Below are 72,089 nucleotides of genomic sequence, written 5' to 3' on the forward strand. Positions count from 1 at the left end.
TCTTTGCTTCGGTATACTTTCCTCCAAACAATGCTCATAAGGACACGTATGATAAGTTTTTTGGAAAAGCGGAAGAAATTTTGTCTAATTTACCCCCTGAAGTAAAAGTTCATATATATGGGGACTTTAACCAACGCAATGTTGACTTTATTTCTGATATGGACAATGAAAGCATCTTACTTCCAGTCGTTGGGGAAAATGAAACACTCCATTTCATTTTTGACAAAATTGCAAATTTAGGACTCTATCAAATTAACCATGTGAAAAATCAACAAAATTGTTATTTAGACCTTTTATTAACAAATACTTATGAAGATTTCTGTGTGACTGAATCGTTAAGTTCCATATGGAGAAATGAAATGTTTCACACAGCAATAGAGTATTCTCTATTCGTTCACATAAATGAAAGAACCAACGACTGCGAATTTGATGAAATCTTTGATTACAATTCAGCAAATTATGATAACATTAGAAGTAGATTGAACATTGTCGATTGGCAAGCAATATTAAGAACTGCAGGAAATGTTGAATGTGCAGTTGACGTATTCTACAATGTGTTGCTTGAAATAATTCTTGAAGAAGTGCCAACTAAAAGAAGAAGACGTCAGAGTCATGCAAAACATCCAGTTTGGTACAACAGGGAACTGAAAAATTTAAAAAATCGAAAGCAAAAAGCGCACAAATTTTATAAAAAATATAATAGTGAAGAAACTTTGGCATACTATTTAGACATTTGCGATCAGTTAAATTTGGCCGTGAATATGGCATTTGAGGAGTATAATTTAAAAACTGAACTTGAAATAAAATCTTGTCCTAGAAACTTCTTCAATTATGTGAAAACCAAATTAAAATCTGATAATTTTCCCTCAAAGATGAATTTGGACGATAGGATAGGTGAGAACTCGGATGATATATGCAATTTGTTTGCAAATTTCTTCCAAGAAATATATACTACGTTTTCAGAAGAGGACCGTGACCGTGAATATTTTGAATCATATCCAGAATTTTCAAGTGACATCAGCGTAAGTCAAATCAAGGTTCATGATATCTTAAAGGGTTTAAACAATTTAGATGCATCTAAAGGTCCTGGCCCTGACGGTGTTCCGCCAGTTTTTATGAAAACTTTAGCAATTGAACTTACTGCTCCATTATTTTGGATTTTCAATATGTCACTGGAATCCGGAAACTTCCCTAAATATGGAAAAACTCGTTTTTAGTGCCTATCTTTAAATCGGGTAAAAAATCCGACATACGTAATTATCGTGGTATAGCTATTATCTCTTGCATTCCGAAACTTTTCGAGGCGGTTGTAAATGAAAAACTCTTTCTTCAAATTAAAAACAGAATAACTACTATGCAACATGGCTTCTTTAAAGGCCGTTCAACAACTACGAATTTGCTCGAATTAATTAATTATTCCTTGAATGCAATGGATAACGGAAACCATGTAGAAGTGTTGTATACAGATTTCAGCAAAGCGTTTGATCGAATTGACATACCCATGCTTCTTTTTAAACTTCAAAAAATGGGAATTCATTACGCACTCCTCAAGTGGCTTGAATCATATTTAACTGACCGTCATCAAATAGTAAAATACAAAGGAAAGATATCAAATCCCGTTTATGTCACTTCAGGAGTTCCTCAAGGCTCCCATTTAGGACCACTTTTATTTATTCTCTTCGTCAATGACATATCTTTCATTATTAAGAAATTGAAAGTTTTAATATATGCTGACGACATTAAACTTTTTTTGGAAATAAAAGATGCCAAAGACATCATCACATTCAAAGAGGAAATTCAAATATTCCATACTTGGTGTCAAAAAAGCCTGCTACAATTAAATATAAAAAAATGTAACTCCATTACCATTAGTAGAAAACAAAAGCTACCCGATATAACAGTCACTTTAGGAAACCAGATCGTAGAAAAATGTGATAGAGTCAGGGGTCTAGGTGTTATTTTGGACTCAAAACTTACTTTCACCGATCATTATAACACAATTATTAACAGAGCTAACAACATGCTTGGTTTCATAAAACGTTTCTGCTATAACTTTCACGATCCGTATACGATAAAAACATTGTACATTGCTTATGTAAGATCGATATTAGAATATTGCAGCATAGTTTGGTCACCTTTTTCAATCACACACGAAGAAAGAATAGAGTCCGTTCAAAAGCAGTTTCTATTGTATGCACTCCGCAAGTTAGGTTGGACTGTATTTCCTCTGCCATCTTACACAGCTCGGTGTATGCTCATAAATATCCAAACATTAAAAGAACGTCGTGAATTTGCTATGATTTCTTTCGTAAACGATATCGTATCACATCGAATTGATTCAATAGAACTATTGTCATCCTTAAATTTATATACACCATCTAGGCATTTACGAAACAGAAATATATTTGCTACAAATCGTCATCGTACAAATTATGCCAAATTTGGACCCTTGAACCAAATGATGGATACATATAATAAGCATTGTGAGCATATTGACTTTACAATGACAAAAACTAAATTAAAGCAATATTTTAATTCGTCGCATAACGTCAACTAGAAGTAATGTTTTAACTTTTTCTTAAGACATATTATAAAAATATAAACAAAGACAAAATTGTAAAAATAGCACTTAAGACAACAATTGTAAAACGGTCTACACTGATTGACGACAAATAAATAAATAAATATATAATTTGATTATCTACATTTCCATACTGAATAGCCATAATAAGCCATTCCATTATGGATACAAAATTTTTTCGTGGTGGAGAAAACTAGAGTCGGTGTATAATGAGTCACACCAAGAGAAAAACAGTTGAACTCGCATCACGGTTTCCGAAGGATTCCCTTTCTTTTCACTTGGCAACAGAGGACTTCTACATCAACTTTAAATGACTTCTAGCGAGAACCAAACATAACGGCTGTAGTGAATCATAATATCAGTGATTTTGTCAAATTATCTTATCAAAAAATAGTAGAAATTCTCATTACTGATCAAAACCAAACGTATCCCATGACCATTTAATGCTCGCTGCGTGTTTATGATGATTTCTTCAATTTTATTTTATATTTCAAATGTTTATTTACTTTGCACGATAGGTAGCCGATTTGACAGTTCAATAGGTAGACTTGGCTTCACTCTTGGCGTGACTCATTATACACCGACTCTAGAGAAAACCTCCTCCACCACTAATTAGCCTAACATTGGTTTTCATCCTTTACCTATGTTCGTAACAGCTCTGATTGCGATGCATATGCTTTCACCTCGTTTGTCAGCTCAGATCAGCAAATGACGTTCGATAGGATTATTTACATCATCGTTTTGAATGATTTGCGTTATGGGACTGAACCAATACCATATTCATTTCCATTTAGTATGACAGTAATTCTGCAGAGAGCATTACGCATTTCAACTGAAGGCCCTATCCCTTCTCATAACAATTTCCATCCTGTATTCGAGAGGAATATCATCTTATTTCAAAACAACCGTCATCCGGTTGGAGCTATAATTCGAAAAAGCGATTTCGGTGTTTTGTTTTGAATGGTCAGAGGTTTCATTTGATCAGAGGATGATGTTTGTGTACAGTGTATGAGTAAATTGCATATTCTCCACGCAGAAAAAATTATCGTTGAAACAAAAGTATTTGAGGTAAATTTAAACGTAAACTCAGTTTGTTCTGGCCACAAAAATAAAAAGGTTAATTTCAAACGTATTCCATCCCTAATAAAAATTGTATGGTTAATTTGCTTAACGACGTGTTCTGGGTATCATCCAAACCATTTGTGGAATAGTTCAATGATTTGGGTTATCGTTCGTTTATGGTTATTTTTTATTAGGGATGTTTGAAGTCATGTGATATTTATGTTTAAAATAAAAATAATGTTATGTTTATTTTAAAAATATTCGTGTTGAAAATAAAGGTGAATATTTTTGTTTGGTTTGACAACTATGCGAACAAAAATATATATGTTTATTTTAAACATGCTTCTTATGTTTGAAATAAACATAGGGTAAATGTTGGCTTCGGCACCCATTGACTGTTTTCGGCAACCAAAATTTAAACGTTAATTTCACTATGTTTTCCCATCAACACACTTCCCTGAATGTGTCCAAACGATTGTTTAGCCTTTCAGCTTCAATCTGATTATATTTGAACGATCGAGCAATCCAGTAATGTTACATTTTTCTTCAAATAAAGCATACGCACTACAAAATGAGGTTGATTTCGAGTTGCCGATAATAGAACAGCTGGTTAACACGCAGTTCTAATGGGAAGGTTGCCGAAGAAAAAGAGACTGCCGACAATAGTCACACTCACCTGAGAAGTTTGGAGCGTTGTAAAAACGCTTTCAAAACGTTTTGAAAAATTCTGTCGATTGGAATGGATAGAGAAGCAAGCAGCAGATGAATGTAAACAAACAGACACATCATATATGTGCGTGACGCTGAGAAAATGCTAGTAGAAGTGCAGACGCTGCTTAGATTGACGAGAATACGTAAATTCCCCTACTTAATTTTAAATTATATCAGCATTTGAATGTAGGAGAAAGCAAAAAAAATTATTGCAAAGGGATGAAAATAAAACGATCTACAGACAGGGCATCTAAACTCCTGCTCTTTTTCGGGTGCGATTAAGGGTGGGCTTTGGATGTTGGGGTCCTGGTCCGAGATGCGGGGATCCGTCGGGGTGAGTGTCCGGAGGTTCCAGTTCAGTAAAACCAGTAAAATTTGGGATATTAGCGTCGTTTTGTCGTTTCTAATGCTGGTCCTCATACCGGACTCTTTCTACTTTCGGTGTTGGAGGAGAGGGGGGGGGGGCTGGAGGACAGTCAGCGACACATCTAAATCTCAAGTTTAGATGCTCAACAAATCTCACACTAGCGAATCAATCTTCGAAAAATCTTCTTTCATTTGTCGCATCTACTTGCATCGCGCATCATCTTTTTGCAGGAAATCTTCAGAATCGTCATCAATCTTCTTTCTATCTACTCAGCGTGCGCGCAGCTAGCCACAGCAAAACACAATCTTTTCTGCGTCGTAGATAGAGTCGTCCCCCTCGGTATGTGTACACATAGACCTTTTTGACGTTCAATCGTCTTTCTCTATCTAGCACACAAGGACAAATGGATGATTTCTTTTCCCACTAAATGGTTTCTTTCTTGCTCGCACTCCTTCAATTTAAATGGTGCATTAGTGTGCGCCGATTAAACGTCAAAAAGCTCTATAAGAACTATGTGTCACATAAAAATAATCATCCAGCATTTTACGAGCGCTCATGGCAACCACAATCTGGTTGAGTTTCTGGTAGGGAACATATTATTTGAAGTTTGGCTTGTGTCGTTTGACCTGTAAACGGTCAAATTTGATCGTTTATACGTCAAACGACACAACCCAAACATCAAGTCGAATGTTCCCTACCAGAAACTCAGCCAGATTGTGGTGGCTGAGCACTCGTAAAATGCTGGATTGAATTTTTATTAGTTTTTTATTAGTGTACTAGCACACACAAAGTGACAGACGGAGCCGGCTCGATATAACACACTAAGATTTTTTCGCCGAGATGGTCACCACCGAGCAGCTCGGCAATCTATTTTGCTGGATCTCAGTGAAAAATTTGCCGAGATTCAGTTAACAAACGGGAATTTTGCCGAGATCTCGGCTAACAAACATAAATTTTGCTGAGATCGCTGTAAAAATAAATGCCGAGCCTGCTCGGTGGTGCCAAGCTCGGCAAAAAAAATCTAAGTGTGTACATTTGAAATTTTCGAGTGTACCTCACGGCATATCCTATTCATATGTGCTAGCTTAAAGTAGTTGGTGCTATTGGGGTACAGCCTGTTATCTCTTTTTTCTCTAACGAAAATTGAAAGAGAGAGCTTGTTGTCAAACAGCATGTCATTTTATTGATTTTCACGTCTAGTTGTATTGGTGCGACATGTGAAAGCGTATTAGCACAAACGAAGTGACAGACGACTAACTGGCAAAGAAATCCATTTAAATAATGTGGTTCACTGTAATAGAATTTTCTTGGAAGCTTGTGCCATCATCCACCAGATGGGTTAGTTTTTTTGTTTTGATTTGAACAAAGTTGATTTTGTGTACAATGATTCTTTGACAGTGTGCAAAGAGTGCGTATCATTTTGTCATTTTTTTGTGCATTTCAGTTTTGAGTAGAGTGAAAGAGATAGAACCAAAACATTCTAGTACATTTGGTGAAAATTCTAGTTCAATCTAGTAGTAGCATAGAGGTAACTCTAAGACAAGTAGGTCCCGAAGAAACGTGCTCAACTTTTTGGCTCACCTCTGGTACTATCTTCGGTCCCAAGCTAATCGATTCACCCTTCAAAACATGGGAAAATCCACTAACCCCTCATTTTATCTGTCAAACTTTCATAGCGAATCAAAAAAAAAAACATTGTGTAGTATACTAGAATTTCGACTAGAAAGGGGTACGTTAATCGTTTGCTTGGGACCAATAGGCTAGTCAAGTAGTGAGCCAATTTAAAATCGTTAGTTTCGTATTGATTGTTGCTAATACTAACGGTGGATATTAAAATTTATTAAGTGGAATTGAATGGAAGACAACCCTTTTTTGCTGTTTTATTTAAGCATTCCGCTAACAACCCAATTTCATTACTTCATTGCTTTTCTTGCCATGAAATTTTTCGCCATTGAAATCAAATCAAAACAGGCGCAGCAAAATAGCGTGTTTTGCTTTAAGCGTGTAGTGGTTGTTTGAGACTGAACAATGAAAATGCAGTGAGAAACTGTACTTTTCTGTTTGGTATTTTATATGCCACAAAACCTTCGTTAATGGTATCTTTCAATATGGATTTGTGTGAATTTTGAATGAATTAAAAAGAAACGGTTTCCCATTGAATCACGGGACTGACATCGAATGTTTCCACTATGGGATTTCACAAATTTGACAGTACCCTCTTAAATGGTCTATAAATTTATGGCCCATAACAAACTTGAACGAACGGCGCCGGTGGTGTAGTGGTAAGCGTGATTACCTCACCCCAGTAGGCCTGGGGTCAATCCCAGCCGGCGCCGCCGGGATGTTCTGAGGCATAACATCTCTGATCACGCCTTCCTTCGGATGGGAAGTAAAGCCGTTGGTCCCCGGTTCATAAGTTGATGGGTCGATAGGTAGGGTCCAGGTGTGGCAGCTGCCTTCCTGGCACGTCGGTAGCATTTGTGCTCAGCACGGAAAACAAGATCGACGAAAAAACAAACCAAAGGAAAAAAAAAACAAACTTGAACAATACATACGAACTTTGCGGCTGTATTGCATATTCTACAGCTGTCGCGTACACCGCATGTATTTGTTTTGCGTTGGTTGTAAGTGTGTGGGTGAAAAAAAGCAAGCAACAGAAAAATGCAGGCTTAGCAGCCCCTAGCATTGAATAAAATAGCTAGAAACGACAGCTTTCACATATTACTTAACACAAGATTTCAATACCGCCTGGTGTATTCTTGTTCAACTGTAAGAAAAGCATCATAAAATTGCTTGGCTGCCAATGACAGTTAATGACAGCAGCCGTCTGGCTGCATTTGACGTTCCATTTTTCTCTCTTCGCAACTCTCCCTCATGGGTAAACGTTGTTTGGATTAACAAGTTGACAAATGGACAACATTGAAATGAATCCGATCGACTTCGTTCATTATTGTCAACTTGTCACTCCGAACATAGTTTACCCATTTTTGGGCAGGTTCAGTTTTGACCTATCTGGATGGAATGTACCCAAATTTGGGTAGTTTTGAAATAGCGTGTACAATTATACCGTGCATATACAAGCTGACTATTGCATTAGGTCCTAAGTAACATTGGCAAATTCTCTTCGTCGACTTTTTCTTTGAATCCTCAATAAGGCCATGTACACGAAACGAAAATTAAGTCGATGAAGAGAATCGATCAAAGCAGATAGGACCATTTGAAATGTTCATCGAGAATTATTTAATTCATGTGTTTCACTTATACATTTTTGCCAAAGCATCAGCCTTATACATTCCATAAGACAAACAACATAGGTCCTATTAGAATGCATAAAAGGTATGTGTGACCGCTTGTACATTTCATTTGACACATGATCTTTATTAACTTTTGGCAAGGCGTCTGCTTATTAGTTGACTTATACATTTTATGAATAATCAGCAATGGAAATTTGCCAAAAGGTATAAGGTGATTTCTATCCGTGTATAGACATTGTCAGGTATTTTCAGCACACAGATCGATAATAGAAGCTTTTATCTAGCAGCTAATACAACAAACATATCAAGAAACGGTTCTGTGAACAAGTTATTAACGAAAGAGAATGTCAACGAAGATAATCGATCAATGTTACTTAGGACCTAATGCAATGTTCAGCTTGATATCTATTTTGGCGTTTCACCCTTCCACTCAGGGTGGCCAGACCTACCGATTTTCGGGGTGCCTACTGCCCTAATAAAAATTGTATGGTTAATTTGCTTAACGACGTATTCTGGGTATCATCCAAACCATTTGTGGAATAGTTCAATGATTTGGGTTATCGTTCGTTTATGGTTATTTTTTATTAGGGTGATTCACAGACGAAAGGTTCAAAACTACCGATTTTTCACTTTTCCTACCGAGAATCACAGATTTTTAGATTATAAATAGTAAAATTGATTTCGACACAGTTAAAGCAGAAGTTCTGAAGGACAGTGTATTGTTCTGGAGCACAGAGTCATCCCGGGGGCCGGGTTCTGGCGGGGGGCTCACAAAAGTTTCAAGTATCGGGAAAGCCTTAAGGCTGTGAACCATTTGCCGAGTTAAATTTAACTCGTGGTTAAAAATGACATTTCGAAAGTTATTTCTTATGTTCGAAAATCCCCGTGCTGTCGATCGACCGGTTTTCGAGCCACGGTCGTCAAAATTTAACTTCTTGTCTGTCAGAAATAACCATGCTCGGATAGCAGGGTTAATCGATAACTTTCCATCTGTCAAATTTTAACCAAAAGTTAAAATAATCCACCAAATGGTTCAGAGCCTAAGTCGACCTACCGATAACTACCGATAAAAGTTTTGAGAAGCTACCGTTATGAAAAAAATAATCTGGCCACTCTGTTCTCGCAGCTCACTAAAAACTCACTCACGCTCCTCTCACTCTCACTAGCCATCAGAACAGTGTTCAGTAACCGTCGAGAAAGTTTGCATGTTCGGGGATGGAAAAGTTTGGTGCCGTTCTTTATTCTAATTATTGTTTGAATCGTTAAAGCAGAATATTAATCGGTTTAGTTATTGTAATTCCCATGTAAAACAGTGTTGAAAAAAAAGTTCATTTCCTATTTTTGAGTTATGTTCTGTTGAGAACATCTAATGGATGGTAAGTTTCATGTTGTCCACCATGTAGTGCTTTGAGTCACCGTCTAGTGCAGTCTTTATTCATCCACTTGTTGTTTCTAAACAAAAATATTGTAAATAATTGATCAAACTCCGTTAAGTTAGGTTGCCATTTACATATGTAGAAATTGAATCACGACTTTTTTCACTAAGAATTAATTAAACGTAAATATTGGAACTAATACAACCTGCATTAACACCTGCCACACCCTTTCCACACAAGACATGAACATGAACGCTATTAATTTCTCATTACGGTTTTATCAATATTCTGTTTGCAGTTCAACGGATGATGCTACCTGTTCACTTTTTATTATTAATCATCTCATTTTTTGGAATCATTGTCTGCCAAAATGTGAAATACAATCCAAACACCGGCCAGAATTTCGGTCAAAATCAACCACTTCAACAGTATCAACCGTACGGTGGAAGCAGCGATGACTCATTCTATGGCAGCGTCAGTCGTTATAAACAAATTGAAAAGTTCGGATCCATCCAGATTCCGGAAGACAGCTATTGTCCAGAGCATTGGTCCGTCTATAGAAGTTCCTGTATTCGCATTTACAATTCTCCGAGAAAAGACTATCTTCATGCACAAAAAATCTGCCAAGCTTATCAGGGTGATCTTATAAGTATTGATAACATCGAAAAGCATTCGTTCGTTCTAAAATTACTGGACATCGATAGCAACAGGAACAATCGGTACTACATATCCACCAGACAAGCTTCGCCCAACAATTGGATCAACGCAGATAAAACCCAACTGGTACCTTTGGAAGATGCATTCATTTTTAATGCCGCGGATGAGGACAGCTATGAAGCTATTTTCAACAAAAAACCATTGGAAAAGTACGATTCTCGTCGAAACTTTATCAGCGGTTACAACGATAACCGTAACAACCTGGTATACTCGTTCAACGGTGCCAGCGAAAAGTGGCAATTCCTTCCGGTTAGCCTGGAAGATTTGAATCTCTTCATATGTGAATCCCAGCAGCTGTACAGTGCGGATAATATCAACTTATTGGCAGATGATCAACGTCGATACGATTATGGTGTTGACATAATCGACATAAACAAAATTCCCAGGGGACCATATTTTATCAAGCAACCACGCGAAACGACCTACGACACCGGCAAAGCGAAGATTACTAAGGATGTGATGCTCAGTTGCCTAGCCGGCGGTTATCCAACGCCAACTTATTCCTGGTTTAAGGAAATTTATACTAACGATAACATTACTGTGGTCAAACTGAATCCATTGAAAAATTCCCGGTATACCACTAGCGGCGGTAACCTTATCATACACGATCCCCAGCAGATACAAGATCAAGGTAAGAGTTTAAACTTGGTTAACAGACAGAACCCCACAATTGCAATGGGCGTGGCGATGCTATAAACAAGCACGCTTCTCGGCATCGGGACTGACGTGCTGTGTCAGCATCGCCATGCACTTTGCACCCTTGAGGTTTTGTCAGTGTTAATAACCGTTGGTTTCCGTTATACTCATAAGTGTCCCACGGTCCATAAGGATTGCATAGAACATGAGACGGTTATCCGTGTAACGGCGTGATCGCGTGATCTCAAATTGCAACCATATTTAACGTAATTGCTTAAAAAAATCAATGAAAATTATGGTGGTTTTGGAAATTACTGTATCTAGGGGAGCAAGGGGCAAGAGTGCCCACCGCTATTGTTGCGCAAGCAACCAGACAAACAGGCAAATTTCCGATTCTGTAACACCGTTTATTTCGCAGGATGTTATAAAATTCCTTGGACAGAATAAATACATATTCGAATTAGGTTACGTTCAATTCTTAGCATAATGTGTTGTATATGGTTCTGTGACACTACCCCGAACGGTACACTACCCCGAACGCCGTTACCCCGAATAGTACACAACCCCGAATGCCCATTACCCCGAATCCATTTCCAAAAGCTGTAAGCTGTATTTTTGTTTATTATAGTCACTCCTGGAATCTTCCTTCGCATATATAAAAAGAAGAGAAAAACTTCTTAATGGGTCAAGGGGTTTTAGGAGACCTTAATGGATCAAAGGGTTTTCCCTTGTTTGAAAATATAAGAAAAGGAAATGATTAATTCTTTGGATATACGATAAAGAAGGGAATATTTCCTTCTTTGCATATTAAAAAAAAATAAAAGATAAATAAAAGAGAACATCATTAATTCGTTAAATATACGATAAAGAAGGGAATATTCCCTTCTTTGAAAATATAACAAAAGGAAATAATTAATTCTTTGGATATACGATAAAGAAGGAAATATTCCCTTCTTTGAATATATAACAATATAAAATGACAAAAAAAAGTGATAAATTACTAATTTCATCATCTTTTCTGGGGAATGGTATATTCTGGGGAATGGTTTTCTGGGGAATGTTATAGAATCGGTGTAACTGGTATTATTAGCAGTAAAAACAAGCAGATTTTTTTCCAGAGGCATTATAATCCTTCACGTAGCGATCTGGGTGTATGAGATTCACATGTTCTGCATTGAAGTTTCCCTCTTTAGTGACACTTCAACAAATGGATTGAAAATATAATAATATTCCTTCATAATCGAATATTCTAAGATGAGAATATTCCCATTTTCCTTCTGAAAGAACTGCTCATATTCAAAAGAAGGAGAAATATCCAATAAAGATTTCTTTTCCCTTAATTTCTTCATGAGCTGTTCTTTCGTATTAAATTGAACCATAGTTCATGAAAAGAAGAAAAAATATCCATTTATTTTCTAAAATTACTTATTATTATTTTTAATCATGTTCTGGTCCAATTAAGTTTGAAAGAATAGCTCATGATCAAAAGAAGGAAAAAATTCCAATTACTGTTTATTAAATTACTTTTTCTCCTTCTACAATTACATTCCAGTGTTTAAAAGTATGAAAACCTCAAAACTCCAAAGAACTGCTCATGTCTAAAAAAAGGAAGAATTTCTCAACGGTGTTCCAAGAAACAAATCAAATAATGATGAATAATAAATGAACTGAAAACAAGCATACTGGTTTTGGATTATTATTTTATATATAAAAATGAAAATGCTTTAAACGGCTCAATACATTAATATAGGGAAAAGAGGGGCATAGTGAGCATCCTGTGCTTTGGGAATGGGTTTCTAGCTACTCGAAGCAAATTAATTGGTAGTTGGGTTAATCTTATATTAAATCTTCCATTTGCATGGTTTGAAATTTAAGGTGGGTTGCAATCTGCTCACTATGCTCAATATATATTAAGAAAATTGCCAAGGTTGAAAAATTCCTAACTTTTTTTTTCGTGGATATGGCATTCGGGGAAATGTAGCACAATCCTTATCCTTTTAATCGCATGCTGTTCTTCCGTTTGTCTTAATTTCGGGGTTATGGTCATTCGGGGTAGTAGGGTATTCGGGGTAATGGCCATTCGGGGTAGTAGGACATTCGGGGTAGTAGCTTTCGGGGTAACGGCGTTCGGGGTAGTGACATTCGGGGTAGTGTCACAGAATCGTTGTATATATAGGAGGAAATAATGATTTGAACGACGTTTACTATTTTAGCGCTTAAGATTTTATACGAATCTGTGTTGCTTTCAAAATGTATGTGTGTACTTACGTTTAGTCTTTGCTTGCAACGAATTTGTCCGTACTTGCGCAAATCATCCGTACTATTCGTGTAATACGTGTAATTACTGTGGGGAACTGTTTTAGAATTAGGTTAAGTTGTGCATGTTTTAACATTCGTGTTTACCTGTACTTTGTGTATGTTTTGTAGGCTAATCGGTATAATAGTTAAACTGGGCACTGACCACAATAATATTAAGCTATATTTAAGTTAATTAGCAACTAATTACTGCTCTAATTTAAAAGAACATGTCTTTTCTAACTCACCTATCCACGTTCACTTTAAGATCACAAGTCTTACTTACGACGACAATGCCACGTCACCGTCGCACCGGTTGACAGTTCGAGAGCCAGGGTCGGAGCTGGCCGTTGTTCGAAGTCAAGGTTGATGAAGTTCGAGAGGTGCGCCACATCCTCCAGGGTTGTGACACTCCCCCCGGTACGCCACTGTTGTTGGAGTGGCTTACCATCGTTGGCACCGATGTCTAAGACAGCAATCCGTGCGCCGTTTGTACGGTTACCCGTCGTACCTGTCCGTCATTGGCTTGGACTACCTTCACGACACGTCCTCGTGGCCAACAGTTCCTCGGAAGGGTATTGTCTACGATCAAGGCTAGATCGCCTTCCTGGATAGGTTTCACGGGTTGAAACCACTTCGTCTTGCGAGTAAGGGTCGGCAGATACTCATTCACCCACTTCTTCCAGAACTCGTCAGCGTACATTTGAGACATCTTCCACGACTGCTTCAGGGTAGCTGGTCGGTCGTCGAAGGCGATCGGGGGCTTACTTCCATTCGAACACCCTAACAAGAAATGGTTAGGATTTAAGGAAGGCTCAGTGTCTTTGTCTAGCGGTATGTCAGTGAGCGGTCTTGAGTTTATAATCATCTCGATCTCCATGAGCATTGATCGGAGGATCTCGTCGGTCGGTAGCCGCGGAGGGTTGAACTCATACAGGATCTTCTTGACTGCCTGCACTAATCGCTCCCAACAGCCTCCGAAATGCGGAGCAGCCGGTGTATTAAACGTCCACTTGGTTTTCGGCCCGACGAAGGTGGTCATTAGTTTCTCCTCGTCGGCATTCTTCGAAGCTTCACGTAGCTCCCGCGAAGCTCCAACGAAATTTGTGCCTCGGTCGCTAATGATCTCTTCTCGCGATAAAGTTTCGTAGAGCAAGAATGCAGGAATCCGTCGTGAGAGAGTGTGCGAGCTCGATGTTAACGCCCCTTGTCGTCAAGCAGGTCAGCAGAACACCCCACCGTTTCTCAACTCGTCTTCCGACTACTACCAACATCGGGCCGAAATAGTCTATTCCGGTGTACGAGAACGGTCGCTGAAACGCCGCTAGGCGTGCGGGAGGAAGGTTTCTCATGGCAGGGGGCTGCGGATTTACTCGACGTACCTAGCAATGTTGGCAATTTTTGCGGACACGGTTGTACTCTGATCGAAGCCGGGGAATGAAGTATTTCAGCCTTACTTCGTTCATCACCGTTTGATGGTTTTGGTGACGGTACTTGTTGTGATAATCGGCGGTCACCAAATCGGTTACGTAATGACGCTTCAGAAGCAGGATCGGATTCTTGACGGTTTCATCTACCCACTCACAAGCTTCGATCCGTCCGCGCATCCGTAGTACACCGTGTGCGTCGATGGTCGGGCTAAGCTTGTATAACAGGCTGGTCTTCGGGATGATGCGTTCCCAGGGCTGTTTGTCCCGACCCACGTGGCTTAGCATTTGAACCTTGTCCGGATAGGCTTGCCGTTGCACTTGACGGTAGATGGTTTGTTCGGCACTATTCAGCTCCTCTTGCGTAAGCGGTCCTAGCTCGACGCCACTTCTGTTCGTCATCAGCCACATTCGATCTCGTAGACACCCATCTCCACTCATCCCCTCCAGTGCTTTCCAGCAGCTCACTGATCCTGATCGCTACGAATTGGCTATAGCGTCGGTGATCGGATCGTATCCAGCATACCACATCGCGTGAATCCGTCCAGAATATTCGGCGTGAAATCTTCATCCGGTGTGAGCCTGCAATGCTGTCTGCCAAACGCGCTCCGACTACAGCAGCTTGTAGTTCTAGACTTGGAATCGAGAGGAATTTCAACGGTGCTACCCGTGTTCTTGATCCGACCATGGCGCATTCTATGACTCCAGCTTCTTCGAATCTAAAGTAAGCAACGGCAGCGATTCCAGTTTCGCTTGCATCGCAGAAGACGTGCAGTTGGACAACGTTTGTGGCTTCAGCAGTCGTGATGTATCGGTAACACCGAGGAACGCTCACCTTACGTACGTCAGGCAACACCGCGATCCAAATTATCCACTTCTCAGCCAGTTTTCCAGTGATTTCATCGTCCCAAGCACACCCAGAGCGACAAATTTCCTGTAGGAGAATTTTCAAATACATCAGGAAATTGGCGATAAGTCCCATCGGATCATATATCGCCATCAGCGTCCGTAACACTTCCCGCTTCGAGGGCATTCTGACTCCGGACAACAGCTCCGCATCATGTTTTGGTGATATCCTGAACGTGAACGTGTCGGTGGCGGTGTCCCACCACATTCCAAGCACCTACTCCGTTGCCATCTCCGTACATAGGCTCATGTTTTTCTCCGTGGTGGTGCCCTCCTTCAAGTACGTCGTGACTTTGCTTGAATTCGATAACCAGTTACGAATCTCGAAGCCTCCTTGAGAATGCACGAAACGCACTTCATTGGCTAGCTGCACGGTTTCCTCCTCGGTCTCCACACTGGATAGCATGTCGTCGACATAATGTTCGTACTTGATGCTCTCAACCGCTCGAGGGAACTGCTCCATGAAACTATCTGCGTTCAGGTTCTTCACATAGTGCACGGAACTTGGAGAACACGCTGCGCCGAACGTCATAACATTCACTACGTACACGTCCGGGTCTTCATTGGGTTTTCCGCTGCTCCACAGGATCATTTGACTTCGCTGGTCTTGCAGCCTCATCAGCACTTGGAAAAACATTTTGCGGATATCCCCAACTACGGCTATACGGAACTCACGGAATTTGAACAAAACTGTAAGCAGTGCTACCAGTTGATCCGGTCCCGTAAGAAGTAACGAGTTGAGGGACACGCCGTTCACCTTTGCAGCTGCGTCGAAAACGATCCGTATCTTCCCAGGTTTGTTCGGGTTGGTGACCGGGAAGATCGGCAGATACCAATCGTTCGGATGCTTTTCCGCCTTCTCAGCCGCTGAAAGCTTTCGAATGTACCCCTTTCTTCGTACTCTGACATCTTAGCACGTATTGCTGCTCGTATTGCCCGTCTCATCCTCTTCTCCAAGCATGTTAGACGCTTCAACGCCATTGCTCGGTTGTCGGGTTATTGCACCTTATCGTACCGCCACAACAGGCCAGTCTCATAGCGGTTCCCTTTCAGGTGTGTTTCGGTGGATAGAATCTTCAGCGCTCGTTCTTCGTCCTTCGAAACTAGTGGTTTGGACGATCCAGAGATTCCCAGCGACTCAATCAAGAAATACTCCTTCAAAGCGCCGTTCAGGTCCTTATCCATTTCCGTACTACACGGGTAAATGTGAAAACTATGGTAGCCGCTGTAACCTGTATTTGGTGCTCCAGATATCATCGAACACGGTCCGCACACGAGCCAACCGAGACGGGTCTTCGTTGCGACCGGTCCGTTCTCGTTTCCTTCGGTGCTTCTCAACGCGTGACCGAAGCGGCAATTGTCCATCCCAATCAGGATTCTTGGAGACACGCTTTCGTAGGATTCGACTGGCAATCTCTTCAGGTAGTTGTATTTGGCTGCCAATTTTTGTACTGACACCGACTGCTTTGGCAGAGAAAGGTTCCGTACCGTGTGTACCTTCGGGAGTTCGTAGACCTTGCTGGCGTCGTGTTTTCCGGAAACCTTCAGTGTTAGCTTCACCGATTCCTTTTCCTCCCTTTGTTGACCTCCCGTCCAGTTGAGGCACAATGGATGCGATGTTCCTTCAAGATCCAATTCCTTCGCCAGACTGTGCTCCATAAATGTAGCCGACGACCCATCGTCAAGAAAGGCGAAGGTTTTCACAGACTTCCTTTTTCCGTAGATGATCATAGGCACATATCGAAACAGAACCTTCCCAGCCGTATTCGAATGAGTGTTACAGCTCTGCGATGATGAATTTCCGCTCGTAGACGCCGTCGGTTCCGAAACTGCAGGCTTGTTGTACCGTTTGTCGTCATGCAATAATTTGCTAGGCATGAACAAACAACCGTTCTTTCCGCATGGTGTTTTAACGTGACAGGCACCGAAATGCTTCCGCAGACACTTCCGACACAACTTCCGCTCCTTTACAACTGTCCAACGGGCTCCGATTGTCATGTTGAGGAATTTACCACACGTCTCTGGACCGCTGCATTCCTCCAGACATACAGCGCAACCTTTCGGAACTGGTACCGATCGAGTCTTCGTGGCGAATTCTTCGGTGGGGTTGCTATCCGAGTGTACGTTGAGGTAGTTATCCTCCTTTCGACCGCGTCTCTCCAATTTCGTGACACCGATGGACGGAATCGTGACTACGCTGGTTGCTTCCACCAACTTTCCCAGCCAATCTCCAAAGTCTGACAAGGTGACTCTATCCAGCGTCTGCCGGTGGTACGCCCAGTTGAGCCTTACAGCAGGTGGCAATCTTTCCGTCAACTCTTGCAGTAAAGCTACGTTGCAGAGATACTCGTCGAGACCCGATGCCTTGATGGTGGCACAGACGTTTTGAACAGCAACTCCGAAATCGATCAATGTTGTTGTTCGCAGTCCTTCGGATCGAGCATAAAACTATTTTACAAAGTATGCTCTCGGCGATACTCAAACTAAAATTTTAATACAACAAACATTAATCACAGATGCACTTATCATTAATAACAAACAACTTACATTAAGTTTTCCTCAATACAAATACTACCAGTCTCACTGCCAACACTCCTATACTCGGTTTTGAGGACCTATGTTGAAAACATGAATTTATTACATTTACTGACTATCGAAATACAAACAAACTCACGGTAAGTAGCACAAAATATCATGAGCGCAGAACAACGAGCAAACCCAATATCGACCAACAATCAGCTGACGAAATCTACAAAAACACCAAATATAACTTTCACAATATTTACAATAAACTATTGCACATACAAAATTGACTTCACACTTATTTTGCTATTTAATTACAAGTGGACAGACAAATTCACTTCACTAAATTACAAGATGAGAATTTCACCATCTCGTTTCGATCTTCAGTGTCAACAATAACAAATTGCGATGGCTGATCCCACTGCGCGATCAGCTGCATGCGCATGTATGTGTGCCATTCATTTTGGTCATCTTCATCAGCCGTCGAGAACTGTCAGTGGACGGGTGCGTTCACGGTATTCGCCCATTCGCAACTGGGTGTTCACTTTCACCGACCGCAACCCTTTCGCAACCGGGTGCTCGTTTTTACCAACGGTAACAAATGTGTTCAGCTTTTCTGCTTTCGGTGGTGGCATCTCCCGAATCTTGCTAACCACCGAATGCACGATGATCTCGGGCCTTCCAAACAGCGTCCTCAGTGTAGCGATAACACCTGGCAAGTTTGAAGGATGCAGCAGTCGACAACGCACCGCTTCCAATGCTCGTCCTTTAAGGCATCGTTGAAGCCGTAGAAGATTTTCTTCGTCGCTGTATCCACAGATTCGAGTAGAGTTCTCGTAGCTTGCGAAAAATAGGGGCCACTCTTCAGGATTTCCTGTGAAGCTCGGAAGTTCCTTACTAACAGCTTGGCGCGCTGAAACCTGGCTTTGGTTGAGTGTAGAGACATCAAACAGATTGCTCCGATTTGTCGGTTGAAACGCGTTCGCCTGAGGGTTGAGTCCGGAAGCACCTTGAGCATCTCCGTCGAACCGTCCAAACCTTTGAAGAAGCTGACTTTTCTCCTCCAAATGTCTCCTTTCTAACGCTTGCTTCTCCTCAAGCAACTGCAGCTCCTGTGCCAGAACATCTCCCGCTTGGTTGGTACCGTTCACATGAACTTGCGGAACCGGATTGCCCGTTGAGCTCGCTGTTGGATCTTCTCCGAATGCGTCCACTATTCGCTGACGAGCCTCCATCCGTCCCCGTACACGTCGCTCGATATCCTCCATTTCCTGTTCGTATTTTTCCCGTTGCTCTCTGAGGGCCCTGTAACGTTGCTCGTCTTTCTCCTTCATGACCCGTTCGAACTCCTTCAGCTGGTTATTCAACTTCTTCTGCATCGCCGCTAGCTGGCGTTGAAGACCGTCGTCCGGACCAAGCTCGTGTAGCTTCGTTTTTGTTGCCTTTGCTGTAGCTCCGGTGGTGGATGACGTTGAACTTCCGGCTGGGACATGAACTGCTGCTCCGGCTTCGGTGCAATTATCGCAGCTCCTATCACGGTCCTGGACACCATCATCAACTTTCACACACGCGAAGTGATACCACTTTCCGCACACATCACACGCTACCATCATCCGGCTTCTTGCAGATTTCACAGCTGACATCGGCGGGTGGATTATTTGCAGGAGACGTTCCCCGTTTCTGACCGTCACCCTTTTTCGACATACCAACCGACTCACCAACCGACTACCGACTTTGCCTCCCGATCGCGTAAACGAATTTTATAAATTGTTGCGCAATTTACCAGACAAACAGGCAAATTTCCGATTCTGTAACACCGTTTATTTCGCAGGATGTTATAAAATTCCTTTGACAGAATAAATACATATTCGAATTAGGTTACGTTCAATTCTTAGCATAATGTGTAGTATATATAGGAGGAAATAATGATTTGAACGACGTTTACTACTTTAGCGCTTAAGATTTTATACGAATCTGTTTTGCTTTCAAAATGTATGTGTGTACTTACGTTTAGTCTTTGCTTGCAACGAATTTGACCGTACTTGCGCAAATCATCCGTACTATTCATGTAATACGTGTAATTACTGTGGGGAACTGTTTTAGAATTAGGTTAAGTTGTGCATGTTTTAACATTCGTGTTTACCTGTACTTTGTGTATGTTTTGTAGGCTAATCGGTATAATAGTTAAACTGGGCACTGACCACAATAATATTAAGCTATATGTAAGTTAATTAGCAATTAATTACTGCTCTAATTTAAAAGAACATGGCTTTTCGAACTCAACTATCCACGTTCACTTTAAGATCACAAGTCTTATTTACTTACGACGACAATGCCACGTCACCGTCGCAGCGGTTGACAGTTCGAGAGCCTTAGTCGAAGCTGGGCGTTGTTCGAAGTCAAGGTTGATGAAGTTCGAGAGGTGCGCCTCACGCTAAGACAGGAATACCTCAAAATCGGTAAAAAATAACGATAATCGAACAAAAGTGCACATACCTAAATTATCGGTAAACATCGATTACCTAAAATTAGGTATTGGTGGTTGAGAATCATAAACTTTAATAATTACCTATATTTAAACGTTACTTTTTACCGAAAATTAGGTTTTTTTTTCTGTTTTATAGTTTTTTGCGAGCGCTGCAGATCCTATTTAAAGATTTTTTTTCGGATTTGATGGTACATTCTGTACCACGCACAATTAATGAAACACGCAAGCATATTCAAAATCGTTGCAGAATACCGTTTAATTGCAATTTTTGTTTATTTTGTTTACAAAAGCTGGTGAGGTCTTTTCAATCTGTAATCGTCAATTCATTTTACTCACCCTACTGATTGACTGTCGTTTGGTCATGAATGTCACTCCGAGGACCACTCTGCTTTTATAATCTGGTTTCCATAAGCCGTCGAGTGCTCGAGTTCCTTTCCGGAAGGCTTACAGCAGCTGCAGCAGGAGCAGAAACAAGCAGTTGAGATGCCAGCAAGAAGACGGGATGGATGTCTGCAGGATGTTGAGGTGATGGCTACTGATAGCTAGAATTAGACAATATTAGCAAAACATCAGTATTTGATCATGATTTGACGGGTTTGCGTACGAACAGATAAGTGAAGTTAGTTTTTGCTTGCATCACCAACCTATTTTTATATTTATTTGTTTAAGATTATTAATAGGTAATTATTGTAATTATACTCACACTTCGTATAAGTCGTCGTTGAAATTTAATTCAATTAATTAAATTTTGGTTGTATTCAAACATTCTTCAAATAATTTTAGTAACTTTCACTTAAATGCGCACACACACTTGTCGTCAGCGTTGCTGCTCGTTGCACAGTGACAAAATTTTCACCCAATTTTACGTAAAAAATAAAGTAAATATTTGAAAACGCACTGTACTCATAATATTAGTAAAAAGTAACGTTATTTATCGGTAAATTTTAACTAGGGTAGAGAACTACTTCGGCCTAATCGCCCATTTTGGGCCTATCGAGCAGAAAACTTCAAATAAATCCATGATTTCAGAGTTAACAAGTCAATTATGCGTTTGGTACGATACTTTAGTTAGTAAGCTACGGAACGAAGTCAATGAGAACACGTGATATGAAGGTTTCACCCTTTATTCCCAAAAACAAAAGAAGCGCTCCGACCGAATCAATTTTTATCTTCTTCCGATAAGCCGAAGTGAATTCATTGGCGTTTCAATGCGTTAGGCCGAGTTTAGAATCCGTAGGCCGAATTTGACGTCAAGAAGCAGTGTTAGACTTTTGACAATATCGCAACGATTGGTTTTTCTTTTTCAAATCTAAGGGTACATACGGAAAGGTAAATAAATTTGGAAGCCATCAGTAATATTAACATTCCGTTTGGTGCTAAACTACGCTAGATTAAGAAAGACTAAGTGCGGGTTGTGCTTAATAGGCCGAAAATGGGGTAGTTAACCCTATATTATGGGTTTTAGCATCAATACCTAATTTAAGGTAAAAATTAAACCTAATTTTAGGTAATCTTATCTTAGCGTGCACATCCTGCAGGGTTGTGACAGCTATAAAGTATTTTTTCGATCTAGATTGGCAAAATGTTATTCAAAACACAAGAATCGTGTAATTATATTATTACTGGCTTGTTTTGTGATATATAATGATCGAAAAAATAAAAAGACAGAACGTTGCTTATTCTGCGAAAATTGTTATAAGAAAGCGGTCTCTTAAAATAACTGATTTATAGTTGTTTTGCTTCATTTAAATAACACACAAGAAGAAATGAAAATCTTTGATGTACTGTTGATACTACAACTACACTTTTTACATAAAAATTCAAAAAAATAACATGAAAAATACATATTATTTACCGATCACACCAACGGGGCAAAATAATCCATTTTTTCTGGGGTAAAACTGCCACTGCAATTGTCAACCTAACCTCAAACTATCATCAGTCAAAAATGTAAAGAGTGAAGTGCGGTTCCAGATATGGTTCGAAGATATAAGCGGATTTCTTCACGGAATCGGTGGCAATCCACTAGTATGATTTCCGCAGTGGAAGCCGTGCTCATTCAAGGATTGTTGGTGAGGCGAGCTGCTTTAGAATATCGAGTTCCACGTAGAACTCTTGCCAAATACCTGTCGCAGGCGATTGAAGAGTTCGAAATGCAACCGAGAATGAGGAGGTTCGATACAGTGTTTTCAGCAAAGCAGGAGGAAGAGCTTGTTAAAGTGACTACAATAAAAAAAAATCTTCGGGCTCTCAACACATGATATTCGAAGTAAGCTTATGAATTGGCCGAAAAACACAATTTGAATCATCCTTTCAATCAAGCGACCAAGATGGCAGGAGTAGATTGACTGTGCAGTTTCCGAAATCGTCACAAGGAACTGATTCTACGGGCACCGGAAGCTACATCAGCAGCACGAGCGCAAGACTTCAATAAAGTAGCCGTAGGAAAGTACTTTGACATCCTGGAGGAAGCGAATGTCACCAAAAACTTCAACGCAAGTTGCATCTACAACGTCGATGAGACTTCCATTTTAACCGTAAGTTATATTTTTATATTCAGTTTACGTTTTGTCTAATGGAATTTCACGTTTCAGGTTCAAACCAAAAAATTAAAAGTGTTGGCTTTGAAAGGGCGTCGCCAGGTAGGCTGCCTCAGCCGAAAGAGGGGTGCTAACGACCGCATGCATTTGCATGTCAGCAACTGGTCATTTTATACCACCCTTGCTCTTCTTTCCACGAAGCAGATTAACGGAACAGCTGAAACAAGACGCACCCGCTGAAACTTTATTTAGGTGTAATGGAAGTGGCTGGATGACGACGGACGAATTCATCATGTGGTTTGACCATTTTCTTGGTCATACAAGGCCAACTGCTTCGAGTCCTGTCCTGCTTCTGCTAGATGGTAACAGCACCCACACGAAAAATTTGGCCTTTGTGGAAAAAGTGAGAAACAACAATGTGACAGTCATTTCTTTTCCTCCTCACTGCTCTCATCAGCTTCAACCATTGAATGTAAGTTTTATGGGACCTCTAAAGACTTACTTGTCGAAGGCTCAAGAACTATTCCTGAGAAGCAACCCTGGGAAGGTTGTCTCGCTAAATGCTGTAAGTGCTTTGTTTGGTAAGGCCTACATTCGAGCAGCAACCCCAGCGGTTGCCATAAATGGATTTAGGAAAACCGGAATCGTCCCACTGAATCGAAATGGCTTTACGGAAGAGAATTTCGCTCCATCATTTGTGACCGACGTTCTGTTGGTCGAAGTGGATCATCGAAAACCGGATGACGACTATAAGCCTTTTCTCGGTTTCAACGAAATGGAGATCATGAACCCTCAATTTGCTAGAACACCCTTAGAATGCAATACAACGACCTTGTCAGTGCCTGGTGTTTCTAAGCAGTCCATTCGCAGTCAGTCCAACTGAAATTCGGCCATTCCCGAAACAGTCTGCAAGAAAAACTAAAAGAGGAAGGTAGCGTGAGCAAACAGCAGAACTAACAACAACAACTTACCATAAAGCCCTTAAAGATGCCCAGGCCATGAGAGATATTCAAAATATGAAAAAAGAGAAACGAAGGTCTGCTACAACATCCGATGTACCAACTAAACGACGACGTCGAGCGCGAGGGAAAAAAGTTCCATAATTAACTCTCCACAGGACACCCTTTGTGATCGATGTGGACGCTTCAAGCTATCGGATAACGGTGAAAACTGGAATAAGTGCATGAATTGCAACACATGGTTCCAATCAAAATTTGATCCATTATCTTCTGGAAAATTTGTAGCACTGAATGTAGCTCCCTGGGGTAAACGACTGTATGTATACAATCCTTTAATAGTGTTGATGACAACAAATTTCCTGGATCTTTTGGAAAGTTGGAGTTGTGTGTACGCCCCCGCCAAGTCAAGACAACAAAACCATTTACACCCTGACGATGAGGCAAATATGTCCTGGGTTAATGGTAGAGGGTATGTGTCCGGAATTATAACAACTGGAGACGCCCATTCACTAACCTGAATAGGTGTAATTACTTTCTGCCTATCTTCTTCTTCTTGTTTGCATTTCAAGCTTATTGCTTAGCGCATATTAGCTTATTGCGTGCTCTCAACTTAGTGTTCAATCTAAATGCACTTCCACAGTTATTAATTGAGAGCTTTCGATGCCAATACCAATGCATGAATTTGTGTATTGTGTGGCAAGCACAATGATACTCTATGCCCAGGGAAGTCGAGAAAATTTCCAACCCGAAAGATTCCCTCGACCGGACTGGGTATCGAACCCGCCGCCTCCGGCTTGGTAATACCGTGCCTTTACTGACTAGACTATGAGGCCCCTAGTGTATCTATCATTTGTTTATAATCAATTTCCCCAGTTTCAGGATAAATCAGTTTAATTTCGTCGAAAACGACAGGTCCGCTCAACGTGATCGATAAATTTTTCTTGGTGCCTTCCGCAATATTATTCAAAGCAAACAAGATATCCATGCGTTCCATGTATTTAGAAAAACTGGAACCATGCACGAAGTGATCTACACTACCGATCAAGGACGACATCTCAACACAATTAATGTATCTGCTGACAAAATCGCCCTAAAAAAAATGATTGAGATAAATGCGTGAATGGTTTACGTGACTTCTTATGGATCTTACTGTACGTTGATGCTGCAGCGATTTGGCAGTACCGCTCACCACCAGCGTTACGCTGCCAATCCGGCGTTACTGTGCCAGCTATTCAAACTGCTCGAAACTCTCGTCTTCGGTGATCTCCTTCTGCTCACCGCAATAGCAATTAGCGAGCGCAATATTTGCACTCGCCAACGGGGTCTCACAGCTGTAGTCGCTCTCTCTCTCTGCAACTGACACTCACCGAACGAGTCGGCCCTTTCCGGTGCTCACTAAATTTCCACACGCACACTCTCGCTTGATCTCACAATGCTCACCAACTGTAATGGCTGCTATTCGGTAAACTTTTCCACCAGCACACATCCGTCGTCGCCACTTTTGAATTCACACAATATCATATATTTAATACTAGTCGTAAAGATTCTTTCTCCAGAATTATAAAAAAAACACGTCTTACTCGGAGTACAGTCAAAAGTCAAAGAGACCGACCGATCAATAGCTTTAATTCCACTTCAGCCTACAATTACATTTTATATCGTTTTCTCGATTATCGTCCATCTGTCATGCATGTTCGAGGGGTTTGGACGATTCTACTGAACATAACACTGGTTAGGTAAATGGACATGGCAGTGGAGACTTGCTGATTTTTTTTTCCGTCGATCTTGTTTTCCGTGCTGAGCACCAATGCTACCGACGCCAGGAGCTCCCACACTTGGACCCTACATATCGACCCATCAACTCATGAACCGGGGACCAACGACTTTACTTCCCTTCCGAAGGAAGGCATGAGATCAGAGATGTTATGCCTCAGAACATCCCGGCGGCGCCGAATGGGATTGAACCCAGGCCTGCTGGAGTGAGAAGTAATCGCGCTTACCACTACACCACCGGCGCCGCTAACCACATGATATTTGTCCAATAACAAATTTAATGATTTTTAACTGAAATTCACATAACATTCACATGATCACATGAATTCTATGTGATAAATCACATAAACTTCATTGGACACATAAGGTTCATGTGTTTACGTGGTGCGATTCCCAATTATGATATCACATGAAAGTTATGTGAAATTCTAATGGATATTTTCCATCGGAAATGTGATTTATTTTTTAAGTGTATATAAATTGTAGATTCTTCTTCTTCTTCTTCTTATTTCCTTTATTTAACATTGGTCTCTGTTCCGCAATCTAGTACTAATCACCGACGGTCATCGATTGCCATCCATTGACGGTAATCGAATGTGCAGGAAGGCAGCTTCCACACCTGCGTAGGAATATCGCACCCATTCAAACACACATGGGCCGGGACCAACGGCTTTACTTCCCTTCCGAAGACGTGACCAGAGATTTTGTATGCCTCAGAAAAATCCCACCGACCTCGGCTGGGATTGAACCCAGACTCATTGGGATGAGAAAGCAGTGACGCTTACCAAGACACCACCGGCGCCGGCATGAATCGTAGATAAAAGATGGATTTTTCTGTGAGTACGATACTGATGAAGTCTGCAAGTAGTAGACAAAATACGCGTATCTGTCCAAAGTAATTATAACGGAATTAAAAGGAAATAAACCAACACACTCAGCTCTTCATAAAGGGATTCCGTTAAGAAGTTCGACAAATATAAAGATAGTAGGTACTGAAGGTTTCTTCATGATCTTTTTTTTTCGCCGTATGCTAGTCGCAGTGGATTGATGTCCCGAACAGAGGAAAATAAAACTCTCAATATCACGCATGATATTGATTGTACAAGCTCCTTTAATTGACTTCTCGACGTAAGATCTCACTAATACAACCTAGTGAGCTTAGTCGTGTAAAATCGATTTGTTTATTATTTTCAACCACAAAATCAGCTGTCAAAGTGTTCGACTTGACAGCGGTTTGTTTTTTTATTTTCAACCAGTAAAATGCATGTATTAGTGAAACTTCTCACTAATACTAACGGTGGTAGAGAACTCTATATTTCGAGGATATTCACGACGTGTGAAATTTAAGCTGAGAGTTGAATCGACACAAAAGTGATTCCGTTGCACCATAGAGGTAACTCTAAGACCACTGGGTCCCGAAGAAAATCATTGTTATTTTTGGCTCACTCAGTACCAGAACAACGGTCCCAAGCAGTCCCAAGCTATTTCACTCACCCCTGCATGTTCTGCATGAATCCACACACCCCTGATGTTATCTGTCAAACTTTCATAGCGAATCAAAACAAACATAGTGTAGTAATAGAATTTCAACTAGAATAGGGTACGTTAATCGTTTGCTTGGGACCAATAGGCTACTAAAGTGGTGAGCCAATTTAAAATCGTTAGTTTCGTATTGATTGTTGGTTGCACCTCGTTTAGGTATAATAATGCTATCTCTTTTTTCTCTTCACTGATGGCAGACACGAAGCAACTATAGTCGCTATATTAATAGTCTGGCGGATAGAATTTCGATCAATCAAAAAGCGGAACCAATTCAATATATTGTAGACCAACAATTGAAAAGGTACTATCAACTTTTATAAACAAAACGTTGATTATTCTTTCCTCGCCAATTACCAGCACCAACGGATATGGACAACTTTCCCCAACCCAAAGATGGTGTTAGTTTGCGTAGGCGAGTCTTGGGTCACGAGAAAAGTGTTTCCGAAGTTTTGTTCGCAATAGCTGATGTACTCTTTTCTGTTGTTGGTCGTGATTTGCTCGATTGGTTCCGCTATTTGATAGCTCAATTGGTTCCCGAGATTCTATCCGCCAGACCATGAATATAGCGACTATAGAAGCAACTAGTGCCAGCCATTATGGTTGTTGCATTTGGTTGCAAAGTAAAAATCGTGAAACTCAATCGCACTGCATTTTGGTGAGATTTGCAGCCAGTTAGTTTTGTTAGCTTGATATTCCGAGCTGCGATATGTTGATTTTTGTCTACGAAAATCAAACGTGATCTTGTTCTTTGCTGAGATTTGATGTTTTGATATTTTCCCAACACTGATTCAAAGTATACCTATAACAGGTATTGAAAATGTAATTAATGTATTTTAATTACGAAATTTCGACTGTTTAATTATTGTAATTAAAGCAAATTAAATTCATAGATGTAATTTTATTACAGCAGTTGCCTGCGTCGTAGTTAAAGTTTATTGCGTGCGATTGCGCTGCATCGTATCACCTTTATATATAATAAAGAAGGAAATAATCCTTTCTTCCAATATTAATAAAGAAGGGAATATTCCAGTTCGATCTAAGCTGTCGACACAAGCAGCTGTGTTTTTTTTTCGGTACTAGTCTCGCTATAGTCTGTTTCTCAATAGCAACTCATTGTTGCGATGCTTGCTCATTGTTTGAAGTTGGTTCGTTTTTGCTGTTACCCCGTTAGAAGCAAATAACTAGTGGAGACAAAAATACGATATTAATAAAGGAAATAAAGCAGACGATCAGATTCACCTTCCCACACTACTAATGGAAGAAATTGCGAAATTTGTGAAATCGTAGCCGCCTGTTTGCAAGTGAAAAAATGATGCGTATTACTACTACAAATTCGGGATAGTGGAGTGAGAAGGAGCGAATAAAGGACGAAGACGAGGCCAAGCGGCAGGTACTGCTAAAGGAAAAACAATTGAAAAGGCAAAGGTGTTGAGGACACACATGAAAGCGGAAGCTAAACTCAAGTCGCCTCCAAGGAAGAGTAAGAAGAACTCATAAACAGTGTCCCTCATTAATATCTTATTGTAATTATAAAATAATTCAATGGTTCTCGGCTCCGTGGAGTCCTTTTGGACATTCGAGCCTAACAAATAAACTAATTAAAAAAAATTGAATATTCGCTTCTTAAAACATTTAATAGAGATTAATCTTCGTAAATTTAAAAAAAAGAAGGAAATATTTCATCTTCGAATATTTAATTAAGATGGGAATACTAAATAGCTGAATATATAAAGGGTGATACGGTCAAAATTTGGTCAAGGGAAAACGCGTGTAAATCGGTGAAATCGTTTATTTAAAAAATCAAATTAAATTTCTTTTTCAAGTTCAATTAGTATAAAATTCAGGAAAAATATTCAGTTAGGCTTCCGCTTTTCCAAATCCGAATTGCCGGGCCTTACGCTTGACCCCTGCCATCAGATTTTGTACAGCCACCTTGTCCACCTTCTTCGCCGCAGAAAGCCAGTTTGCCTTGAACTGCTGCTCGCCCTTAGCAGTTTTTTTGGTCTTCTTTAGGTTCCGCTTGACAATAGCCCAGTATTTCTCAATTGGGCGGAGCTCTGGCGTGTTGGGAGGGTTCTTGTCCTTGGGAACCACCTGCACGTTGTTGGCGGCGTACCACTCCATGGCCTTTTTACCGTAATGGCAAGATGCCAAATCCGGCCAAAACAGTACGGAACAACCGTGTTTCTTCAGGAAAGGCAGCAGACGTTTATTCAAACACTCTTTCACGTAAATGTCTTGGTTGACAGTCCCGGAAGCTATGAAAATGCTGCTTTTCAAGCCACAGGTACAGATGGCTTGCCAAACCAGATATTTCTTTGCGAACTTTGACAGTTTCATGTGCTTGAAAACATCTGCTACCTTTCCCCTTCCTTTTGCCGTATAAAACTCCTGTCCCGGAAGCTGCTTGTAGTCGGCTTTGACGTAGGTTTCGTCGTCCATTACCACGCAGTCAAACTTCGTCAGCATCGTCGTGTACAGCCTCCGGGATCGCGCTTTGGCCGTCGTATTTTGTTTATCATCGCGATTTGGAGTCACTACCTTCTTGTAAGTCGATAGTCCGGCTCGTTTTTTGGCTCGATGCACGGTTGTAGACGATACACCCAGCTTATTTGCGGCATCTCGGAGAGAGAGGTTAGGGTTTCGCTTGAAACTACCGGCAACTCTCTTTGTCGTCTCAGCGGCTTCCGGTTTTCGATTTCCCCCCGATCCAGACTTCCTGGCTGTCGACAAACGTTCCCCAAACACTTTAATTACATTTGTAACGGTTGATTTGGCAACTTTTAGCGATTTTGCCAACTTTGCGTGCGAGTAGCTCGGATTTTCGCGATGCGCGAGCAAAATTTTGATACGCTGCTCTTCTTGCTTGGACGGCATTTTGACAACTGAAGAGTGAATTCCAAAATCAAAATAGGAGCAACATTCTACACACACACACCTTCAAAATGAGGGGTGTTCAGGTTTTTTAAATGCAAAATTGAAAGAAATACGTCAAGTTGATATTGACCAAATTTTGACCGTATCACCCTTTATAACAGTATTCACTGTGCGCATCGTAAACATACACTATCCTAACAATACCAGGGTCCATTGGAGTTTAATGGAAGTTTACGCATTTACGAGGGTGTTTACGCGTTTACGTTGCGCTTTGTGAATACCCCTAATATAAGTAGGAAAATCAACAACTTTTAAAAATCGTCAATGGATTTTAGGTAATGGTCTGGTAAGATCTGAGTCAACAATGGCTGCGTGTATTACATTGTATTATATACGACCCATTATTTATTTTGCTTGTTTTCTTTTATTACAGGCACCTACCATTGCGTCGCTAACAATCCATTCGGACGGATCATATCGGAAAGCGTGGAACTAAACTTTGGCTACATCCTTGAGTTCAATTTGCAACGATCGTCCGAAACTGGAGAAATGAACTGGGGCAAATCACTCTACTGTGATCCTCCTCAGCATTATCCGGATGTGCGGTACTACTGGTCCCGGGATTTTTTCCCAAACTTTGTTGAAGAGGATCAGCGAGTTTTTGTAAGCCATGATGGCTCGTTATATTTCTCATCATTGGAAATCAAAGACCGCGCGAATTATTCCTGCAATGTGCAGAGCACTGTGAGCGATACGGGAAGGAATGGACCATTTTTCAATTTGCAAGTAGTTTCGCATCCGCATTATCAGGATTTGATTTTTGCCAATAATTTCCCAAAGAAGTTCCCAGAAGCTCCAGTGGCAGGGAAGGATTTGAGATTAGAATGTATGGCCTTTGGTTACCCGGTGCCTTCGTATAATTGGACACGCAGAAACGGAAATCTACCTCGATTCTCCTACCTCGAAAACTATAACAGAGTGTTGGTGATCAAGAATTCTACTGCCAACGACAACGGCGAATATATATGTACGATTAAAAACGATCGAAAATCTATAGCGAAGAGTGTTATGGTCAGTGTTCAAATGCAACCAAACTTCACAATCCCGTTGAAGGATAAAATTAAGGATTTTCAGAGCTCAGTGATATTCCTGTGCGAGGCTTCCGCCATTCCAGATGTCAACTACACATGGTACAAAAATGCAGAATTAATGGACCCCGAAAATAGCAAGTTTAATAAAGACAAATTTGTGATACAGGACAATGTCCTTAAGATAAACTTCCTCGACCCGGATGAGGATAATGGAATGTACCAATGCAAGTCAACAAATCAGCTCAAGGGCGTGTATTCATCGGCACAATTACGTGTGTTGTCCATGAAGCCATCCTTTAAAAAGAAACCGCTGGAGTCCGAAATCTATTCAATTTACAATGGAAACACTACAATCGAGTGCGAACCGGAAGCAGCTCCTCGACCAAAAATCGTATGGAAAAAAGACGGCAACGTCATAGGTACGGGAGGGCATCGTAGAATGCTACCTACTGGAACCTTATTTATTTCACCGACGTCGCGAGACGATGAAGGAGTTTACACTTGTGTTGCCAGTAATTCTCAGGGTGTTGCTGAATCGAAAGCACGTCTGATTGTTCTCCAGGAGCTACGATTCGTTGAACAACTACCTCCAAAAATTATTAAGCAAATTGATGAACTATTGTACCTACGATGCGAAGTTACTTACGATGAAGTACTGGATGTTGCATTCCTCTGGGCCCACAATGGTCGCATCATAAACAGCTACGACAATATGCCGTCATACAATACTAGATTTACAGCGAATTACAATAGCTTGGAAGTGCATAATCTAACTCTGTTGGATGCAGGGGAATATGAATGTATTGCCAAGTCCGCAGTCAATAGGATAGTATCAAAAACTATGGTCTTCATACAGGGTCCTCCGGGAGCTCCTGGAGCGGTAAAAGTAATTGACATTAAGAAAACCGATGCAGCATTAGAATGGATCGATGGAAGCGACAATGGTAGACCGATTCTATTCTACAACATCCTGGGACGCACAACTTGGAACAAAACATGGGCGAATGTTTCGGAAAACGTTTTTGCCCAAGAAATCGATCGCTACAACGGAAGACGTCGTGCAGCCGTAACCAACCTAACGCCGGGATGTGGATACGAGTTTAGCGTTGTGGCAGTGAACGATTTGGGCATTGGTATTCCAAGCTTGCCATCTCCCCTTTATAATACACAGAAAGATAAACCATACATTGTTCCACGAAACGTCGGAGGAGGAGGTGGCAAGATAGGTGACCTTACCATTACTTGGGATCCGTTGCTCCCAGAAGAACAAAACAGCATCGATATTCACTATAAGGTCTTTTTCCGTCTACCTGGTCAACTGGAGTGGGCCTCGGAAGTCCTGAAACGGCAAGGTAATATCGGACGAGCAGTAGTACACATTCCATTCGACAAATACTACACCAAATATGAAGTGAAGGTGCAAGCCATCAACGATCTAGGAGAGGGACCTATTAGTGAAATTGCCACCATATATTCAGCCGAAGATATGCCGCAAGTAGCTCCACAGCAGACTATTGCCAAGAGTTACAATTCTACAGCGCTCAATGTCTCTTGGGTCCCAATTTCACAAACAAGGGATTCCATTCGAGGAAAACTCATTGGCCACAGGGTAAGAACTGATTTATGATTTATTCTATAAGATACACTCAGGTCTTTCCACATTTATTAATTGAGAGTTTTCTATGCCAACCAATGCATGCATTTTTTGTTGTTGCACCCGAAAAAAATCTCTAGACCGGACCAGGAAACGAACCCGTCAACTTAGGCCGGGTAATACAATGCATTTATTAACTAGGTTATCTGAGGCCCATCCTTATGTTCAGTGCTGTTCGATATAATAGCAGCGCATACAGATTTTCGTACAAAATTGACAAATTTGACATGTTGTATATTTGTTCTCTTAAGATCAATTGAGCTGAAGCGTTCGCTACAGAACTACAAATATGTTCAATCATACGATTACAAAATACCAAATTTTTGGAAGCACCTCCCGGAAAGTGAGATACTAGGTAAAATTGTTCGAAATTAATAGCAGTTTTTGATTTCCCTCCCCTTGGCTAGTTTTTGCACCTTGCTGTTGGTGGGTGGGCTTAATTTCATGCTTTATAGTGGAATGTTGGAGACGGTAGGTTTATGTCCGGCGTTGCTGGCTCATGCCGCGATAGAATGGCGTCATGGGCAGGCAATGGGGATTACTAAGCTTCCCCTCTCTGATAAACCACTGCATGAGAAATCCAAAGATCTAGTCTAGCAGTGATAGTATCACACTTGTTACTCCTGGCACTGACGTTGGGTGTGATACTGCCGGGTTTTGCCGCAAATCACTCTTATTTTATTTATTTTTACGCAGATAGATTTATTTGGGTTTGCAAGGGAATTATACCATTGAAATATTTCAGAAAGTGCCCAACAGTGCTCCTTCTATTTGCGTGACAAGCTTGGAACAATGTTAAACACCATTTTTGTACATGGTATTGTAACTAATCTTATATGTGCTTCATTTTGATTTGTGCTTCTATTGTGACATAGCCATATGTATTTTTGTGGTGCGACATAGTGGAAACGTGAGTTCGTAATTGGAACTGTGATCACCACAAAAAAATTAATAGCAGTTTTTGATTTGAAAATTTATGTACTGCATATATTTTAAACATGTTTAACTATTATGTACATTATTTGTTAATTGAGTGGGGATTGTTTGAATATTGAGAAATGTAAAATTTAAAATATCAAAATTGAGCTGAAATGCAAATTATTAAAACTGCTATTATTTCGAACAATTTTACATAGTATCTCACACTCCGACAGGTGCTTAAAAAATTTGGTATTTTGTAATCGTATGATTACAAACAAACGTACCGTAAAATTTAATATATTTGTAGTTCTATGACTAAGATATCAGCTCAATATAAGACAATATAGTTAAACCATGTCAAAGTTGACCATTTTTTATGAAAATCGGCATGCGCTGCTTATATCGAACAGCACTGTATAAACATTTTAAAAATATAAAATTTTTGATTTTTGATAAAAATCATGATCATAATGCTTTCGAAACGTTTATTAAGATTAGGGAACCTCAGAAAAAGTCGATAACAGATCAGGGTACTGCAGAGATGTTTAGAGAACCTAAACAAAATTTGAGGATCCTCAGAAGAAAAAACAACATAAAACAAAACCTCATACAAATATAAAGAATTTCAAGTAGTACTTTGTGGAAGTTCAAAAAATTCTGAATCACTCGTTTGGATTTGACGTGTTTTTGGATTTTATTTTTAGTTTCTCGTAACAACCCTGTAAATATGACATATTTTGTGGCAACGCTAAAAAGACCAAGACGCGTTTTGCTTTTCTACTGAAACTAATAAGTTTTCATACAGTCCGCTGAAATTTACCGTCAATTCGGATATGTTAAATTCATGAATATGTCAAAATGCATTTCTTTCAGCTGAAATACTGGAAAAAGGAACACAAAGAGGAGGACGCTGTGTACTTCTTGTCCCGAACTACTCGACCATGGGCTTTGGTTGTGGGTCTTGAACCGGACACGTATTACTTCGTGAAAGTAATGGCCTACAACGCTGCCGGAGAAGGACCAGAAAGCGAACGATATCTCGAAAGAACGTACCGAAATGCTCCGCAAAAACCACCGTCATCGGTAAACATATTCGGTATCAATCCTTCCACCATTCGCGTCGTTTGGCGATACATTGCTCCTTCCCAGGATGAAGAACCGGTTCAAGGTTACAAGATAAGAATCTGGGAAACTGATCAGGATATGGCCACTGCAGACGACACTGTGGTTGCGATAGGCAATAAACTCGAAAAAATCATCGACAATTTAACACCAGGTAGGTTTAAAATGCAAAACTACCTAAGGGATTCATCCGGAATATTGAACAAAATGTGATCTTTTTTATAAGCTATTGTCCAATCAATGTTATTTCTAAAACTTTTAGGAAAATCGTACAACCTTCGAGTTCTAGCATTCAGTAATGGAGGAGATGGAAGAATGTCAAGCCCACCTATCAAATTTCAGATGGGTATGTAGAATGTGCGTGTACTTGATACTTGGAATATGTATTCTGAAATTCAAGATTGCATCCGATACGCCACAATATCAGTTTTCGGCGTTTGTGAGCTCACGAAGCTTTGGATTTAGGTGTATTAATGAGTGATCTTTACTTTTGTGACTTTCAGGTATAACTCAAACTCCATACAATGATGCAAAGATGATAAAAGCCGGAACGTTGGGGAAATTGGCAGTAGCCTTTGTCATGTACAAAGTTTTTAATTGCTACTATTGATTAATTCAATCACAAATCAAATCAAAACAAAGACGATAAATAAGATGTCCATGTAGGTATTTACAAAACACAAATTTCGTTCTGTAGTAGGTAGTATTTTCATTTAAGGTCGAACATTAATAACTAGCTTTGTAGAAATATTTTACAATTTCAGTGCATTTATTTCCACAAACATAACTCTAGTTTCGAAGAGTCGTACAACTCTTACTTAATCAGAATAATTGAAAACGCAGCACAATTCTTAGTAGATAGCCGGGTTATCTTTTCTAAGATTCCGGTCTTGGTAAATTGGATTTGATGTTCCACGCAACGAACATTTTTACGAAAATATTTGTTAAATATGCCCTATGCCTAAATGCAGCTTACTATTTATTCATAAACTGCGTTTCTATAACCCAAGCGTGAAAACAATTCAATGTCTTGATTTTTTTTTTTACTTTTCAAATCCAGATTTTTTGTAATTAAATTCTGGGGCGACGAACCAAGACGAAACGACTTTTTCATACAAGCGTTCATACGAAAAACGCTTCGTTTCAACTTCCCCAATGAGGCCCCTGGTCTAAGAAAATTTGTATTTTCGAACAAACGTAAAATGTAGATTCAAAATCCTTTTAATTGATGCTTTAGGGGAATATGTTTCCGAAGAAAATGAACATGGGGTTGTCGATTTAGATTGGTGGTTACAATTTTTTTCATCAGGAACATTCTTCGGTGTCGAGTGGCATTGTTAGATTGTGGGTTACTCGCTCGAGCGATAACTTTGAATAATTTTGTTTTTTTGTGCCCGTGCAACATATTATTGTACAAGCCAATTCTACACACGCAATTCGCTAGGTGACGGTTGCAGCGTTTGTTTAACATTCCAAAAATTTCGACCGTTTTTTGAAGCAGATGAGAGCAGCTATGCTGCAAAACAGAAACATAAATCTAATACGATAAGATCTGATGTGTACTATAAAGGTGTGAGAGAAGAAAATCACCATTTTTAGGATTTAACTTGGAATACAAATTAGTTAATATCAGCCTTTGTCGGCGGTAAGAACGGAATCTCTTATGGACTAAAATATAAATCAACAGATTTTGATTGGTAGAATGTCCCTTTCTAACATATGGTTGAACACATAATTTAAAGAGATAGGGAGAGAAAGAGACCACCATCGTTTGATTCATTGATGCGCGCAGGAATACAAACAAGTAATGTGCTCAAAATAAGTGCGCATAATTTTCAACTAATAATACCTATTGGGCTGCCACTTAGTGATGATTTTCGTTCAAACAAATGAATGTATTAAGAAAACAAATTCCATCCATTAGAACATAGCAAGCATTTAATATTATTTTTCCACTGTAGCTAAGAACGAGCGATTATTATACAATCTAAAAAAGCAATTTATAATACTTACGTAAGGATTCTAGGTATCCTAAGTACAAGTGGTTTCCAATAAAGTAAATTTATAATGTTTTAAATAGTGATCTGCTGTCATCCGAAATGTGTCCAAAGAAAAATAGACCAACTCTTAGTAGGTACAACTTGTACCCTGGGCATTGGCATAACCTTGAGGATTGCTTAACTGCAACCCGGTCTCAGGGCTTGTCTGTATCTTTACATTTGGAAAGATACACTCTAGTGATGCCAGTTGTGATGTAGCGCATCAAAAGTTTGTTGGAATTTAACTGCTAGCCAAAATAAAATAATTGTGTAGTATAGAATTATAGTTTTAACTATGATTTTTTTTTCTAAATAATTAAGTATAAACTGTATTTTTTATTATTTATTTGGTTCAGAACTTTTGGAATGCGACATCACACAGGTACTACCTTTGAATTTGGCGTCGCTAAAACATTACCGCCATCTGTTGAGTACACTGTGGTGGGCAGTACGCTGAACAGATGGCGTTAGTGTGTAAACGTCAAGGGAATTGACTATGCGCGCCACAGGTGGCGGTACTACCAACTACGATACTTTTAAATTGACCGTTAAATGATTGCTCGACGAACAACTTGCGAGTGTTATGTCTGTTTGTCTGTGGATAAAACATCATTTTATTTTCATAAAAACAGAACCATCATAACAGATTATAAGAAAAGCCCTTTAGTATGGGATCCCGGAGAAGAAGAAATTTGGAAAACTAGCGCAAGGCACGATGTAGAAGGAAGTGGTCGATCGGCGGATTATTGACAAGAGGTGGCTAATAACTGAAGCGAGTTTAAAACAGCCACGGCAAGATTGTTCACTGAACTGATGGAATCAGAATACGAAGACTCGGAAGATACTCTCAGTGATTCAAGTAGCGATGTTCAACTGAACATCCCGGATTTCAGAGGTTTCACTAACGACGAGGATGATGCTTTACCACCCTAATGAACGATCTGTATCCCGGATGGGTAAACTATCCCACAAATGGTTTGGATGATACCCCGAACACGTCGTTCAGCTCTCTTTTATGGTTATTTTTATTAGGGCAGGATTCGTCTAATCAGCATTATAATAATCACAAACGAAGTGACAGACGACGAACAGGCGAACAAATCAATTAAAATAATGTGGTTGCTGTAATAGAATTTTCTTAGCAGCTTGTGCCATCAGCCACCAGATGGGCTAGTATTTCTGCTTTGATTTGAACTAAGTTGATTTTGTGTGCAACAATCTTTGACAGTGCGCAAAGAGTGTATCATTTTGTCATTTTTTTAATGCATTTCAGTTTTGATTAGAGTGAAAGAGATATAACCAAAACATTCTAGTATACATTTAGTGTTGTCATGTGGTACAATCCAGTAGTAGTGTTGCCATGTGGTACACTGAAAAATTGCTATAGCAGGTTAGTCACCAAAGTTTTCGAGCTGCTCCGTCCAGGCATGGAAAATCATTTGCATTCATTTCATACATTCATTTACATTCATTTGCCTCTAACTTTTTTCATCAACAGCATTCCGCAAAATGATGTATAGAACTTTTGTAGGTTTTGCTATTGGCTACAACTTTTGCTCATAACTCAAATCTGTATCTCTTATGCATCATGAACTAGAGCGGGCAGAACTTGTTACTGTTTTTCAGTGAATGTAAAATACATTCACTGAAAAACAGTAGTGGCTTCTGTTCACTCTGGTTCGTCATGCATAAGAGATACGAATTTGACTTGTTGACAAAAGTTGTAGCTAATAACAAAACCTACAAAGCTCTATACATCTTTTTGCGGAATGCTGTTCAAGAAAAAAGTTAGAGCCAAATGAATTCACGAAATCAATGCAAATGATTGTCCATGCCTGGCTCCGTCTGCCACTTTGTTTGTTATAATAATATACTATCGAACTACTGTCAATCTCTGTGATGGTAAAATCCTAAGAGGAAGAGGTGACAATATAGGGTTACGGTATGTAATGTGGGTCTAGTCCTTTCATTCGGCCTATCACGCAAATAAATAATTAATTAAGGAATATTACACAAAAAATAAGGAAAATATTGATCACTGATGATTGATAAATGTGTACCACACACAAATCAATTTATATCACAACATTTCAATACATTTTCAGCTCTCGTAAGTAATAAAACTGGTTGAGAATATCACTCTGTTCGGAGTTTTTAGCCGCCATGACTTCTAAGGTTAAGATGGGAAGGTTGCACTGACGATCATCAAATGGCCTGATTATGGCATTTATTGAATGGAATTACCTGATAATACACACTAGACGTAAAACTCACAGTTACTGTTTGAATATTTTATGTTTATTTTAATTGTTTAACAACGTTTTCACAAGTAAATCATGGACCCAACTTTAGGGACACATTTCTTTTCTATGTTCCTAACTTTGGCCCATGAAATTCATTTGACAGCATATAGCAATAAGAGTAACGTCAACAATGTGGTTTGCATTTGGATGATAAGGAACGAACAGGAAGGGAGATTTTTTCTGCCAAATCTGTATAATGAACATCACAATGTTTTGATTTAGATATTCTGCGGTCGAAAGACGATAAGCGAAATTTTTAATTTTTAATTTTTAACTTGAGTGATTTAATGTAGTTTTCGTAAAATTTTCTCTAAGAAATGTTTTGAGGAATGAAGAGTATTAAGTTAACAGTGATAGTGATAAAAAAAATACATAAGAAAACGTTACCAAGAGCGTTTTTTTTGAGAATCAAACAGGATAGGACGAAGTTGCATCCATAAATAGACCCAATTTGGGGACAATAGACCGATATTACATACATTTCCCTGGTGAGTTTTTGTCTTAAAAAAAGTAAGTTTTTCAACTTTTTGCGGTTCCTGATAGCAAACGACATGATAAGCATATCTAAGCATACCATTTAGCAGTAGAATATCGTTTGCAGGTAAATTAATTGATGAGTTATGATTAAAAACGTAATCTATGGCTGCATATTAGACCGAGGTTAGGGACGTATACCCTATGTATTTTTTTTCCTTTGATTTGTTTTCCGCGCTGAGCACCAATGCTACCGACGCCAGGGAGGCAGCTCCCACACCTCCCGAGCAAAGCTGAACATCAAATTGAAATCAAAATTTGCTGTTATGATGTAACTTATTTTGAATACTCCAGTTGATCTCATTTTGGTTGACTTAACGGTTAACACAGCAAAAATGAGAGCAAAATTTTACACTGGTGAAGCAAACGGAAAACTAATCCTGCTTTCAATGAAATCAATTTGATTACTGATTTTGCATTCATAATGTTTAACTGAATACGGGCCTAGAGTAAATGGTTACCATTCATGTTTCTCAAGCTGAAAGACTTAGGCTCAAATCTCACCGCGGGCAAGTCACGAATGACCTAAAATGTGTTAAACAAATCAGATAAACGATAATCATTAGTTCAACGACAGATGAATTTCAATTAAATTTTAAACAAGACGTAAACAGCAGAACTTCAAGTTAAGTTGCTTTCATTTAAAACGTCTTGACTGCATAATGAAAGCACAATATGATATCAGACTTATGTCGCAACATTTAAATTCAAAATGAGTTTTCATTATGATAGGAACTGCACACTTTAATATCGATTTGCTTTCATTTTGTTAACCGACTTTGCTCGGGCTGGAACCTACCTATCGACTCATCAACTCATGAACCGAGAACCAACGGCTTGATCAGAGATGTTATGCCTCAGAACATCCCGGCGGCGCCGACTGGGATTGAACCCAGGCCAGCTGGGGTGAAAGGTAATCACGTTTACCACTACACCACCGGCGCCGCGTAAAAGGTGACAATTGGCTGTTTCCTCTTTTATTTCTATCTCTATCTTTATCCAGAGACGATGTTAAATAAGAGACGCGCGAAGACTGAAGCGAAAAGTTCCAATCGAACCGTCCGCGTTTGACGAGCAATGTAAATAAACACGAGCGCTTCACGAATAAAAGCGTGGAAAATATTGAGATTGGGGTTGAATTTAATGTTTGAGGTTTGTTGTCTTTTTTTTTTGCTTGATTTGTTTTCCGTCAATCTTGTTTTCGTGCTGAGCACCAATGCTACCGACGCCAGGGAGGTAGCTTCCACACCTGGACCCTACCTATCGACCCATCAACTCATGAACCGGGGACCAACGGCTTTACTTCCCTTCCGAAGGAAGGCGTGATCAGAGATGTTATGCCTCAGAACATCCCGGCGGCGCCGACTGGGATTGAACCCAGGCCAGCTGGGGTGAGAGGTAATCACGCTTACCACTACACCACCGGTGTCGCTTGTTTGTTGTCTTTATTAAGGAGATTTTCGGCCAGACGCTGGTTAACTGTTGAGATTTAAATAGTTATAATTAAGTTTGCGTATGTAAAGTGAAATTCGACACACACAAAAAATAATCGTTACTAAAAATTAAACATAGAATGGGTAGAATTAAAAGTTTCGTTGGTTCTTTTTGGTAGAAAGTTCGAAGCATTCATCATAAAAATGTGTAAACTGTCAAATCAAAAGTTTAAGTCTTCGTTAAATTTAAAAGTTGAAGCTTTTGAATCAAATTGTAGAACTGTCAAAAGGAAAACCAATGTTTTTAAATGAAGTACGAACTGTTTCAGTTCAAAAGGAGTCGTTTTTATCATGACAATATATGTTTTTATCTCAAATTTGAAATATTATCAGATTAATAGTTTTCAAGATTTAAAAAAGTACCCAAACTCATAGGGGAAATGACGACTTCGGCATGACATACTATTTTCGGCAACCCAAATAGAAACGCTGATTTCACTGGATTTTCTAATGAAAACACTTCGTTGAATGCATTCAAACGATTCTTTAGGCTTTCAGCTTCAATTTGATTATATTTTAACCACTGAGAAAAATCAATCTAGCAGGGTTTTCTTGAAATGAAACACACGCACTACTAAATGCTGCTGATTTCTAGTTACCGATGAAAGCACAGTTGTTTAACACGCAGTTCAAATAGAAAGGTTGCCGAATAAAAAGATGTTGCCTGCAATAGTCGCTCTCACTAGAGAAGATTGGAGCTTTGTAAAAGCGTTTCAAAACAGTTTTTGACAATTTTTTCGACTGGAATTTATTTGTTATTTGAATGATTTTTTAAAAATAAAGTTTATTCATATATTTTCGAGTATATTTTATAATAAAAAAAACAACAAAACAAAACAATACATAGTTAAAATGACCAATGCAAATTTTGTCCTAGTCCGAGGAATCAAAGGAAGGTATTCGGTCCAACCTCGGGACGACGGCAATTTCGGAACTTTCCTCTTGCTTCTATCGTTCAAAACGACGATAACAAAAGGAAAGCGGTTATGACGACGAGTGCTTTGGGAAACGTTCCCTTGACAAGGCAATCCCAATACCACTCCATGGAAACGGCATTCATTACGAGGTCTTCCTGCTGGAGCTACTTTATTCTCCATGAGCTGACGATATAGAATCTACAAAAACAAAAATACAGCCTTTGAAATACAACCATTGCATACCACAAAAGTGGGACACTCACCATAGAAATATCCAGCAGAATGGTGAAGACAGAAAATTCTTGTCATCAGCACCGGTAAAGGAACGCCACCCACCACGGGAATTGACCACCACCCGAACGACCCGACCACGTACCTACGATGTAAAAACAAATTTAATCGATCCCTCGTTCGGTCCTAAGAAAAACGAATTTCCAACTCACCTATCATTTCCTGTTGCAGTGGCAGAATCACCATCGATTGCCACTTATCGTCACTGGAGGCAGCTTTCGAACACCGATTCCACCGTAAACTGCTTTTTTTTACCTCCGTCTCGTCGACTCATATTCAATTTTGGCGGCAAATGAAGTGGGGTTCAGTAAAGAGACTGGAATATTCCAGTCTCTTTAGGGTTCAGAGATCGGTTCAGTGCTGCCAAAAACTTTACTATGAAGAGGTATTTTTGACAGCTGAACAATTTTTATATAAACATAATGTACTTTTAAAATACAAGTCAGAAGTGAAAGAAAAACTTTCAAACCAAAGATATAACTTTCATTTTGAAAATTTTCCCAGTTAAAACTACGAAATTTGGGAAACTCTCATTTTGAAAATGCATTATTTTTATAGCAACAATTTATGTTTTTTGTGTGCACGGAATATTATTGCTATTCACCAGCTGAATTCTCGTTATGTTCTCACGAAATATTTGCTCCAGCACAACGAAATACATCTACATAGGGTCTGTTACAAAGATCGGTGTAATTTTTCAAGATAGTAAAATTTATGAAAGACTTCAAAAGAGAGATTTCACTCATACATGATAGGAAGCTACAAATTAAATAATTTTGTGCAACGCTCTGTAGAATATACCCTTCAATGTGGTATATTTGGTTTCACTCAGATTTGTCAAAAATTAAGTCTTCAAATACTTCCATTGAATAGCGATACTACCGATACGGTTAAAAAAGTATTTATTTTACCGTGATGCTGAAGCAGACGACAGTCGCTCAAATTAAAAGTCACCTGAAGTAAACACAAAATTGTGGGTTGCCAAAACTTGCAGAAAAAGAAATTAGTTGGCCGTGCAACCAGATTTACTTTTATTCTCTCCGCGCGTCTCTTATATAATACTCCGTTCTCATTACGCTCTATATCAAGTGATATAGCGAGATGATATAGATATCAAGTGGAGGTGTTCACACTACGCTGGCGTGATACAGCATGACGTTTATGCCAGATCATAAACAAAAACAATAATGCCTCAGAATCATTTGTATCAAAACATAAATGTAATAGATGCGATCTTTTACGTATTATTTAACTATAATATTTACCATTTATGAGCTCGTAATAAATATTAAAAGGATGTGCGTGGGACTGTGAAGAATTTATTATTATTCTTGTTCTGTAATACAACCGATTCAACGGAAAAATGTTTCTGAATGAATTAATATTATTATTTAATTGAATCGAATACTAATCATCATCAAATTCAGTTCACCAATTCGAGATATCATCCCAACTCTATGCGATATGGTCGCACCATCTATGATATCGTTTGTGTATGGTACCCGTTTATAAGGGAATACAAACGTCTGTATGTTGTTAACCTGTAAATTTGAACCTAATTTTAAGTTATGGAACGCCAATGACATTTATTTCAAATCGAGTCTTTCAGAGGCCAACCTCACTCAAATATATAAAATGTCTACCCTTTGATCTAATGATGTGGTTTTTTTTTCTAGATACTTTGTATGCCTACAACCAGCTCGCTAAGATCCTTTATTGGATCTAAGGGAATTTTCTGAAGGCCATGTATTAGAGTACCCCAGACCGAATTTTCTAAATTTTGACCTCTGATATCTCATGAATCAGGTGAAAAATTACAAACAATATTCTTTTAAAGTCAAACTTCTCCACGGAATAGAATTGGCTGAGTTGTAGCATTTCTCCTGAAAAAGTACCGGTGGCCTGTTGAAAGATATTTTTACACACATTTTTACTACGGTCTCATACATGAAACACAATCATGCTTCCATACAAACCGTGGCCCAAATGTGCACAAGAGTAAGGTAGCGTGCTGACGGCCTATGAACCATACGTAGAAAGTAGCGAGATTACTCCAGATGATCCCTCTCAGTACGATCTTATCCAATAAACTGTCTGGGACTCCTCCTTCTAACTTACCCAGATTATCCAAGATTTTCATCCGAGAACACACAATCACCACATGGAACGAACGGCTTAAATGTAATGAAAATCTTTGATCAACCTGGTGATGATATTCTGCTGCACTACGATCTGCAACTCAGTCAGGTGGCTTATCCGATAGAGACTGCAGTCTACTTTATAGCTACGCCTTTAGCGACTGAGCTAAGAGAGACCCATATATGTATCCCTATTCGATGTGATCAATTTGCATGTCGAGATGATGATTTTTATACGCAGTTCACTATTAACCCACATTCTTGTTTTCGTCCGAACCATACAAAACAAACATTTGTTTGTGTGGTTCGAACGAAACAAGAATATGGGTGGTTATCTGCATTTGTTTTCAGTCAGGACACGGTCATCAGGAAGGGAACTATGACTTGATTGATGCAATAAATGAATTAAATATCTACGGCTCAATTTTCTCATGTTTTGTTCATTTGAATTGCAAAAGTGACAAACACAAACTTTTTTTTTTGGCATGCAGTAAATCATAATAATCATTAGACAAATAAAACAAAATCGCTCCTACTATAATGTACTCTCGATCTGTCTCGTCCCGTTTATGTACATCGTCTAAGTGTACCCGCAACATTTGCTTCTATCTGCTCATCAGGATACTAATCGGACGCCACCAGTTCTTCAGCAAACTCCTGGTCCGGAATCGAGGCAATTTTATCAGCAGACTCATCTTCGGTTAGACTCCCTCCTTCTAATCGTCTATGTCGGCAATGATCACCTTAATCACGCCGATCTGCAGCTCGAATAAGTGATGTTCAGGGGGAAGAGGAATTACATTCAATGATTCCGCTGCCAGGTAGTAGCGTTCTAGAGGATGAAGAGCTTCAGCTTCGTTCCTTATAGCGAATTTGTTTATTATCCGGGTTGGAACCAGTTCCAACCCAGTGCGAAACCGAACTTTTTGTCAGTGCGAACCTCAACCTGAGCTGGGTTTTAAAAACAAACGATCAAACTGACGTTTGTCAGAAAACAAGCAGACCCAATCTTGATACCTGATCCAGGTTGGAACTGAATAATAAACGAATTCGCTATTAGTTGCACATGGACACTGAAAGTAAAAGTTGATGAGGTGATAATTATCGCTACACTAATTTTAGTTTTGAAATTTACCTACAACATAGCGAATGCTCTTTCTGATTCTAGTAGCATTTTCTAAATCGGTAGACTTGCAATCCAGAAAGTAAGGGCTCGGAATTGCTCACCCTAGAAGTATGATTGCTATTGTTAGAGAGATTTCCAATTCGACAGTGAGCATGCATAAGGGCCTATACGCGATGATCGATTCTCTTCATCGATTTTCTCTTTTGTTAATAACTCGCTAGATTTAACGTTTCTCGGTACGTTTGCTATTGCTTTTGATAGCTAATACAACTTGTTACAACTCTGCATTGAACAAATTCTAGAAAATTGTTTCGCTTAGCTGTAGCAATGCAAAGAGAAATTCGATGAAGAGAATCGATCATCGCGTATACGCCCTTATGAATGCTCACTGTCGAATTGTTTTGTTCTAGAGACGGCTGCGTTGACCGCGTTGACGGAGAATGATAACAATAATTCTGCGAGAAAAAGGAGGACACGTCTTGCATTTTGTATTTTGTTTTGTTTTGTGTATCAATTCGACGGGATGACAAGAAAATGACATTTGATGCCAAAAAATACCGACCAGCTCTATCATAGCCTGGTTGCCAGCCACTGCTTTTCAGATTTTTATCAAGTACACAACATGATATGAGCTATATCATGAACTATTCGTGATATAGGTTGACAGATCGTTTGTATGGGATATCACGTAATATAGAACGTGATATAGCTGGTATATCACGAATCGCTCTATATCACGTGATATTGAGTGTAATGAGAACGGGGTATAACATCGTCTCTGCCATTATCTATCTCTATTAGAAATACTCAGAAGGAGAGATAGGCGGTTCCTAAATTATCTTTCAACCCTTGCTAGAAGCTAGCATTTCAAATGACTTTTGTTTTTGATTCGATTTACGTGCAAAATAATAATTGATTGCATTGCAATATTTTGCACCCTGATGAATGTGGGCGTCTTAGTGGAATACCTGTATAATGAGAGAGAGAAGGATAAGTATTTTCCATTTAATTCCACTACTTTATTTGCTTATCCTTGACAGATAAGCGTATTTCGTCTACAATGTGCAGACTTCTTCAGTCGAGTCGAGTATTAGTACAAGACACTGAAGAAGTCTGCACATTGTAGACGAAATACGCGTATCTGTCAAGGATAAGCAAATAAAGTGGTGGAATTAAATGGAAAATACTAATCCTTCTCTCTCTCATTATTAATATTTTGCACATTTCTTGGTGGCATTCATTAACCAACGAAGATCAATTAATCAATAGAGTTGGAATATTGTTTTAGGTTCTAAAAACTAGTTGAATTTGAGAAGCACACAAAACATAAAGGTGATTGAATTTCTGTTCGATTGCAATACTCTCAAATTTATTATAGTAAGAATAAGAAATCCTTGGAAAAATCTAATTGGAATGTTCAATTGGCTCAGATTTTGACAGTTCATTTGGCTCAAAACATTCTCTTCGCCCATCTCTCTCTGAGTATTTCTAATCTCTGGGCCTTATTACAGGTGTCACTACACGATGATAATGAAGTGATACTCAGAATAAGAGAAGTGATTGCCGTACAAATCAAATGGGAATCACTTCACCGTGACGATAAGTGATAAGTTTTCACCGGGAAATAACATCCGTAATAAGCCCCTCTATCTCTATCTTACGCACATGAAATCGGCCAATCAGGAACTGGTTCACGTTTGACAGAAAAGTGGTTCATTTTCGCCCCCGTATTGTCACCTCTTCTCTTAGGTAAAATCAACTAACAACAAACTTACCTTACTTTTCACCAATCTCGATCATTATTAACAGGTACATATTCATTTTATTCAATTAGTATATTATACCTTTTTTTTAAACTGTTTATTTGTTTCAAATTCAAAATAAATAACATTTAATTTTAACCTAGGTGCTCCAGTTACTACAGTAACTTACCTTAATTGTTATGATATATATCCAAGTGTTTTACCATTGTTCCTGCAATTCAGTATTTTAAACAGGTTTTTTAAACCTGCATGTCAGTATAACAATTGAAATCTTAAAACTAAAACTAAAACTAAATCTTATCTAAGTATAAAGGGAATTAATAGTTACAATTGAGGATTGCAGCGATTTTTGCCTGAAATTATTAATTATTTTGTTGGACATTTGTTCTAAAGTCTCATCATTCGATTGTACTTCGGTAGTACTGTACCAGGGAGGCAACTTCAAAATCATCTTCAGAACTTTGTTCTGAATCTTTTGAAGTGCTTTTTTCCTGGTAGTGCAACAACTAGACCATATTGGCACAGCGTAAAGCATGGCCGGTCTAAAAACTTGTTTAAATATTAGAAGTTTATTCGTCAGGCAAAGTTTTGATTTCCTGTTTATAAGAGGATACACACATGTTGATTGCGGCCCCGTCGAAAACTAAGTCACCTGTGTCCCTAGAGCTTTTTGACGTTTAATCGGCGCACACTACAGCGAGCACTACAGCACCTTTTGAATTGGCGTCTTGCAGTGAAACTTTTCCATGCTTTTGCCACCTACATTTCGAAGTGAGAACTACTAGAAGGAGGATAGTTTCCAAATTCTTCAAGTAAAACAGACGATTTTTGGGGCAAATCGGTACATAAAGAAAAACTAATAATTTCCCGTGGAAACTTTTGCTTGAATCGTGTAAGAAAATGTGTTTGCAAACTAACTGTTATTATTTCGGTATGGATCGGAGATGTTTTCATGGAAAATTATGCATAACAAGTTTGCACCCACAGGGAGAGGTTACCTCCTGCGCAGCAACATTTTTCGGAAAATGGTAAATATGTGCGATTTCCACTAGGATGAAAGTGGAAATTAAGTGAATTTACTTAGGAAAGGTTGTATCATGCTGGTGGTAATGGAGAATTGGTTGTATAGGACGCCAATGTTCAATAAATGTTCATTTTGGCCTTTTGTTAGCAAACATATTGATGCTCACAATTTTCGACGGAAAACGCAACGGAACTTGCTTTACTCAACACGCACCATACTATAAAATGGTGCTAGATGGTGTTCAAAGTGATAGCAAGATGATAAATTATCTCTATTTCGGGTAATTGAGCAATTTACTTCTGTTTACATCATATTTACGATGCAGCATTGTTGGAGCCGCGAAATGAAATGAATATATCTTATGAAAGTTCAACTGGAAAAGTCAAAGTTGCACATCAGTCTGATCGTAAAAACGTTTTCTTCTGCAATTCGAATGTTATATTGGAAGGATTTCACGCAGGCTTGATGAAAATTATGATTTAATGCTAATTTTCACGAATTTTATATGCAGTCTGTCAACATTATCATCATCATGCAGTGGCGACATCTGCGTTGAGCTTTTACGGCAATCTTCCAATCGAACGAGTGCGATCAAGAGGGAAGCAGATTAGTGGGAAAACAAACCGTTCATTCATCCACACTGAACCAAAAGATCCGTAAAACTTCGAATGATTATTGCATTGCTCGAGCCCTTTAACCACAAACGAAGTGACAGACGGAGCGGCTCGAAAACTTTGGTGACTAACCTGCTATTTCAATTTTTCAGTGTACCACATGGCAACACCACTACTACTGGATTGTACCACATGGCAACACTACTACTAGATTGAACTAGCATTTTCACCAAATGTACTAGAATGTTTTGGTTCTATCTCTTTCACTCTACTCAAAACTGAAATGCATAAAAAAATGACAAAATGATACGCACTCTTTGCACACTGTCAAAGAATCATTGTACACAAAATCAACTTTGTTCAAATCAAAACAAAAAAACTAACCCATCTGGTGGATGATGGCACAAGCTTCCAAGAAAATTCTATTACAGTGAACCACATTATTTAAATGGATTTCTTCGCCAGTTAGTCGTCTGTCACTTCGTTTGTGCTTTAACAATATGCATTCGAATTTTGGATGATTTTCTTATGGTTGAATTCGTCGTCAGATGATGAACATCCATATGACTGTCTTCCAAATACAGGATGATTTTCGTTTGAAAATTAGCTATAAAACATACGGCACTCAAAGGACAAACATTTAAGAATGGTGTAACATGCAAGTGCTTTTAATTAAATTTATAATTTGATTATTTACAATTCCATACTGAATAGCCATAATAAGCCATTCCATTAGGGATACAAAAAATTTTCTTGGTGGAGAAAATCTCCTCCACCACGGATTAGCCAAACATTGGTTTTCATCCTTTACGTTTGTTCGTAACAGCTCTGATAGCGATGCATATGCTTCCACCTCGTTTGTCAGCTTAGATCAGCAAATGACGTTCGATAGAATTATTTACATCATCGTTTTGAATGATTTGCGTTATGGGGCTGAACCAATACCATATGCATTTCCATTTAGTATGGCAGTCATTCTGCAGAGAGCATTACGCATTTCAACTGAAGGCCCTATCCTTTCTCATAACGAGTTTCATCCTGAATTCGAGAGGAAAATCATCTGATTTCAAAACAACCGTCATCCGGTTGCATGTTGGTTGTATGTATATGTATGTATATACAATCCAAGTTCCACTGTCCGGCAGTGTTTTTATGGAAGAAAAATGTTTGCAATATAATCTATTATTATTATACTGACCTCATTGCAAACAATTTTAGCCCGGAAGTTGAAAGGCGATAGCTCTGTTGAGATTCAGTAACCCATTTCAGAATGCCTGGTCACTCACGTCCATTCCGAGGTTACTTTCACTTACAACAAGCCCCGCATACACGTAGTACCGATATAAAATGTATATTGGTACTGCGTGTACACTTCCATCATCAAAGCAATTCCTGCTTTGTAGATGGCACGTATTTAGTAGGATGCATTTCATATTTTTATATCTAGTTGTAATCAGTTAGATCTCACCGCTTATGTATTGTGTCCTCGACGTGGAAGGATCGTAGTCTAATCTGCAAAATCATCTTTCCCGGTTATTGTCCAGGGGGCAGAACGCCAATACCAAATACGTAAAAAGACACGGCAAACGTTGCTTCCGGGAGTGGAGGCGTAGCACCGAAACACACTAGCACAACGCTACAGCAACACAACTATTCAAAAAAAAATTCTAACCCGGGAATTTTCACAATAATTTACAATATTAAAACACCGATAAATTAATCATGATGAATCTATATTCACATGATAATAATGAAAACGAATTACTTTTTTCCTTGGAACAAGCCAAACAGCACGCGGAAAACACGGAATTTGTGACAGCGAAATTAAAACCGACCGTTTGCGGGCAGAGCCTACTGCGCTTGTCAACCGTCATCCGGTTGCAGCCATCATTCGAAAAAGCGATTTCGGTGTTTTGTTTTGAATGGTCTGAGGTTTCATTCGATCAGAGGATGATGTTTGTGTACAGTGCATGTGTGCTAGATAGAGAAAGACGATTAAACGTCAAAAAGGTCTCTATTCGACGCTGAACACAGAAAAAAAAGTTGTTGAATATTACATCCAAACTGGTGCAATCGGTCAATCCATCGGTTGTGTAATATAACCACAAACGAAGTGACAGACGGAGCGGCTCGAAAACTTTGGTGACGCACCTGCTATTGCAATTTTTCAGTGTACCACATGGCAACACCACTACTACTGGCTTGTACCACATGGCAACACTACTAATGAATTGTACCACATGGCAACACTAAATGTACTAGAATGTTTTGGTTCTATCTCTTTCACTTTACTCTAAACTGAAATGCATAAAAAAATGACAAAATGATACATTCTTTGCACACTGTCAAAGATCATATTGCACACAAAATCAACTATGTTCAAATCAAAACAAAAATACTAGCCCATCTGGTGGCTGATGGCACAAGCTTATATGAAAATTCTATTACAGTGAACCACATTATTTTAATTGATTTCTTCGCCAGTTAGTCGTCTGTCACTTCGTTTGTGATATAACGTTGTACGATGTACATCGATTTTGCGTACAAAATTGTTACATTTGTTTCAGTGTAGTCAGCAAGTGAACAACGCCGACGGCGGTTCTGATAGGGAAACGTCAACAGTAAATGTAGTGGTAGAGATATGAGGATATGTACATAAGTAAACAAAGAACAGAATCTGATGATTGTACATTATCGTTATTGTTTACAACCCTATAAATAGCCTCGGCAATAAACATCGCTGATTGTAGTTATAATCAGAGGAGAAAACCGGGAAGATAGTAGTGATTTTTTGTGTGCTTTTATCCGAGTTTTTATCAGCGGCATAGTGGTTGGCATTTTCCGTCAGTAAAGTGGAGCAAAATTTGGACTATTTGTGTTGCGCGCAGGATCAAAACGGATCCGTGAAAAAGATTGATTTTTTTTTATTTGTGCCGGTCGTAAAGCGACGCAGATAGTTTAGTGAGACTGTTCGGTTCCGAACGTTTGAATTTGCGTTAATATGTCCATTTTGTCCCTATCTTCCCTTACATTCCAAACGAAAAGTTGAATCTTTTTGCCCATCTAGAACCCCTCGTCTTTCCCGTTGTCAGTGTCCAATCCATATTTTTGTTTGTGCCTCTTTCGACATTCCCATGTAAATAGGCGGAGCCTATTCTGTATAACCCTCACGCACGACAGAGAAAGTGTTAGTATATAAGTGAACGTCAAAGGGCGCAGTTTTATTATTAGTATTTTAGTCGTCTTACGATTAAAGTCAAGAAAATAAACATTGTTACACAGAGAAGCCGAATTTTTCATTTCTCCACTAAAGGGAGCATCATTCCGATCCTATCCACTGCGGAACTGAAGCATCTGATCGCTGCTGTTGCTGAACTTGTTGCCGAACAGTCCACCCGTCCCGTTGCTCATCGGAGCAGCACCCAAGGAAGCAATTAGTGTTGATTCCTTCGATTCGGTCCACAATTAGATCCCTCCCGTGGTAGTCTAATGTGGATACCGTTTTGACTGCACACGGATCACCTATTGCTTAACTGTAATCAAATACCCGCTGCTGGAGCACCAACTAGAGAATCCAACAATCTCTGGCCTGTTGGTTGTTATCCAGTGGCAATTTTTGATTATTCCCCGAAGGGAGTTCCATTCCGGAGATTTTTACGTTGTGCACCGCACATTGTTTGGTCCTTCGAGCCGGATTCAGCATCGGTGCTTTGCAGTTGCAGTTGGATAATTTAGTAGCTCTAGTGGAGAAACCATCCATCACCATCGTTCGCGTTCCGAAAGTACAGTTCGCGCAAGTGAAGTGAAAATATTGAAGCACGTCCGAACGAGTTTTAGAAAAGACAGTACAGTCGTGTGTGTGCCCAGTTGAGACGAAGAAAAGACAGTACAGTCGTGTGTGTGCCCAGTTGGGACGAAGAAAGAACAGTAGTGTAGTGAGTGTGCCCTATTGGGCTGAAGAAACAGTCGCAAGTTCCACGCATCTATGTCGCTGCTCCACACCCCAAAAAGGTGCTGCTAAGATGGCCGATGTGAAGACGCTCGTACATCTTCGTGGCCAAGCGAAAGCCAAGGTGACCAGGATACGGAAAGCCATTGAAGAGACTTCGGAAGCTGGCGTTGTTCAATTTACCCTCGCCCAGCTAAAGGTGTATGCCAAGAATCTGGAGGCCCACTTCCAAGAGTACCTCAGTTTCCATCACCAAATCATTGCATTGCTGCCGCCGGAAAAGCTAGATCAGAACGATGATACGTACATTCAGTTTGAGACTCATCACATCGAAACCGCTACGATGGTGGAAGCCCTGATCCAGTCCGTTATACCGCAACCCACTCCTCCCGCAGTAGTGCCCATGCCTGCGCCAGGTTTCCAGCAACAGCAAATTGTTGTACAGCAGCAACCGCTTCCGGTTCCTATCCCTTCGTTTGATGGGAAGCCGGAGAATTGGCCAAGGTTCCAGCAGGTGTTTTCGGATATCATGGCCAGATCCAGGGACTCCAATGCAGTCAAGCTACACCATCTTGAGAGGGCACTTGCGGGTGGATCTGCCGCCAAGATCATCGACCCAAAAACGCTCAGTGAAGGCAATTTCATCCATGCTTGGGAGCTGCTGCTTGACGTTTACGAGGACGAACGAAAGGCAGTAGATTCGCATATCCATGGCTTGCTGAGCTTGAAACGTATGAGCAAGGAGTGCTCCAAGCAGATGAGGGAGCTCATAAACGAATTAACCCGCCACGTTGAAGGTTTAAGGCTGTTGGAGCAGAATTTGGAAGGCGTTTCCGAGCGTTTTGTTGTCGTCGTCCTATCCGATGCATTCGATCCCGAGACGCGGAAGCAGTGGGAGGCCACCATTCCCCATAAGCAGATTCCGAATTACGAAGACACCGTGACGTTTTTGAAGGAGCGATGTTCGTTGTTGGAGCGTTGTGAAGCCAGTCACCCAAGGTCGTCGTCAGCCAAGGAATGCAGTCAGAAGTCTATCCCGAAGCCCCCTACGATGAAATCGTTCGCTATGGCTACACCCGTAGCTAATAGTGATGCGAAATGTGAGATCTGCAGTGCGAGCCATCCCAACTTTAAGTGTGATAAGTTTATATCTCTGACGGTACCCCTACGCAGAGTCAAGGTAAGAGAGCTTAATCTCTGTTTTAACTGTTTGAGAAAGGGCCACCTTGCATCTAAATGCCCTTCGAGTAAATCCTGCCAGGAGTGTCAAAGCAGACACAATACGTTACTTCATGAGCCCAAAGTTTCAAAACCTGATCCAAGCCTCGTTCCAAGGTCCAACCCAGAATCCACCAAAGTTGTCGTTAATTCCCAAGTTCCTGCTCTGGTTGAAAGTGTATCGTCATTGTCCAATCCGGTTCATAAGGTTCCTCGATCGGATGGCACGCTTTTGCTTACGGCCATAATTGATGTCCTAGACAGTAATGGAAATCCCCACCCTTGCCGTGCATTCCTCGACTGTGGTTCCCAACCACATTTGGTGTCCCGTTCGTTTGTTGAATATTTGGAAATTGAACAGAAACCTACACATGTGGAAATTTTCGGAGCTACCGGTAAAAAATCGGTGCTGGACAAAAGGGTGACACTTTCGATCCGTTCTCGTTGCATGGAATTTCAGGCCCAAATAGAATGTTTGGTCACCGATGTGGTTACTGGTCCTCTCCCTGGTCGAAAACTAGATACCCGATCATGGAAAATTCCTTCAGGTTTATCCCTTGCCGATCCTACCTTCCATACACCCGGAGAAGTCGATTTGCTGATTGGTGTTAAACTGTTCTTCCACTTGATGTTACCCGGGCAGTTGATGTTGGGAAATCAGTTACCGATCCTAAGGGAAACCCGATTGGGTTGGGTTGTTGCTGGTGGTGCTGAGGGTGCAGATGAGACTCAGCATTGCTACACGGCTAGTTTGCGGCCCCTCACAGAATGCATGGAAAGGTTTTGGTCGATTGAGTCGATTGAGTCTAGTGATGCTGTGTCTAAGGAGGAGCAAGATTGTGAGCAGCTTTTCAGTTCCACTTCCGTTCGAAACCCTGATGGTACTTCCACTGTCCACCTTCCGTTGAAGGAATCCGTAAGTGAGTTAGGTAATAACCGATCGTTGGCCCTAAAGCGTTTCCACATTCTGGAGCATCGATTCAGTAAGAATGCCGATTTGAAGGGTGCTTACGTTGATTTCATCAACGAGTATAAGTCGTTGTCCCATTGTAAGGAAGTTTCCGAGGTAGATGACGTCCCTGGGAAGTTGGTTCACTATTTACCTCACCATGCGGTTTTGAAACCAAGTAGTTCCACCACCCGTTTAAGAGTTGTCTTCGATGCCTCGGCTCGAACAACTGGTCCATCTCTCAATGATGTTTTGATGATTGGTCCGACGGTTCAGCCTGACATTTTTTCACTAAATCTGCGGTTCCGCAAACATCGTTTTGCATTAAAGGTTGATGTTTCAAAAATGTTTAGAAGAATCAAGGTTAATGAGGATCATTCTCCCCTTCAGAGAATTTATTGGAGGGAAAACCCTGATGACCCACTTCAGATCCTAGAGTTGACAACCGTTACATATGGGACAGCCAGTGCTCCATTCTTGGCCACCCGAACATTGTTGCAGTTAGCCCGTGATGAATCCCACCATTTTCCAACAGCTTCCAAGGTTTTAGAAGAGGATGTTTATATGGATGACGTGGTATCAGGAGCTGACACCATTGAGCAGGCCATTGCTCTTCGTGTGGAGTTGACAAATTTGTTGAACTCTGGAGGTTTCCCAGTCCACAAGTGGTGTGCGAGTGATCCAGCCATTCTCGACACAGTTCCTGATGAAGATCGTGAGAAATTCATGGAGTTAGTGGATTCAGATTTCAACAAGGTCATCAAAACCCTGGGTCTATTATGGGATCCAGATGAGGATATTTTTCGTTATCATTGTGAACTGAAGTTTCAGTCTCCGCCCATCACAACCAAACGTATCGTCCTCTCTGAGATTGCTAGGATATTTGATCCATTGGGGCTAATTGCTCCAGTAATCGTTTTGGCAAAGGAGATTATGCAGTGTTTATGGAAGGATGGTTTGGGTTGGGACGACTCGTTGGAAGGTGATGTTTTGCAATCTTGGCTTACATTTAGAGATTCGTTGAAGTACATTGATATGATCAAAATTCCCCGCTACGTTGGATTGGTAGATGTCAGACGCGTCGAAATACATGGGTTCGCTGACGCTTCCAATCGTGCTTACGGAGCAGTCGTTTATCTGAGAGTGGTTTCTGCTAACGAGGTCAAGGTTTCGCTGCTCTGCAGTAAATCAAGGATTGCTCCCCTGAAACCTTTGACAATTCCCAAAATGGAATTATGTGCCGCCTTATTGTTGTCCAGACTGGTCCCCAAGTGCGTCTCGTCTTTGAAGATTGACATTCAGCGTATCTGCTTGTGGTCCGACAGTCGTATTGTGCTTGCTTGGTTGAAGAAGTCTGCCAGTCAGCTCGAAGTGTTTGTCCGCAATCGCGTGACGGAAATCAATTCAAACACCGACGGATGTTACTGGTCATACATCCGTTCTGAAGACAACCCAGCCGATGTTGTGTCCAGAGGACAGGTTCCACAGGTTCTAGCGATTAATAGTTTGTGGTGGAGTGGACCGTCCTTTTTGAAATTACACCAGTATGAAGTCGCCGTTCCTGATTCGTTACCAGAATCAGAATTACCAGATGTTATTTCGGTTATAACTGCTGCCTCTGTTCCGGTTGTTCAGCAAGACGTTCCTTTTCTTGAAGCTTTCGGTTCATTCCGAAAATTGCAGAGGGTTGTTGGGTATGTCTTACGTTTTGTGAACAACTGCAGATGCAGCCGAGCGGACCGTTTGTGTAATAAAAATTTGACCGTACCCGAATTACGTAAATCGATGACTGTTATTATTGGATTGGTTCAACGTCTGGAATGGTCGGATGAAATTAATCTGATTTCGTGTGGAAAGCCTAGTCGTCATCTAGCAACGCTAGATCCAGTGTTGGTGGATGGCCTGTTGAGAGTAGGTGGTAGATTAGAGAATTCTCGCCTGCCTTATGATGCTCGACACCAATTATTGCTTCCGAATAAGAGCCCTGTTTGTGAACAGCTTATTCGTGATATGCATTTGGAAAATCTTCATCTTGGACCCTCCGGATTGATGTCACTTCTGCGACAGAGGTTCTGGTTGATTAACGCCAAATCAACCATTCGTAAGGTATTGAGAAAATGTGTTACCTGTTTTCGATCTCGCCCTCGTTGTTTACAGCCCATGATGGGTCGTTTGCCCGAAGCTCGTGTCGTTCCTTCCGCTCCATTTTCTCGCACCGGTGTGGACTTTGCCGGGCCGGTATTCATAAAGGTTGGTCTTCGGAAGTCCGTGCGAGTAAAGGCCTACATTTGTATTTTTGTGTGTCTCGCTACCAAGGCCATTCACTTAGAATTAGTTTCTGATCTCTCGTCCGCGGCTTTTGTAGCAGCTCTCCTCCGATTTATTAGCCGTCGTGGTCTGGTAGAGGAAATTCACTCTGACCACGGCACAAACTTTGCTGGAGCAAGGTCGGATCTTCACGATCTTTATTTAATGTTCCGGGATGATCAGGTCAAAGGAAGGATTGATGAATTCTGTAGCGCTCGAGAAATCGTCTGGAAATTCATACCACCTCGGTCTCCGAATTTTGGGGGATTGTGGGAGGCTGGTGTGAAGAGTACAAAAACCCACTTACGTAAGATTTTGTCCAATGCCTGTCTCACCTTTGAAGAATTCTACACTGTCCTTACACAAATTGAGGCAGTGCTTAATTCGCGGCCTCTCTTCGCCAACTCGTTGGATACCCATGAACCATCTGCCTTGACACCTGGCCATTTTCTTATTGGCAGAGAGTTGGTCGCTATTCCAGAACCTACGCTTGAAGAAATCCCTACAAATCGTTTAAACCGTTGGAAGTATTTGCAAGCTCTCCGGGAGCATTTTTGGAGACGTTGGTCAAACGAGTACCTAAATACCTTGCAAGCTCGTTCAAAATGGATCAAAGGTTCTTCGAACGTAGTTCCCGGGCTAATTGTCCTTATTAAGGAGGACAACCTTCCTCCACAATCATGGAAACTGGGCAAGATTTTGAAGGTTTATCCTGGCAGTGATTCAATAGTTAGGGTAGTAGACGTCAAGACATCTACTGGAGTATACCGTCGCTCAGTCTCAAGGCTAGCACCACTTCCAATTGAAGAAAATGATAAAGCTCTCGCACCTGCAGATCCACATCGCAACCCGGGGGGAGAATGTTCGGTTCCGAACGTTTGAATTTGCGTTAATATGTCCATTTTGTCCCTATCTTCCCTTACATTCCAAACGAAAAGTTGAATCTTTTTGCCCATCTAGAACCCCTCGTCTTTCCCGTTGTCAGTGTCCAATCCATATTTTTGTTTGTGCCTCTTTCGACATTCCCATGTAAATAGGCGGAGCCTATTCTGTATAACCCTCACGCACGACAGAGAAAGTGTTAGTATATAAGTGAACGTCAAAGGGCGCAGTTTTATTATTAGTATTTTAGTCGTCTTACGATTAAAGTCAAGAAAATAAACATTGTTACACAGAGAAGCCGAATTTTTCATTTCTCCACTAAAGGGAGCATCATTCCGATCCTATCCACTGCGGAACTGAAGCATCTGATCGCTGCTGTTGCTGAACCTGTTGCCGAACAGTCCACCCGTCCCGTTGCTCATCGGAGCAGCACCCAAGGAAGCAATTAGTGTTGATTCCTTCGATTCGGTCCACAATTAGATCCCTCCCGTGGTAGTCTAATGTGGATACCGTTTTGACTGCACACGGATCACCTATTGCTTAACTGTAATCAAATACCCGCTGCTGGAGCACCAACTAGAGAATCCAACAATCTCTGGCCTGTTGGTTGTTATCCAGTGGCAATTTTTGATTATTCCCCGAAGGGAGTTCCATTCCGGAGATTTTTACGTTGTGCACCGCACAGAGACGTTAGTACGACAAATAGTGGATTGTTGAGAAAAATTTAATTCGCTGAGTTTGGAGGAAGTGAATTTCAAAGAGGAAGAAGCCGGTGGTTGGACTGGCCACAAGAAGCGAATTGTTTACAGGCGGGTGGCAACGGGTTGCATCGGACGGATTCTACTGTGAGGTACAAAGGTACGTGGTTTTTCTCTCATTAAATCCTTTTACATTGGTGTTTTAAAGTGCGCACAATTGTGTTTTTATTGATTCGGTGCAGCCAAAATGGCGTTGATCGGCACAATCGACCCGTATGTGCCTGGCACTAGTTTGTCAAATTATGTAGAACTGATCGAGTATTTTTTTTCGTCAAATAATATTGAGGAAGATAGGAAAAAGGACATTTTTATGAGCTGTGCAGGGCTAACCGTTTTTGAGGAGCTAAAGCTTTTATACCCAGCTACTGACCTAAAAATATTAAAATATGCGGACATAACAAAAAAGCTTAAAGAACGCTTTGACAAAATTGATTCGGAGATAATGTTGCGTTATAAATTCCGTTGCAGACGACAAAGTCCTACTGAGAGTGGAGAAAATTTTGTTTTAGCGGTAAAATTGTTAGCCGAATCCTGCGATTTCGGCGCATTTCGTGACTCAGCCATTCGCGACCAGTTAGTTTTCGGAGTGTACAATAGAGAGCTACAAAAAAGGTTGTTAAATGAAGAAGATCTTACCTTAAGATCGGCTGAAAGGATTATTGAAGGTTTTGAAATGGCGAACAGTAACACACAGTACATCAATTCGGAAGTGGGAATTAACTCGGTCAAGCATCGTCTCGGTGACAATAAATCTAGAATTGATAGGCGAGATCGCAGTCGGAGTAGATCTAGGGAAGGATATTACGGTAGAAATCGAGATTCGCGTGCAGATTACAGGAGGTTTGAAGGACGATCAAGGTCAGGTCAAAGAAGCTCGAGTCGAGGCCGATACGCCAATTTTGTCTGCCATTTTTGCAGGAAGCGAGGTCATATTCAGAAGAATTGTTACCGCTTTTTGGATAATCAGAGAGATACAACTCGGGATTCGGTTAAATTCGTGAAGGAGGAGGCAAAGGTTAACGATTACTTCAAAAGGCTTCGAGTAGATTATGACTCCGATTCCGAGGAAGAAGGTGATTATCCCTGTCTTATGATTTCTTCAATCAGTAAAGTAAGCAAACCTTGTCTACTCGAAGTCAAAATAGAAGGAAAACTATGTGCAATGGAGGTGGACAGTGGTTCGGCTGTATCTGTAATAAGCAGAGCAGAATTCGGGAGGAAATTTAATGGCATCAGTTTGAGAAATAGCAACCGGAAACTAATTGTGATCAACGGATCAAGGTTAGAAATTTTTGGAAAAGTTTTTGTTTCTGTTTCGTTAAATGGAATTATGGCCACTTTGGAACTAGTGGTTTTGAATGGGGATCATGAATTTACGTCTCTTATTGGTAGAAATTGGTTGGATATATTTTTTAGTGGTTGGAGAGATAAGTTTTTAGAATCGTCTAAATTATTAAACAGGTGTGGAATAAACTGTATTGAAGGGAATCAAGAGCAGAGGTGGCAATAGTACATTTTTTGAAAAACCATCTTTCAGAGCGAAACAAAACAGCCAGCACACGGGCGGCCGTTTATAACTACATTCCAAGCGAACAGCGGAGATAGAGAATAAATAAAATCTCGCAGCCTGATTTTTCCAAACAGTTTATTGTAATGAAATTTTAGCTGCAGGCTTGCGTGTGACAGTAAATTACCAACTCTCTTATTTACGCATAATTTTAACATTAATGCTTATGAGTGGTCAGTCTTCATTCTTATCTTTTAATTCCATGCAATAAACATCAAATAAATGCAGTAATTAGCCAGAAATCAGCAAAATTCTACACGACATAAGTTTATGTCGCGCGCGCCGCCGGTCTTGTCTGCTTCTTTGTGCGAAAATGTTCTGTCGCTGGCAGAAAACAGTTTAGAAATGTCATGACATTTTTGCCGCTTGCCAGTTTGTTTTTGTGTGTCGTCAAAATGGTTATCGCAAAAAGTATCAAATGTTAAGGAAAAAATGTTGAACTCCAGGACTCGTGCCACCACTGATCAAGAGCAAGCATTGAGCATTATAAAGCAGCGTTATGCCACCATTTTTACGAGAGATTTTTCATCGCCTATTGAGGGTTTTGAGGCAGAGTTGGTATTGAGAGAAGATCGACCGATTTTTAGAAGACCGTATGAAGTACCCTACCGATTAAAAGATAAAGTAATGGATCATTTAGCATTGCTGGAGAGAGATAAAATTATTACTCCCATCAAAACCAGCTTATGGGCTTCACCAGTGGTGGTGATAATAAAAAAAGATGGCGATATCAGACTTGTTATAGACTGTAAAGTATCTATAAACAAGGTTTTGATAGCTAACACCTATCCCTTACCAACGGCTCAGGATTTGTTTGCATCTTTAGCTGGCTGTAAAATTTTCTGTTCCTTGGATTGAGCTACGGCTTACACTCAGCTACAGTTGTCGGAAAACTCAAAAAAATTGTAGTTATCAATACCATTAAAGGACTTTTTACATATAATCGACTGCCTCAAGGAGCATCTTCGAGTGCAGCCATATTTCAACAGATAATGGAGGCTATTTTACAGGGAATAGAATACGTCTATTGTTATCTTGACGATGTGCTTATTGCTGGAAAGGACTTTGACGATTGTTACAGAAGAGTTACTCTAGTGTTAGACAGATTATCAGAAGTAAACGTTGAAATTAACTTTAAGAAATGTAAATTTTTTGTGAATCGGCTACCATACTTGGGGCATATTATAACGGACAATGGTCTTATGCCAAATCCAGAGAAGGTTTCAACTATTAATTCTGCACAAAAACCTAAGAATACGACTGAGTTGAAAGCTTTTTTGGGCTTGATAAATTACTATGGCAAGTTTTTGTCTAATTTATCAACAGTACTGAGCCCTCTGTACCAATTACTAAAAAAAAGAAGTTGTTTTTGTGTGGGATTTCAAATGTGACGAAGCTTTCAGGAATTGTAAAGAAAAATTACTGAATGCAGATGTTTTGACATTTTACGATCCCAAAAAGCCTATTGTGGTCAGTACGGATGCTTCCTCATATGGTCTTGGTGGAGTTATTTCACATGTTATAGATGGAATGGAAAAACCAATTTGGTTTACATCATTTTCGCTCAATCAGGCACAAAAGAGTTTCTTCATCTGGAAGCTTTGGCAGTAGTATCAACAGTAAAAAAAATTACAAATTTTTATTTGGTCAAAGTTTTACGATTTTTACAGACCACAAACCGTTATTAGGAATACTGGGTAAAACAGGGCGAAATTCAATTTCAGTGACAAGAATTCAACGTTATGTTATGGAGTTAGCCATCTATGACTACAATCTTGAATACAGACCAGCAAACAAGATGGCTAATGCTGATTTTTGTTCACGTTTTCCATTGGAAATAGAAGTTCCCAGATGCTTGAAGAGTAAAGAATTTGAATTACTCTCAGGATTTACCATTGGATTTTACAGGAATAGCAAGAGGAACTGTAAATGATTTTTATTTACAACAAGTTTTAACATTTATGAAAAATGGCTGGCCAGAACGAGTTGATCAGTGTTTCAAAAATATTTATTCACAACATCAAGACATCGAAGAAATAGATGGGTGCTTACTCTTTCAAGATAGAGTTATTGTTCCCGTGTCATTGCAAAATAAAGTTCTACAAATTTTGCATGCAAATCATGCCGGGATTGTTAAGATGAAACAACAGGCCAGAAGAAGCATTTATTGGTTTGGAATAAATGGTGACATTGAAACATTTGTAAAAAAACTGCGAAGTATGCGTGAAAACTTCTAATACTTTGAATCAAAAAGATACCTCGGAATGGATTTCAACCACAAGGCCTTTCAGCAGAATTCATGCCGATTTTTTTTACTTTGAACGGCGTACTTTTCTTTTAGTGGTGGACAGCTTTTCAAAATGGTTGGAAATAATTTGGATGAAATTTGGTACTGACGCAGAGAAAGTAGTTAAAGAATTTATTGGTTTATTTTCTCGTTTTGGACTCCCAGACGTAGTAGTGACGGACAATGGCCCTCCCTTCAATTCAAAATATTTCATATTATTTTTGGAACGGCAAGGTATTCAGGTTTTTAAAAGCCCGCCATATCACCCTCAAAGTAATGGCCAGGCGGAACGTCTAGTTAGAGTGTCAAAAGATGTATTGAAGAAATTTCTATTGAACCCCACTATGAGAAACATGGACCTACAGGACAAAATAAACTAGGGTTACGGTATGTAATGTGGGTCTAGTCCTTTCATTCGGCCTATCACGCAAATAAATAATTAATTAAGGAATATTACACAAAAAATAAGGAAAATATTGATCACTGATGGTTGATAAATGTGTACCACACACAAATCAATTTATATCACAACATTTCAATACATTTTCAGCTCTCGTAAGTAATAAAACTGGTTGAGAATATCACAATGTTCGGAGTTTTTAGCCGCCATGACTTATAAGGTTAAGATGGGAAGGTTGACTGACGATCATCAAATGGCCTGATTATGGCATTTATTGATTGGAATTACCTGATAATACACACTAGACGTAAAACTTACAGTTGCTGTTTGAATATTTTATGTTTATTTTAATTGTTTAACAACGTTTTCACAAGTAAAACATGGACCCAACTTTAGGGACACATTTCTTTTCTATGTTCCTAACTATGGCCCATGAAATTCATTTGACAGCATATAGCAATAAGAGTAACGTCAACAATGTTGTTTTGCATTTGGATGATAAGGAACGAACAGGAAGGGAGATTTTTTCTGCCAAACCTGTATAATGAACATCACAATGTTCTGATTTAGATATTCTGCGGTCAAAAGACGATAAGCGAAATTTTTAATTTTTAATTTTTAAATTGAGTGATTTAATGTAGTTTTCGTAAAATTTTCTCTAAGAAATGTTTTGAGGAATGAAGAGCATTAAGTTAACAGTGATAGTGATAAAAAAAAATACATCAGAAAACGTTACCAAGAGCGTTTTTTTGAGGATCAAACAAGATAGGACGAAGTTGCATCCATAAATAGACCCAATTTGGGGACAATAGACCCATATTACATACATTTCCCTCGTGAGTTATTGTCTTAAAAAAAGTAAGTTTTTCAACTTTTCGTGGTTTCTGATAGCAAACGACATGATAAGCATATCTAAGCATACCATTTAGCAGTAGAATATCGTTTGCAGGTAAATTCATTGATGAGTTATGATTAAAAACGTAATCGATGGCTGCATATTAGACCGAGGTTAGGGACGTATACCCTACTTCCTTTTCAATTACAGAAATACCTGCTTATCTGAAGGGGGAAAGTATCCTTCTGAAAATGTTTTGAGTTTCAAGCCAAAAACCATTCTGGATCTGGTTAATCCTAAGAATAGCTACAAAAAACAGTTAGCCGAACCATTAGCATTGAAGTAAAAATCAAGTATAGATGATATTACAGATCCTTATGCTACTTTGAAGTTGGGCGATAAGGTTTATTACAAGAATCATAATCCAAAAGATGTTGAAAAATGGCTTGATGCAAGTTTTATTAAAAGAATCTCTCAAAATGTTTTACAGGTCGCCGTGGGGTCAATCCTCTTCTCGGCCCACAAGGGGCAGGTGAAGATTCCAAGCCAGACTGGACGAAGGCGTAATTTGACGCTCCAGTTACGAAAGGATGATTGCGAACATGGCCATTCAAGCTCGTTGCCAGGTTCAGTGGAGAAGGGCGGACTCCACGGACGCGGAACGAAGAGACGTTTCGAGGATTTGGAAGACAGCGAAGAAGAATTTCTGGGGTTTACAGTTAGTCCAGAACCACCCTTGTCAGCAAGCAGCGAGCTGCATCCAAGAGTGTTGCAATCCATCCAGCGACCAGTTCAGAATTCAGCTTCATCGTGTTCGCCAAAGTTAAGAAGATCGGCTAGAAAAAAAAAACAAAAAATGTCGATGATAAATATGTTTACTTCCAATGAATTTTCATGTGTGAATTTGAAACTTTCGAAATGAATAATGATTATGAATTTCAGTTTATTGTCTGGTCAAAATTTAGATATTATAAAGAGTTTGAATTAAATATGATTTTCAACTTAAAGGTGAAGGTATTGTTACATTTGTTTCAGTGTAGTCAGCAAGTGAACAACGCCGACGGCGGTTCTGATAGGGAAACGTCAACAGTAAATGTAGTGGTAGAGATATGAAGATATGTACATAAGTAAACAAAGAACAGAATCTGATGATTGTACATTATCGTTATTGTTTACAACCCTATAAATAGCCTCGGCAATAAACATCGCTGATTGTAGTTATAATCAGTGAGTAACTAAATGACAAGTGTCTTATTAGTGAACACAACAAAAATTACATCCATTGATGTAATATTGTATATGCTTTTTGTTATTACATCATTATTTCATACATCAGCTTGAGAATTACATTGATCGATATTACATTTTTTTGTTGCTGTATACCACCATAGACTAGAAGGTCCCGAAATAACGTGCTCAACTTTTTGGCTCAGCTATAGTACTCTCTTCGGTCCCAAGCTAATCGATTCACCCCTCGAAACATAGGAAAATCCACGAACCCCTCATTTTATCTGTCAAACTTTTATAGCGAATCAAAACAAACATTGTGTAGTAGTAGAATTTCGACTAGCATATGGTACGTTAATCGTTTGCTTGGGACCAATAGGCTATAGTCAAGTAGTGAGCCAATTTAAAATCGTTAGTTTCGTATTGATTGTTGGTACCACTGTGCACCACACCCAGCGCTGAACAAGGGATTGGTGCAGGAGAAAAGGATCAATAAGGTGGCCATTGTATTGAAGTGAACGTAAACAAGTGAACTTGATTCCTCTACGGAGATTATTAACTACTAAATAAACAGTTAATTTGCCTAACTTAAAGCTAAATTTGTATAATCCTAAAGTCTAGAGTAGTGCTTAAAAAAATACAAGAAACTAAATCTAGGTAAGGACAGAAGAAACGAAGAAAAGAAGTTGTCTTAAGCTATTGTATACTATACTAAATCTAGACAAAGGAGATCGAGAAGCGCTGAGAAATAGGCAAATGAAGTCCGGTTAATGCTAATTATCACAGTATTCCCAGATGGTTAGCTCCAGGACATACGAACGCTATAATTGTTGTGATAGAGTAGTACGAGACTAGAAACACTAAAAGTAAGTCAAAAAGATCGTATTGTTTATACCCAAGGTTCTTCCGCAGGAATTTTATAATTTTCTTTCTATTCGTGAATAAATTGATGAAATTTGGTTCCTAGTTTCGCTGACTCCGCAACAAATTATAAAATTCTTTTATAATGTCGAAGAAGTCATCTAGCCCTGCTGGTAACGCCCTCGAAACGCCAACACCAGGGATGGTTGGAGAAACTGGAGGAGATTTCGTCACAGAAACCGCGACGAAAAAGGCAGGTCCACCCGTTGTCATCGTTTCCCCTCGTAGCACCGAAGGCCAGGTAAATGTTGACGTTGCCAAAAATAAAAATCCCCATCCAACTGGGTCAACAGTATCTAACGCTGGCAATGTCGGAAATACCGCGGCGCTCGAAAAAACCGGGATTACCAATGTCAGTTGTGTGAAGAGCGTGATAATGAAGAAATGGTGCAGTGTGATGGTTGAGATCGGTGGTTCCACTTCGTCTGTGCGGAAGTTTCGGAAGAAATTGCCAATGTCAGTTGGGTCTGTCCGAACTGTAAGGTCCCACGCATTCCCCATACTAGTTTCACCAATACTACGACCATAGAGGTAACTCTAAGACTAGTAGGTCCCGAAGAAACGTGCTCAACGTTTTGGCTCAGCTCTGGTACTATCTTCGGTCCCAAGCTAATCGATTCACCCCTCGAAACATAGGAAAATCAAATAACCCCTCATTTTATCTGTCAAACTTTCATAGCGAATCAAAACAAACATTGTGTAGTACTAGAATTTTGACTAGAATGGGATACGTTAATCGATTTGCTTGGGACCAATAGGCTAGTCAAGTAGTGAGCTAATTTAAAATCGTTGGTTTCGTATTGATTGTTGCTACGATCGCACAACAGCAAGTAAATCCACCCCCGAAGAAAACTACATCGCTACGGTCAAAGAGCAAGGTCAGCTCCAACACCAGTGGATCGAGAAGGATGAAGGAACTCGAGTTGAAGAAACTCGAGGAGGAGTTCGAGTAGGAAAGGCGATTCCTCGAACGGAAGTACCACCCACTGACGGCTTATGGAAGCGAGACATCTACGGAGGCTGATGACGTCGAAGACAACATGTCCAAGATCGAGCAGTGGATAGTGGAAACCGAACTCCACGGTGAAGATTCCGGATTAGCAGTAGAGGAGGCAGATGGGCAAACACCGAACAAATCGGAGAGACCCGAGGAGCACCGAGCTCCGGATGTCGTCCAGCGTCAGCGAAATCTATAAATTCTTCGAAATGTTCAGCTCGGTCAGCCCTACCAGAGTGGTCTGTCACAGTCTGTACGACATACGAAGCAGCCGTTCATGCAACCGTTGGATCTAGGTGCTCAGTGCAACCGCTTCTGGCAAAGCTCCCAGCATCCTATTATTGGACAACCGCAATCCATTTCGACCGCGCCACGGATACAGTTTGAGCAATTTTCGTCGAATGAACGTCGTGCTTCACATCCCCAGGACGGAACAGTGTTCATGCCAGGAACGATACCGGATATGTGCCATCGCCAGCGTCGTCAAGAGATTTGGGAACCAGTAGCTGGTGCAAGATCTTCCTACGTTCCGGAATTAAATCCAAGCACACGAAGTGACGACCCGCGCCATGACTTGTTCTACCGCCAACAGATGCAGCCACAGAGCCATGCCAGACCATCTTTCGTCCCTTCGATGAATTTGGGTACCCTGGAGGAAGCCAACCAGTTCGTTCCTGGCCAGCGCTCGACACCGATTCGATCGGGCAATCCGAGACCAGGCACACCAGTTACAATTCCAGAGGAGCCGGTCTGTATTCTAAATCGGAGCCAAATTGCAGATTTTTTGATTCACATATGAGGAGAACATGCTGAGACTACGGAAGTGTTTGAAAGGAAAGGCGCTGGAGGCAGTGAGGTGCGAGCTATTTTTTCCTTCGAATGTAGCAGACGTATTGGGAACGCTAAAGATGCTCTACGGGCGTCCAGAAGCGATAGTACAGTCGATCGTCAAGAAGATCAGGAACCTGCCTCCACCAAACACGGAAAACCTTGAGACAGTGGTGGATTTTGCGTTAACGGTGAAGAATATGGTCGCAACAATCAGAGCACGTGAGGTCGACGACTTTATCTTCAATGCATCTCTCCGATACGAGCTAGTAGAGCGGCTGTCGTCATCTTTAAAGCTAGACTGGGCGAGGTATGCTCGTAACAATCCGATACAGGACGCGATCAACAAAGGCGGAGTACCAAGAAGGATGGGTTGCTGAACTTCCACTCCGAGCCAGAAACGAGTGCCGCAAAACCAATCGAAACGTATAGCAAGCCAAAGCCGTCCACTCCAAAGGATCCGATCAAGGAGCAGTGCGCGGTGTGCAAAGGGAGTTGTCCGTCAGTTGCAAAATGTACCAGGTTCGAGGGATTGAGCTACGATTCGAAGTGGGCGACGGTGAAAGAGTGCAAGCTTTGCCGCAAGTGTCTGCGAAAGCATAACGGAACATGCAAGCAACAAAAAAAGTGCGGTACTTACGGATGTACATTCCTGCATCATCCTCTGCTCCACAATCTGGAAAAGCACCACGACCCTAAGCCATCAACGTCGCAATCATCTACAATCTCTCCGTCTAGACCGAAAGGACCGGAGCCGAGCTGCAACGTCCACCAAGGTCAGTCGGCAGTGTTATTCCGCATCGTTCCTGTCGTACTATACGGACCGGAAAAGGCAGTGCAGATCTACGCGTTCATGGACGATGGATCCGAGCTTACCCTCATAGAGCAAGACCTAGCCAATGAACTAGGCGTCGAAGGGCCGAGAAAATCGTTGTGCCTAAAATGGACCGGCGGAACCCGTAGAGTGGAAAACGAGTCGCAGCAAGTGAATCTGCAAATATCCGGTGTGCTCGAAGAAGTACGACCTGTCGGGAGTGTACACCATGTCTTCCCTTCAAATTCGTCCGCAAACGCTGCTACTGACCGAGATGCAGAACAAATATCCGCACCTGGCTGGACTACCGCTCGAAGTTTAAGGTTTAAGAGTCGGGAGGGAAAGCAGAATGAGCCAATCACAGTGAAGTCTCGCTTAGGCTGGATGGTGTACGGCAACTGTACCGGAAAGGAAGAGGCGGCTGGATATCTGAACTACCACAGTGTCCAAACCTGCGATTGCAATCGGGAGAATGATGATAATCTCCACAAAGCGATGAAATCGTACTTCGCGTTTGATAGCCTCGGGGTTGTCAAACCAAACAAGCTACTGCTCTCGCAGGAAGAACAGCGAGCTCGATCCCTGTTGGATTCTCTAACCCGCTTAGGAGATAACCGTTACGAATATAGTCTTCTATGGAAGTACGAGAATGTCCGACTACCGAACAGTAAAGCGATGGCCCTCCGGCGGTGGAAGTGTCTGGAAAATCGGATGATAAAGGATCCAGCCTTAGCGGACGCACTGAAGACGAAGATGCAGGAACACATCAGTAAGGGCTATGTTAGGAAGCTGACTGCTGAAGAACTCCACGAGCCACATTCACGGGTCTGGTACCTTCCGATATTCGTCGTAGAAAACCCTAACAAACCTGGAAAGATACGCATGGTACGGGATGCTGCAGCCAAGGTTCACGGCGTTCCTCTCAACTCGGTCCTCTTAAAGGGTCCTGATGAGTTGGCATCGCTTCTGTCCGTATTAATCCGCTTCAGAGAGTTCAAGGTGGCCGTATGTGGGGATATCAGAGAGATGTTCCATCAGATTCTGAGCAGCTGAATCCCGTCGGAAAGGTTCTCATGGCCTCTTTAAGAGTAATATCAAAAATCAATACGAAACTAACGATTTTAAATTGGCTCACTAATGACTAGCCTATTGGTCCCAAGCAAATCGACTAACGTATCCCATTATAGTATAAATTCCAGTACTACACTATGTTTGTTTTGATTCGCTATGAAAGTTTGACAGATAAAATGAGGGGTTAGTTGATTTTCCTATGTTTCGAGGGATGAATCGATTAGCTTGGGACCGAAGATAGTACCAGAGCTGAGCCAAAAAGTTGAGCTCGTTTCTTCGGGACCTTCTGGTCTTTGAGTTACCTCTATGGTAATATTGCATTCAAGCAGTTTTATTACGCTTTGGTGAAAATCAGTTATAAATCAAATTTAATTTTTATTGCTTCAAAGCAACCGCCATAAATTAGCTTGTTGTTGTTATGTGCAGCTGAAACTTTTTTTTTTCATGTGGAAATCTTCAGTGGTAAATTCACCAAATCACCATGCAATCAATCAAAACATTCTTCTTCGTCTTCTTCGCATTTCATGCTTATTGCATATCGCATATTAGCTTATTGCGTGCTCTCAACTTAGTGTTCTAGATGCACTTCCACAGTTATTAATTGAGAGCTTTCGATGCCTGTACCATTTTTGCATTGGTATAATTGTGTGGCAAGTCCAATCATACTTTTATGCCCAAGGAAGTCGAGACATTTTCCAACCCGAAAAATTCCTAGACCGGACCGGGAATTGAACCCAGCCACCTTCAGCATGGTCTTGCTTTGTAGCTGCGCCTTTACCGACAGAGCTAAGGGAGACCCCCATCAAAACATATGCGCTTGAAATTTTATCGTGTATATTGGGATAATATGAGCGTTAAATAAATGCGCCTCCAAAATAATTCAAGTTAACAAAAAAGATTGTTTCAGAAATCAAATGAATTTGATGGAGTCATGTTGATTTTACAGAAAATAGATCTCAATAAATAAATTCATACCAATGCACACTGGAAATCATTTCGGATCTCTAATTTAGCCATTATTTTATTGAAATTTCTTGGATTTTATTCCAAGGCTAATGGAATTTTCATAATGACAATATGGCGACCAGAGATGCCAGATTTTTTTTTCAGAAGTCTGCGAAAAATGTCTGTGAATTTCAGAAATGTATGTAATTGGGCTTTCAAAACTTTTAGCAGAAGTTTTGCGTGTGACGGTTGTGGGGGTGGGCGAGGGACGGAGTCATGAAATAGAAGCAAAATTTTAAATGCTAGTAAAAGTCATGTTTGAGCAAAAATACCTGCTTTAAACGAATTGAACCTAATTGGAGTTGGGACTGCATCAATTTACGCCGTATACGTTAAAAGCAATTAACAAAAAAGATAAATTACGATTACACGACAAATGAGGTCGACTCCAAGTTGAGATTTGTTCACTCATATTATGTGTTGGAAAAACATAAACAAAAAAATCAAATCTCACCAATGCACAGTGGTTTAAAAGTGCAAATTCGTGAACTTAATTGTTTTCTGAGATGTACGTACGTTTTAGCATTAAGGTGTCTTCAGAAGATTTTCATAGTTCTGGATTCCGCACCTTTTGGAATGTTCACCTTAATTTTTCTTAAGGTGCAACTGCACTTCAAAAAACTAATTTTTTTATATTAACAGATATCGAGATGATGTCTTGTACAAATTTGTAGGGCTTTCAATTTCAAGAAACTTTGCTGAAGACATCAAGTTGCCATGACTTCATTGTATGAAGATATAAGAGATTATTTGCCAGTTGCACCTTAAAATCAGTTGTTTGAGTTTTTCTATGTCTTATTCACGTTGTATCTCTTTGGTGCATTCTGCAAAGTTTTAGATAATATCTAAACACACAACTTTTCTGAAGACACCAAAGTGCTATGATTTGATTGGCGAGAGATACAGTGATTTTTAAGCAAAAAATTACCCTTTTTCAAAAGGCTATAACTAAGCTGGCCGCAAATTGCCGCACTTGCAACAAGTTTCATTTGAAAGCTCAGAATTTGTAC

The 72,089-nt window shown here is 40.2% G+C and overlaps 2 protein-coding genes across 3 annotated transcripts; both read left to right on the forward strand.

Moving 5' to 3' along the window:
- The first annotated feature begins 9,152 nt into the window (after window positions 1-9,152).
- Cont (Contactin) lies at window positions 9,153-36,900 on the forward strand. 2 transcript variants are annotated; one of them, XM_065232263.1, is made up of 6 exons: window positions 9,153-9,351; window positions 9,650-10,699; window positions 30,468-32,734; window positions 34,574-34,976; window positions 35,085-35,168; window positions 35,326-36,900. In XM_065232263.1, the coding sequence occupies exons 1-6, from the start codon at window positions 9,345-9,347 to the stop codon at window positions 35,430-35,432; spliced, it is 3,918 nt and encodes a 1,305-aa protein (XP_065088335.1). In that variant the 5' UTR covers window positions 9,153-9,344; the 3' UTR covers window positions 35,433-36,900. The 2 variants fall into 2 exon arrangements, with proteins under 2 accessions (XP_065088335.1, XP_065088336.1); XM_065232264.1 differs by having other exon boundaries at window positions 35,085-35,179; window positions 35,326-35,430.
- Window positions 36,901-53,086: 16,186 nt separating this feature from the next.
- LOC135709857 (uncharacterized) lies at window positions 53,087-67,317 on the forward strand. Its single transcript, XM_065232280.1, has 2 exons — window positions 53,087-54,193; window positions 67,192-67,317. The coding sequence occupies exons 1-2, from the start codon at window positions 53,087-53,089 to the stop codon at window positions 67,315-67,317; spliced, it is 1,233 nt and encodes a 410-aa protein (XP_065088352.1).
- Window positions 67,318-72,089: the final 4,772 nt, after the last annotated feature.

This window comes from Ochlerotatus camptorhynchus, unplaced genomic scaffold (genome assembly GCF_037179485.1).
Source record: "Ochlerotatus camptorhynchus isolate MF236.1 unplaced genomic scaffold, CSIRO-AGI_Acam_v1.1 ptg000366l, whole genome shotgun sequence".
Taxonomy (NCBI): domain Eukaryota; kingdom Metazoa; phylum Arthropoda; class Insecta; order Diptera; family Culicidae; genus Ochlerotatus; species Ochlerotatus camptorhynchus.

Excerpts from the sequence above, each read along its gene's own strand:
- Cont (XM_065232263.1), top strand. Across the intron at positions 10,700-30,467 it reads CCAGCAGATACAAGATCAAG|GCACCTACCATTGCGTCGCT; the intron begins GTAAGAGTTTAA and ends CTTTTATTACAG. Across the intron at positions 32,735-34,573 it reads GAAAACTCATTGGCCACAGG|CTGAAATACTGGAAAAAGGA; the intron begins GTAAGAACTGAT and ends CATTTCTTTCAG.
- LOC135709857 (XM_065232280.1), top strand. The coding sequence starts at position 53,087 with ATGGCCGATGTGAAGACGCTCGTACATCTTCGTGGCCAAGCGAAAGCC. Across the intron at positions 54,194-67,191 it reads TACCCCTACGCAGAGTCAAG|CAAGTAAATCCACCCCCGAA; the intron begins GTAAGAGAGCTT and ends ATCGCACAACAG.